Source organism: Lepidochelys kempii, chromosome 26 (genome assembly GCF_965140265.1).
Source record: "Lepidochelys kempii isolate rLepKem1 chromosome 26, rLepKem1.hap2, whole genome shotgun sequence".
NCBI lineage: Eukaryota > Metazoa > Chordata > Testudines > Cheloniidae > Lepidochelys > Lepidochelys kempii.
In genome coordinates this window covers 18,477,021-18,549,109 of record NC_133281.1, presented here as the reverse complement: position 1 = coordinate 18,549,109, position 72,089 = coordinate 18,477,021, and positions in this window count along the sequence as shown.

The following is a 72,089-nucleotide window of genomic DNA, read 5'->3' as shown; positions in this document are numbered from 1 at the left end:
CTTCAAGTTGCCGAAAGACATGTAGGATGGGAAAATACTTGTTGAATCCAGTCTCTTGAAGATCTTAGGCTCAGTATGCGTGCGAATTTGTAGTTGCTTAGAAATCTGCCTTCTTCTGTTTGCTCTACCTTCCAATTATTGAAAATCTACCTACCTATTTTTTGTTTAGTTTTATTATTAATGATTATTATTATTCAACTCATTTTGTGCAACTGGTGCTCCGTGAGGAAATGATTTGTGTCTTACTCCAAGGGGCTGCCCGGTGTCACTGTTGCTCCGGGAGGGAAATGATATGAGCACTACCTGAATTGGCCACGCAGTTTCACCATTGCTCCGTGAGGGAAATGCTTTCTGCATTACTCCAAGTGGCCCCCCAGTGTCACTGTTGCTCCATGAGGGAAATGCTTTCTGAATGACCTGAATTGGCCACAGACATCACTGTTGCTCCGGGGTGGGGGGTGGGGGGGAGGCTTGGGATTGTTTGTGTATTACTCCTGAGTGGCCACGTCGTGTCACTCTTCCTCCAGGAGGGGAAGCTTTGTGCATTTCCCTGTGTTGTGGCCACCCAAGACAACACACACAGCACGATACCGACGCACACACACACAGAACACGTCACACATACAGATGGGTAGTGTAAAGTGCTAAAAATGAGACTTTCATTACTAATCAGATGTAGCCGTTGATGTCTCATGCACTCTTCCTCGAAAAGCCATACGTAATCTCGCCTGATCATTGGGTAGAGATCTGTTCAAGAAAATTACTCATAATGAGACATACATTATTGACAAGTACTAGTGATCCATTTCTCCTCGAATGATTCACCAAAACGCTTTTGGATTCCCTGCTGGTGATTTGGAAGAAATCCTTTCTCGAAATATACTAAAATAGAGAAATTCATCTTTGATCTGTGCGACAGAGAAATGTGAGAAGGAATCTTCCTGAAAGCCCCGAGGATTCACTTCTCGTCAGACGGTACAGAGCAGGTTGCGAAAATTACTGAAAATGAGAACGTCATTCGAAATCAGGTATCCTGATGTCCTCCTCATGGAACCATGCACCAAAAAGCAAGTCTATTCTCTCTTCGGCATTTAGCAAGGATTTATCGAGAAAATTGCTAAAAAAGAGAAAGTTATAACTGATCAATGCTTATAATCAATGACAAATGGAATCCTCCTCCAAAAGCCTTTCAGATTGGCTCCTTGTGATTAGGTAGATATCAGTTGACGATTTGGTAGAAATGACTAAAAAGGAGGCAGTTCTTTCTGATCAATGTTAGCAATTAATTACACATGGAATCATCCTCCATAGTATGTCCATAATTAGCTCCTGGAGATTTGGACTAAAATCGGTCCGTGAAAATGACTAGGAATGAGACAATTCATTCCTCAGCCGTCATCTGATAAATTTCCCACGGAATCCTCCAGCAGAAAAGCAAAGGCATTCTCCCTTGGTGCGTTGGAACAGATCGGTTCGTGCAAAGGACTCAAGGTAGAAAATCATTCTTTACAAGTATCTAGTGGTAAAGACTCCAGCAATCCAGCGTCCCTCCTGAAGAGTTCGTAGCGATTGGGTCAAGAAAATTACTCCTAAGGAGACTTAAATTATCGACAAGTACTAGTGCTAAAGCTCTCCTCGAATTATTCACCAAAATGCTTTTCGATACGATGACACAGAAGGGCACAGAACACGACACAGAAAAATAACACACGACAAAGACACACACACACCGCGACACGGAAAGCAACACACACAAAACATCACACACACGACCCACAACATCTCACAAACACACACTCACTCAACACAAAATAACCCACAACATGTCACACGCAACACAAGACGACCCACAACATGATGAGCGCTGTGGAGCTAGGGCTCCGGCTCGGCTTTCGCAGCGGCTCTGGCGAGGAATGGTGCCGGAGCTCTCGCCGGAGGGAAACACGGCAGGAGGGGGCCTGAGCCGCTTGGGCCTCTTTCCAAGGGGGCGGAACAAGGCCTCCGCTCTCTGCCCTCTGCAGACCTGGCTGCCAGGTCAGTGCTTCCAGTTCCTCGTCCGCAGTCGCTGTCGTCCTCCTCAGCGGCCGTGGGCGTCCTCGCTGGGGACAGGGCTCGGGGGGATGTAGGTGGAGAGGGGCCAGAGTCTCTTGAGCAGAGTGACTCTGTGGGGTGCCGTAAGAAAAGGAGATTTTGGTTGGGATGCTCAAGGTGTAATGGGAGGAGAGTGGAGGGCGGATCCCCGCCGTGTGGAAGAGGCAAACAGAGGAGCCTCTGAGACGTTGCCGCCTGAGATGGTAACTTACTTGTTTTTTTCCCCTTGGGCTGGCTTTAGTAGCAAGGAAAAAGAAGTCAAGCCTCAGAATCTACTGCCCTCATGCGACGGAATGTGAGTGAGAGCAGCGAGCCTGTGACCGTTGGTGATGCCAGGCAAGAGCCCTCCATCTGGGAGCCGAGCTCTCGCCAGTCTCGGAGAGAGAAGTGTCTGGTTTGGTGAGGACTCTGCTCACGCCCTGTCACGGAGTCCCCGGCATGCTCTGAAACTGCTCCCTATGAAGCCAGTCAGAACTCTGGGGCAGTCGCTTTTCTGTGAGCAGCCTGTCTTCAGGACTCACAGCTCACACAGCTTCCACCTTCCTGGGTCTGACCTCGGAGCATTCAGCCTCCTCTGCCCCTCCGTGCGCTTCCCCCCAGCGAGTCCGCTCAGGCGGGGCTCCTGGGGAAGCCAGAGGGTCCTGCACCCCAACTCCGCAGTCAGATGTGACTCTCAGCCAGCCAGTAAACAGAAGGTTTATTAGACGACAGAAACATGGTCTAAAACAGAGCTTGCAGGTGCAGAGAACGGGACCCCTCAGCTGGGTCCATTTTGGGGGGCAGTGAGCCAGACAACCACGTCTGCACTTCACTCCATGTCCCAGCCAGCCCCAAACTGAAACCCCCCTCCAGCCCCTCCTCCTCTGGGCTTTGTCCCTTTCCCGGGCCAGGAGGTCACCTGATTCCTTTGTTCTCCAACCCTTCAGCTCTCACCTTGCAGGGGGGGAAGGGCCCAGGCCATCAGTTGCCAGGAAACAGGGTGTTGGCCATTCTCTGTGTCCAGACTCCTGCACACATATGCCCTCTAGGGCTCTGCAATGATCATACACCCTTACTCCACCCCCTAGATACTTAAGAACTGCCTAGGGGAAACTGAGGCACCCCCACACTATTCAGAGGAAACATTAAGAACAGTCCCACTTCTCACACGCCCCACCTGAGTCCGGGTCGGGAAGCCCCGTCCATTAGGGTTCGGTTTGTAAGCAAAGGATCCTGACCAGCTGTGGCTAGGAGGGAGAAAAGGTCCCATTTTCAGAGGCTGCTCGTTTCTCTGGTCAGGAACGGTGTCTTCTCCACAACTGAAGCTTGGATCCAAGAGGATGACTCCAGGTGGTGAGTTGCTCGCCTTGCTCTCCTGTTTCTCTGTTTTCTCTCCTGTGTTCGCCAACTCTCTCTTTCTCGTCTCTCCTCTTCTCTCCTCGTGCCGTGTCCCTTCACAGGACGCGGGTAGGTGTGCCTTCCCACAAGTGAGGTCTCGGGAGCCATGGAAAAGTCGGAGAGGACGAAGATCATGCAGGGCAGTAGAAAGGCTGCTGAAAGTACCTGAAGAGACAAAGGAAACGAGAAGGGGGAAGTCCAGCCTAACACAGGAGTGTTATCTGTAAAGAGAAACAACGGCAAATCTAATCTACAGAAACTCTTCAAGTTGCCGAAAGACATGTAGGATGGGAAAATACTTGTTGAATCCAGTCTCTTGAAGATCTTAGGCTCAGTATGCGTGCGAATTTGTAGTTGCTTAGAAATCTGCCTTCTTCTGTTTGCTCTACCTTCCAATTATTGAAAATCTACCTACCTATTTTTTGTTTAGTTTTATTATTAATGATTATTATTATTCAACTCATTTTGTGCAACTGGTGCTCCGTGAGGAAATGATTTGTGTCTTACTCCAAGGGGCTGCCCGGTGTCACTGTTGCTCCGGGAGGGAAATGATATGAGCACTACCTGAATTGGCCACGCAGTTTCACCATTGCTCCGTGAGGGAAATGCTTTCTGCATTACTCCAAGTGGCCCCCCAGTGTCACTGTTGCTCCATGAGGGAAATGCTTTCTGAATGACCTGAATTGGCCACAGACATCACTGTTGCTCCGGGGTGGGGGGTGGGGGGGAGGCTTGGGATTGTTTGTGTATTACTCCTGAGTGGCCACGTCGTGTCACTCTTCCTCCAGGAGGGGAAGCTTTGTGCATTTCCCTGTGTTGTGGCCACCCAAGACAACACACACAGCACGATACCGACGCACACACACACAGAACACGTCACACATACAGATGGGTAGTGTAAAGTGCTAAAAATGAGACTTTCATTACTAATCAGATGTAGCCGTTGATGTCTCATGCACTCTTCCTCGAAAAGCCATACGTAATCTCGCCTGATCATTGGGTAGAGATCTGTTCAAGAAAATTACTCATAATGAGACATACATTATTGACAAGTACTAGTGATCCATTTCTCCTCGAATGATTCACCAAAACGCTTTTGGATTCCCTGCTGGTGATTTGGAAGAAATCCTTTCTCGAAATATACTAAAATAGAGAAATTCATCTTTGATCTGTGCGACAGAGAAATGTGAGAAGGAATCTTCCTGAAAGCCCCGAGGATTCACTTCTCGTCAGACGGTACAGAGCAGGTTGCGAAAATTACTGAAAATGAGAACGTCATTCGAAATCAGGTATCCTGATGTCCTCCTCATGGAACCATGCACCAAAAAGCAAGTCTATTCTCTCTTCGGCATTTAGCAAGGATTTATCGAGAAAATTGCTAAAAAAGAGAAAGTTATAACTGATCAATGCTTATAATCAATGACAAATGGAATCCTCCTCCAAAAGCCTTTCAGATTGGCTCCTTGTGATTAGGTAGATATCAGTTGACGATTTGGTAGAAATGACTAAAAAGGAGGCAGTTCTTTCTGATCAATGTTAGCAATTAATTACACATGGAATCATCCTCCATAGTATGTCCATAATTAGCTCCTGGAGATTTGGACTAAAATCGGTCCGTGAAAATGACTAGGAATGAGACAATTCATTCCTCAGCCGTCATCTGATAAATTTCCCACGGAATCCTCCAGCAGAAAAGCAAAGGCATTCTCCCTTGGTGCGTTGGAACAGATCGGTTCGTGCAAAGGACTCAAGGTAGAAAATCATTCTTTACAAGTATCTAGTGGTAAAGACTCCAGCAATCCAGCGTCCCTCCTGAAGAGTTCGTAGCGATTGGGTCAAGAAAATTACTCCTAAGGAGACTTAAATTATCGACAAGTACTAGTGCTAAAGCTCTCCTCGAATTATTCACCAAAATGCTTTTCGATACGATGACACAGAAGGGCACAGAACACGACACAGAAAAATAACACACGACAAAGACACACACACACCGCGACACGGAAAGCAACACACACAAAACATCACACACACGACCCACAACATCTCACAAACACACACTCACTCAACACAAAATAACCCACAACATGTCACACGCAACACAAGACGACCCACAACATGATGAGCGCTGTGGAGCTAGGGCTCCGGCTCGGCTTTCGCAGCGGCTCTGGCGAGGAATGGTGCCGGAGCTCTCGCCGGAGGGAAACACGGCAGGAGGGGGCCTGAGCCGCTTGGGCCTCTTTCCAAGGGGGCGGAACAAGGCCTCCGCTCTCTGCCCTCTGCAGACCTGGCTGCCAGGTCAGTGCTTCCAGTTCCTCGTCCGCAGTCGCTGTCGTCCTCCTCAGCGGCCGTGGGCGTCCTCGCTGGGGACAGGGCTCGGGGGGATGTAGGTGGAGAGGGGCCAGAGTCTCTTGAGCAGAGTGACTCTGTGGGGTGCCGTAAGAAAAGGAGATTTTGGTTGGGATGCTCAAGGTGTAATGGGAGGAGAGTGGAGGGCGGATCCCCGCCGTGTGGAAGAGGCAAACAGAGGAGCCTCTGAGACGTTGCCGCCTGAGATGGTAACTTACTTGTTTTTTTCCCCTTGGGCTGGCTTTAGTAGCAAGGAAAAAGAAGTCAAGCCTCAGAATCTACTGCCCTCATGCGACGGAATGTGAGTGAGAGCAGCGAGCCTGTGACCGTTGGTGATGCCAGGCAAGAGCCCTCCATCTGGGAGCCGAGCTCTCGCCAGTCTCGGAGAGAGAAGTGTCTGGTTTGGTGAGGACTCTGCTCACGCCCTGTCACGGAGTCCCCGGCATGCTCTGAAACTGCTCCCTATGAAGCCAGTCAGAACTCTGGGGCAGTCGCTTTTCTGTGAGCAGCCTGTCTTCAGGACTCACAGCTCACACAGCTTCCACCTTCCTGGGTCTGACCTCGGAGCATTCAGCCTCCTCTGCCCCTCCGTGCGCTTCCCCCCAGCGAGTCCGCTCAGGCGGGGCTCCTGGGGAAGCCAGAGGGTCCTGCACCCCAACTCCGCAGTCAGATGTGACTCTCAGCCAGCCAGTAAACAGAAGGTTTATTAGACGACAGAAACATGGTCTAAAACAGAGCTTGCAGGTGCAGAGAACGGGACCCCTCAGCTGGGTCCATTTTGGGGGGCAGTGAGCCAGACAACCACGTCTGCACTTCACTCCATGTCCCAGCCAGCCCCAAACTGAAACCCCCCTCCAGCCCCTCCTCCTCTGGGCTTTGTCCCTTTCCCGGGCCAGGAGGTCACCTGATTCCTTTGTTCTCCAACCCTTCAGCTCTCACCTTGCAGGGGGGGAAGGGCCCAGGCCATCAGTTGCCAGGAAACAGGGTGTTGGCCATTCTCTGTGTCCAGACTCCTGCACACATATGCCCTCTAGGGCTCTGCAATGATCATACACCCTTACTCCACCCCCTAGATACTTAAGAACTGCCTAGGGGAAACTGAGGCACCCCCACACTATTCAGAGGAAACATTAAGAACAGTCCCACTTCTCACACGCCCCACCTGAGTCCGGGTCGGGAAGCCCCGTCCATTAGGGTTCGGTTTGTAAGCAAAGGATCCTGACCAGCTGTGGCTAGGAGGGAGAAAAGGTCCCATTTTCAGAGGCTGCTCGTTTCTCTGGTCAGGAACGGTGTCTTCTCCACAACTGAAGCTTGGATCCAAGAGGATGACTCCAGGTGGTGAGTTGCTCGCCTTGCTCTCCTGTTTCTCTGTTTTCTCTCCTGTGTTCGCCAACTCTCTCTTTCTCGTCTCTCCTCTTCTCTCCTCGTGCCGTGTCCCTTCACAGGACGCGGGTAGGTGTGCCTTCCCACAAGTGAGGTCTCGGGAGCCATGGAAAAGTCGGAGAGGACGAAGATCATGCAGGGCAGTAGAAAGGCTGCTGAAAGTACCTGAAGAGACAAAGGAAACGAGAAGGGGGAAGTCCAGCCTAACACAGGAGTGTTATCTGTAAAGAGAAACAACGGCAAATCTAATCTACAGAAACTCTTCAAGTTGCCGAAAGACATGTAGGATGGGAAAATACTTGTTGAATCCAGTCTCTTGAAGATCTTAGGCTCAGTATGCGTGCGAATTTGTAGTTGCTTAGAAATCTGCCTTCTTCTGTTTGCTCTACCTTCCAATTATTGAAAATCTACCTACCTATTTTTTGTTTAGTTTTATTATTAATGATTATTATTATTCAACTCATTTTGTGCAACTGGTGCTCCGTGAGGAAATGATTTGTGTCTTACTCCAAGGGGCTGCCCGGTGTCACTGTTGCTCCGGGAGGGAAATGATATGAGCACTACCTGAATTGGCCACGCAGTTTCACCATTGCTCCGTGAGGGAAATGCTTTCTGCATTACTCCAAGTGGCCCCCCAGTGTCACTGTTGCTCCATGAGGGAAATGCTTTCTGAATGACCTGAATTGGCCACAGACATCACTGTTGCTCCGGGGTGGGGGGTGGGGGGGAGGCTTGGGATTGTTTGTGTATTACTCCTGAGTGGCCACGTCGTGTCACTCTTCCTCCAGGAGGGGAAGCTTTGTGCATTTCCCTGTGTTGTGGCCACCCAAGACAACACACACAGCACGATACCGACGCACACACACACAGAACACGTCACACATACAGATGGGTAGTGTAAAGTGCTAAAAATGAGACTTTCATTACTAATCAGATGTAGCCGTTGATGTCTCATGCACTCTTCCTCGAAAAGCCATACGTAATCTCGCCTGATCATTGGGTAGAGATCTGTTCAAGAAAATTACTCATAATGAGACATACATTATTGACAAGTACTAGTGATCCATTTCTCCTCGAATGATTCACCAAAACGCTTTTGGATTCCCTGCTGGTGATTTGGAAGAAATCCTTTCTCGAAATATACTAAAATAGAGAAATTCATCTTTGATCTGTGCGACAGAGAAATGTGAGAAGGAATCTTCCTGAAAGCCCCGAGGATTCACTTCTCGTCAGACGGTACAGAGCAGGTTGCGAAAATTACTGAAAATGAGAACGTCATTCGAAATCAGGTATCCTGATGTCCTCCTCATGGAACCATGCACCAAAAAGCAAGTCTATTCTCTCTTCGGCATTTAGCAAGGATTTATCGAGAAAATTGCTAAAAAAGAGAAAGTTATAACTGATCAATGCTTATAATCAATGACAAATGGAATCCTCCTCCAAAAGCCTTTCAGATTGGCTCCTTGTGATTAGGTAGATATCAGTTGACGATTTGGTAGAAATGACTAAAAAGGAGGCAGTTCTTTCTGATCAATGTTAGCAATTAATTACACATGGAATCATCCTCCGTAGTATGTCCATAATTAGCTCCTGGAGATTTGGACTAAAATCGGTCCGTGAAAATGACTAGGAATGAGACAATTCATTCCTCAGCCGTCATCTGATAAATTTCCCACGGAATCCTCCAGCAGAAAAGCAAAGGCATTCTCCCTTGGTGCGTTGGAACAGATCGGTTCGTGCAAAGGACTCAAGGTAGAAAATCATTCTTTACAAGTATCTAGTGGTAAAGACTCCAGCAATCCAGCGTCCCTCCTGAAGAGTTCGTAGCGATTGGGTCAAGAAAATTACTCCTAAGGAGACTTAAATTATCGACAAGTACTAGTGCTAAAGCTCTCCTCGAATTATTCACCAAAATGCTTTTCGATACGATGACACAGAAGGGCACAGAACACGACACAGAAAAATAACACACGACAAAGACACACACACACCGCGACACGGAAAGCAACACACACAAAACATCACACACACGACCCACAACATCTCACAAACACACACTCACTCAACACAAAATAACCCACAACATGTCACACGCAACACAAGACGACCCACAACATGATGAGCGCTGTGGAGCTAGGGCTCCGGCTCGGCTTTCGCAGCGGCTCTGGCGAGGAATGGTGCCGGAGCTCTCGCCGGAGGGAAACACGGCAGGAGGGGGCCTGAGCCGCTTGGGCCTCTTTCCAAGGGGGCGGAACAAGGCCTCCGCTCTCTGCCCTCTGCAGACCTGGCTGCCAGGTCAGTGCTTCCAGTTCCTCGTCCGCAGTCGCTGTCGTCCTCCTCAGCGGCCGTGGGCGTCCTCGCTGGGGACAGGGCTCGGGGGGATGTAGGTGGAGAGGGGCCAGAGTCTCTTGAGCAGAGTGACTCTGTGGGGTGCCGTAAGAAAAGGAGATTTTGGTTGGGATGCTCAAGGTGTAATGGGAGGAGAGTGGAGGGCGGATCCCCGCCGTGTGGAAGAGGCAAACAGAGGAGCCTCTGAGACGTTGCCGCCTGAGATGGTAACTTACTTGTTTTTTTCCCCTTGGGCTGGCTTTAGTAGCAAGGAAAAAGAAGTCAAGCCTCAGAATCTACTGCCCTCATGCGACGGAATGTGAGTGAGAGCAGCGAGCCTGTGACCGTTGGTGATGCCAGGCAAGAGCCCTCCATCTGGGAGCCGAGCTCTCGCCAGTCTCGGAGAGAGAAGTGTCTGGTTTGGTGAGGACTCTGCTCACGCCCTGTCACGGAGTCCCCGGCATGCTCTGAAACTGCTCCCTATGAAGCCAGTCAGAACTCTGGGGCAGTCGCTTTTCTGTGAGCAGCCTGTCTTCAGGACTCACAGCTCACACAGCTTCCACCTTCCTGGGTCTGACCTCGGAGCATTCAGCCTCCTCTGCCCCTCCGTGCGCTTCCCCCCAGCGAGTCCGCTCAGGCGGGGCTCCTGGGGAAGCCAGAGGGTCCTGCACCCCAACTCCGCAGTCAGATGTGACTCTCAGCCAGCCAGTAAACAGAAGGTTTATTAGACGACAGAAACATGGTCTAAAACAGAGCTTGCAGGTGCAGAGAACGGGACCCCTCAGCTGGGTCCATTTTGGGGGGCAGTGAGCCAGACAACCACGTCTGCACTTCACTCCATGTCCCAGCCAGCCCCAAACTGAAACCCCCCTCCAGCCCCTCCTCCTCTGGGCTTTGTCCCTTTCCCGGGCCAGGAGGTCACCTGATTCCTTTGTTCTCCAACCCTTCAGCTCTCACCTTGCAGGGGGGGAAGGGCCCAGGCCATCAGTTGCCAGGAAACAGGGTGTTGGCCATTCTCTGTGTCCAGACTCCTGCACACATATGCCCTCTAGGGCTCTGCAATGATCATACACCCTTACTCCACCCCCTAGATACTTAAGAACTGCCTAGGGGAAACTGAGGCACCCCCACACTATTCAGAGGAAACATTAAGAACAGTCCCACTTCTCACACGCCCCACCTGAGTCCGGGTCGGGAAGCCCCGTCCATTAGGGTTCGGTTTGTAAGCAAAGGATCCTGACCAGCTGTGGCTAGGAGGGAGAAAAGGTCCCATTTTCAGAGGCTGCTCGTTTCTCTGGTCAGGAACGGTGTCTTCTCCACAACTGAAGCTTGGATCCAAGAGGATGACTCCAGGTGGTGAGTTGCTCGCCTTGCTCTCCTGTTTCTCTGTTTTCTCTCCTGTGTTCGCCAACTCTCTCTTTCTCGTCTCTCCTCTTCTCTCCTCGTGCCGTGTCCCTTCACAGGACGCGGGTAGGTGTGCCTTCCCACAAGTGAGGTCTCGGGAGCCATGGAAAAGTCGGAGAGGACGAAGATCATGCAGGGCAGTAGAAAGGCTGCTGAAAGTACCTGAAGAGACAAAGGAAACGAGAAGGGGGAAGTCCAGCCTAACACAGGAGTGTTATCTGTAAAGAGAAACAACGGCAAATCTAATCTACAGAAACTCTTCAAGTTGCCGAAAGACATGTAGGATGGGAAAATACTTGTTGAATCCAGTCTCTTGAAGATCTTAGGCTCAGTATGCGTGCGAATTTGTAGTTGCTTAGAAATCTGCCTTCTTCTGTTTGCTCTACCTTCCAATTATTGAAAATCTACCTACCTATTTTTTGTTTAGTTTTATTATTAATGATTATTATTATTCAACTCATTTTGTGCAACTGGTGCTCCGTGAGGAAATGATTTGTGTCTTACTCCAAGGGGCTGCCCGGTGTCACTGTTGCTCCGGGAGGGAAATGATATGAGCACTACCTGAATTGGCCACGCAGTTTCACCATTGCTCCGTGAGGGAAATGCTTTCTGCATTACTCCAAGTGGCCCCCCAGTGTCACTGTTGCTCCATGAGGGAAATGCTTTCTGAATGACCTGAATTGGCCACAGACATCACTGTTGCTCCGGGGTGGGGGGTGGGGGGGAGGCTTGGGATTGTTTGTGTATTACTCCTGAGTGGCCACGTCGTGTCACTCTTCCTCCAGGAGGGGAAGCTTTGTGCATTTCCCTGTGTTGTGGCCACCCAAGACAACACACACAGCACGATACCGACGCACACACACACAGAACACGTCACACATACAGATGGGTAGTGTAAAGTGCTAAAAATGAGACTTTCATTACTAATCAGATGTAGCCGTTGATGTCTCATGCACTCTTCCTCGAAAAGCCATACGTAATCTCGCCTGATCATTGGGTAGAGATCTGTTCAAGAAAATTACTCATAATGAGACATACATTATTGACAAGTACTAGTGATCCATTTCTCCTCGAATGATTCACCAAAACGCTTTTGGATTCCCTGCTGGTGATTTGGAAGAAATCCTTTCTCGAAATATACTAAAATAGAGAAATTCATCTTTGATCTGTGCGACAGAGAAATGTGAGAAGGAATCTTCCTGAAAGCCCCGAGGATTCACTTCTCGTCAGACGGTACAGAGCAGGTTGCGAAAATTACTGAAAATGAGAACGTCATTCGAAATCAGGTATCCTGATGTCCTCCTCATGGAACCATGCACCAAAAAGCAAGTCTATTCTCTCTTCGGCATTTAGCAAGGATTTATCGAGAAAATTGCTAAAAAAGAGAAAGTTATAACTGATCAATGCTTATAATCAATGACAAATGGAATCCTCCTCCAAAAGCCTTTCAGATTGGCTCCTTGTGATTAGGTAGATATCAGTTGACGATTTGGTAGAAATGACTAAAAAGGAGGCAGTTCTTTCTGATCAATGTTAGCAATTAATTACACATGGAATCATCCTCCGTAGTATGTCCATAATTAGCTCCTGGAGATTTGGACTAAAATCGGTCCGTGAAAATGACTAGGAATGAGACAATTCATTCCTCAGCCGTCATCTGATAAATTTCCCACGGAATCCTCCAGCAGAAAAGCAAAGGCATTCTCCCTTGGTGCGTTGGAACAGATCGGTTCGTGCAAAGGACTCAAGGTAGAAAATCATTCTTTACAAGTATCTAGTGGTAAAGACTCCAGCAATCCAGCGTCCCTCCTGAAGAGTTCGTAGCGATTGGGTCAAGAAAATTACTCCTAAGGAGACTTAAATTATCGACAAGTACTAGTGCTAAAGCTCTCCTCGAATTATTCACCAAAATGCTTTTCGATACGATGACACAGAAGGGCACAGAACACGACACAGAAAAATAACACACGACAAAGACACACACACACCGCGACACGGAAAGCAACACACACAAAACATCACACACACGACCCACAACATCTCACAAACACACACTCACTCAACACAAAATAACCCACAACATGTCACACGCAACACAAGACGACCCACAACATGATGAGCGCTGTGGAGCTAGGGCTCCGGCTCGGCTTTCGCAGCGGCTCTGGCGAGGAATGGTGCCGGAGCTCTCGCCGGAGGGAAACACGGCAGGAGGGGGCCTGAGCCGCTTGGGCCTCTTTCCAAGGGGGCGGAACAAGGCCTCCGCTCTCTGCCCTCTGCAGACCTGGCTGCCAGGTCAGTGCTTCCAGTTCCTCGTCCGCAGTCGCTGTCGTCCTCCTCAGCGGCCGTGGGCGTCCTCGCTGGGGACAGGGCTCGGGGGGATGTAGGTGGAGAGGGGCCAGAGTCTCTTGAGCAGAGTGACTCTGTGGGGTGCCGTAAGAAAAGGAGATTTTGGTTGGGATGCTCAAGGTGTAATGGGAGGAGAGTGGAGGGCGGATCCCCGCCGTGTGGAAGAGGCAAACAGAGGAGCCTCTGAGACGTTGCCGCCTGAGATGGTAACTTACTTGTTTTTTTCCCCTTGGGCTGGCTTTAGTAGCAAGGAAAAAGAAGTCAAGCCTCAGAATCTACTGCCCTCATGCGACGGAATGTGAGTGAGAGCAGCGAGCCTGTGACCGTTGGTGATGCCAGGCAAGAGCCCTCCATCTGGGAGCCGAGCTCTCGCCAGTCTCGGAGAGAGAAGTGTCTGGTTTGGTGAGGACTCTGCTCACGCCCTGTCACGGAGTCCCCGGCATGCTCTGAAACTGCTCCCTATGAAGCCAGTCAGAACTCTGGGGCAGTCGCTTTTCTGTGAGCAGCCTGTCTTCAGGACTCACAGCTCACACAGCTTCCACCTTCCTGGGTCTGACCTCGGAGCATTCAGCCTCCTCTGCCCCTCCGTGCGCTTCCCCCCAGCGAGTCCGCTCAGGCGGGGCTCCTGGGGAAGCCAGAGGGTCCTGCACCCCAACTCCGCAGTCAGATGTGACTCTCAGCCAGCCAGTAAACAGAAGGTTTATTAGACGACAGAAACATGGTCTAAAACAGAGCTTGCAGGTGCAGAGAACGGGACCCCTCAGCTGGGTCCATTTTGGGGGGCAGTGAGCCAGACAACCACGTCTGCACTTCACTCCATGTCCCAGCCAGCCCCAAACTGAAACCCCCCTCCAGCCCCTCCTCCTCTGGGCTTTGTCCCTTTCCCGGGCCAGGAGGTCACCTGATTCCTTTGTTCTCCAACCCTTCAGCTCTCACCTTGCAGGGGGGGAAGGGCCCAGGCCATCAGTTGCCAGGAAACAGGGTGTTGGCCATTCTCTGTGTCCAGACTCCTGCACACATATGCCCTCTAGGGCTCTGCAATGATCATACACCCTTACTCCACCCCCTAGATACTTAAGAACTGCCTAGGGGAAACTGAGGCACCCCCACACTATTCAGAGGAAACATTAAGAACAGTCCCACTTCTCACACGCCCCACCTGAGTCCGGGTCGGGAAGCCCCGTCCATTAGGGTTCGGTTTGTAAGCAAAGGATCCTGACCAGCTGTGGCTAGGAGGGAGAAAAGGTCCCATTTTCAGAGGCTGCTCGTTTCTCTGGTCAGGAACGGTGTCTTCTCCACAACTGAAGCTTGGATCCAAGAGGATGACTCCAGGTGGTGAGTTGCTCGCCTTGCTCTCCTGTTTCTCTGTTTTCTCTCCTGTGTTCGCCAACTCTCTCTTTCTCGTCTCTCCTCTTCTCTCCTCGTGCCGTGTCCCTTCACAGGACGCGGGTAGGTGTGCCTTCCCACAAGTGAGGTCTCGGGAGCCATGGAAAAGTCGGAGAGGACGAAGATCATGCAGGGCAGTAGAAAGGCTGCTGAAAGTACCTGAAGAGACAAAGGAAACGAGAAGGGGGAAGTCCAGCCTAACACAGGAGTGTTATCTGTAAAGAGAAACAACGGCAAATCTAATCTACAGAAACTCTTCAAGTTGCCGAAAGACATGTAGGATGGGAAAATACTTGTTGAATCCAGTCTCTTGAAGATCTTAGGCTCAGTATGCGTGCGAATTTGTAGTTGCTTAGAAATCTGCCTTCTTCTGTTTGCTCTACCTTCCAATTATTGAAAATCTACCTACCTATTTTTTGTTTAGTTTTATTATTAATGATTATTATTATTCAACTCATTTTGTGCAACTGGTGCTCCGTGAGGAAATGATTTGTGTCTTACTCCAAGGGGCTGCCCGGTGTCACTGTTGCTCCGGGAGGGAAATGATATGAGCACTACCTGAATTGGCCACGCAGTTTCACCATTGCTCCGTGAGGGAAATGCTTTCTGCATTACTCCAAGTGGCCCCCCAGTGTCACTGTTGCTCCATGAGGGAAATGCTTTCTGAATGACCTGAATTGGCCACAGACATCACTGTTGCTCCGGGGTGGGGGGTGGGGGGGAGGCTTGGGATTGTTTGTGTATTACTCCTGAGTGGCCACGTCGTGTCACTCTTCCTCCAGGAGGGGAAGCTTTGTGCATTTCCCTGTGTTGTGGCCACCCAAGACAACACACACAGCACGATACCGACGCACACACACACAGAACACGTCACACATACAGATGGGTAGTGTAAAGTGCTAAAAATGAGACTTTCATTACTAATCAGATGTAGCCGTTGATGTCTCATGCACTCTTCCTCGAAAAGCCATACGTAATCTCGCCTGATCATTGGGTAGAGATCTGTTCAAGAAAATTACTCATAATGAGACATACATTATTGACAAGTACTAGTGATCCATTTCTCCTCGAATGATTCACCAAAACGCTTTTGGATTCCCTGCTGGTGATTTGGAAGAAATCCTTTCTCGAAATATACTAAAATAGAGAAATTCATCTTTGATCTGTGCGACAGAGAAATGTGAGAAGGAATCTTCCTGAAAGCCCCGAGGATTCACTTCTCGTCAGACGGTACAGAGCAGGTTGCGAAAATTACTGAAAATGAGAACGTCATTCGAAATCAGGTATCCTGATGTCCTCCTCATGGAACCATGCACCAAAAAGCAAGTCTATTCTCTCTTCGGCATTTAGCAAGGATTTATCGAGAAAATTGCTAAAAAAGAGAAAGTTATAACTGATCAATGCTTATAATCAATGACAAATGGAATCCTCCTCCAAAAGCCTTTCAGATTGGCTCCTTGTGATTAGGTAGATATCAGTTGACGATTTGGTAGAAATGACTAAAAAGGAGGCAGTTCTTTCTGATCAATGTTAGCAATTAATTACACATGGAATCATCCTCCGTAGTATGTCCATAATTAGCTCCTGGAGATTTGGACTAAAATCGGTCCGTGAAAATGACTAGGAATGAGACAATTCATTCCTCAGCCGTCATCTGATAAATTTCCCACGGAATCCTCCAGCAGAAAAGCAAAGGCATTCTCCCTTGGTGCGTTGGAACAGATCGGTTCGTGCAAAGGACTCAAGGTAGAAAATCATTCTTTACAAGTATCTAGTGGTAAAGACTCCAGCAATCCAGCGTCCCTCCTGAAGAGTTCGTAGCGATTGGGTCAAGAAAATTACTCCTAAGGAGACTTAAATTATCGACAAGTACTAGTGCTAAAGCTCTCCTCGAATTATTCACCAAAATGCTTTTCGATACGATGACACAGAAGGGCACAGAACACGACACAGAAAAATAACACACGACAAAGACACACACACACCGCGACACGGAAAGCAACACACACAAAACATCACACACACGACCCACAACATCTCACAAACACACACTCACTCAACACAAAATAACCCACAACATGTCACACGCAACACAAGACGACCCACAACATGATGAGCGCTGTGGAGCTAGGGCTCCGGCTCGGCTTTCGCAGCGGCTCTGGCGAGGAATGGTGCCGGAGCTCTCGCCGGAGGGAAACACGGCAGGAGGGGGCCTGAGCCGCTTGGGCCTCTTTCCAAGGGGGCGGAACAAGGCCTCCGCTCTCTGCCCTCTGCAGACCTGGCTGCCAGGTCAGTGCTTCCAGTTCCTCGTCCGCAGTCGCTGTCGTCCTCCTCAGCGGCCGTGGGCGTCCTCGCTGGGGACAGGGCTCGGGGGGATGTAGGTGGAGAGGGGCCAGAGTCTCTTGAGCAGAGTGACTCTGTGGGGTGCCGTAAGAAAAGGAGATTTTGGTTGGGATGCTCAAGGTGTAATGGGAGGAGAGTGGAGGGCGGATCCCCGCCGTGTGGAAGAGGCAAACAGAGGAGCCTCTGAGACGTTGCCGCCTGAGATGGTAACTTACTTGTTTTTTTCCCCTTGGGCTGGCTTTAGTAGCAAGGAAAAAGAAGTCAAGCCTCAGAATCTACTGCCCTCATGCGACGGAATGTGAGTGAGAGCAGCGAGCCTGTGACCGTTGGTGATGCCAGGCAAGAGCCCTCCATCTGGGAGCCGAGCTCTCGCCAGTCTCGGAGAGAGAAGTGTCTGGTTTGGTGAGGACTCTGCTCACGCCCTGTCACGGAGTCCCCGGCATGCTCTGAAACTGCTCCCTATGAAGCCAGTCAGAACTCTGGGGCAGTCGCTTTTCTGTGAGCAGCCTGTCTTCAGGACTCACAGCTCACACAGCTTCCACCTTCCTGGGTCTGACCTCGGAGCATTCAGCCTCCTCTGCCCCTCCGTGCGCTTCCCCCCAGCGAGTCCGCTCAGGCGGGGCTCCTGGGGAAGCCAGAGGGTCCTGCACCCCAACTCCGCAGTCAGATGTGACTCTCAGCCAGCCAGTAAACAGAAGGTTTATTAGACGACAGAAACATGGTCTAAAACAGAGCTTGCAGGTGCAGAGAACGGGACCCCTCAGCTGGGTCCATTTTGGGGGGCAGTGAGCCAGACAACCACGTCTGCACTTCACTCCATGTCCCAGCCAGCCCCAAACTGAAACCCCCCTCCAGCCCCTCCTCCTCTGGGCTTTGTCCCTTTCCCGGGCCAGGAGGTCACCTGATTCCTTTGTTCTCCAACCCTTCAGCTCTCACCTTGCAGGGGGGGAAGGGCCCAGGCCATCAGTTGCCAGGAAACAGGGTGTTGGCCATTCTCTGTGTCCAGACTCCTGCACACATATGCCCTCTAGGGCTCTGCAATGATCATACACCCTTACTCCACCCCCTAGATACTTAAGAACTGCCTAGGGGAAACTGAGGCACCCCCACACTATTCAGAGGAAACATTAAGAACAGTCCCACTTCTCACACGCCCCACCTGAGTCCGGGTCGGGAAGCCCCGTCCATTAGGGTTCGGTTTGTAAGCAAAGGATCCTGACCAGCTGTGGCTAGGAGGGAGAAAAGGTCCCATTTTCAGAGGCTGCTCGTTTCTCTGGTCAGGAACGGTGTCTTCTCCACAACTGAAGCTTGGATCCAAGAGGATGACTCCAGGTGGTGAGTTGCTCGCCTTGCTCTCCTGTTTCTCTGTTTTCTCTCCTGTGTTCGCCAACTCTCTCTTTCTCGTCTCTCCTCTTCTCTCCTCGTGCCGTGTCCCTTCACAGGACGCGGGTAGGTGTGCCTTCCCACAAGTGAGGTCTCGGGAGCCATGGAAAAGTCGGAGAGGACGAAGATCATGCAGGGCAGTAGAAAGGCTGCTGAAAGTACCTGAAGAGACAAAGGAAACGAGAAGGGGGAAGTCCAGCCTAACACAGGAGTGTTATCTGTAAAGAGAAACAACGGCAAATCTAATCTACAGAAACTCTTCAAGTTGCCGAAAGACATGTAGGATGGGAAAATACTTGTTGAATCCAGTCTCTTGAAGATCTTAGGCTCAGTATGCGTGCGAATTTGTAGTTGCTTAGAAATCTGCCTTCTTCTGTTTGCTCTACCTTCCAATTATTGAAAATCTACCTACCTATTTTTTGTTTAGTTTTATTATTAATGATTATTATTATTCAACTCATTTTGTGCAACTGGTGCTCCGTGAGGAAATGATTTGTGTCTTACCCCAAGGGGCTGCCCGGTGTCACTGTTGCTCCGGGAGGGAAATGATATGAGCACTACCTGAATTGGCCACGCAGTTTCACCATTGCTCCGTGAGGGAAATGCTTTCTGCATTACTCCAAGTGGCCCCCCAGTGTCACTGTTGCTCCATGAGGGAAATGCTTTCTGAATGACCTGAATTGGCCACAGACATCACTGTTGCTCCGGGGTGGGGGGTGGGGGGGAGGCTTGGGATTGTTTGTGTATTACTCCTGAGTGGCCACGTCGTGTCACTCTTCCTCCAGGAGGGGAAGCTTTGTGCATTTCCCTGTGTTGTGGCCACCCAAGACAACACACACAGCACGATACCGACGCACACACACACAGAACACGTCACACATACAGATGGGTAGTGTAAAGTGCTAAAAATGAGACTTTCATTACTAATCAGATGTAGCCGTTGATGTCTCATGCACTCTTCCTCGAAAAGCCATACGTAATCTCGCCTGATCATTGGGTAGAGATCTGTTCAAGAAAATTACTCATAATGAGACATACATTATTGACAAGTACTAGTGATCCATTTCTCCTCGAATGATTCACCAAAACGCTTTTGGATTCCCTGCTGGTGATTTGGAAGAAATCCTTTCTCGAAATATACTAAAATAGAGAAATTCATCTTTGATCTGTGCGACAGAGAAATGTGAGAAGGAATCTTCCTGAAAGCCCCGAGGATTCACTTCTCGTCAGACGGTACAGAGCAGGTTGCGAAAATTACTGAAAATGAGAACGTCATTCGAAATCAGGTATCCTGATGTCCTCCTCATGGAACCATGCACCAAAAAGCAAGTCTATTCTCTCTTCGGCATTTAGCAAGGATTTATCGAGAAAATTGCTAAAAAAGAGAAAGTTATAACTGATCAATGCTTATAATCAATGACAAATGGAATCCTCCTCCAAAAGCCTTTCAGATTGGCTCCTTGTGATTAGGTAGATATCAGTTGACGATTTGGTAGAAATGACTAAAAAGGAGGCAGTTCTTTCTGATCAATGTTAGCAATTAATTACACATGGAATCATCCTCCGTAGTATGTCCATAATTAGCTCCTGGAGATTTGGACTAAAATCGGTCCGTGAAAATGACTAGGAATGAGACAATTCATTCCTCAGCCGTCATCTGATAAATTTCCCACGGAATCCTCCAGCAGAAAAGCAAAGGCATTCTCCCTTGGTGCGTTGGAACAGATCGGTTCGTGCAAAGGACTCAAGGTAGAAAATCATTCTTTACAAGTATCTAGTGGTAAAGACTCCAGCAATCCAGCGTCCCTCCTGAAGAGTTCGTAGCGATTGGGTCAAGAAAATTACTCCTAAGGAGACTTAAATTATCGACAAGTACTAGTGCTAAAGCTCTCCTCGAATTATTCACCAAAATGCTTTTCGATACGATGACACAGAAGGGCACAGAACACGACACAGAAAAATAACACACGACAAAGACACACACACACCGCGACACGGAAAGCAACACACACAAAACATCACACACACGACCCACAACATCTCACAAACACACACTCACTCAACACAAAATAACCCACAACATGTCACACGCAACACAAGACGACCCACAACATGATGAGCGCTGTGGAGCTAGGGCTCCGGCTCGGCTTTCGCAGCGGCTCTGGCGAGGAATGGTGCCGGAGCTCTCGCCGGAGGGAAACACGGCAGGAGGGGGCCTGAGCCGCTTGGGCCTCTTTCCAAGGGGGCGGAACAAGGCCTCCGCTCTCTGCCCTCTGCAGACCTGGCTGCCAGGTCAGTGCTTCCAGTTCCTCGTCCGCAGTCGCTGTCGTCCTCCTCAGCGGCCGTGGGCGTCCTCGCTGGGGACAGGGCTCGGGGGGATGTAGGTGGAGAGGGGCCAGAGTCTCTTGAGCAGAGTGACTCTGTGGGGTGCCGTAAGAAAAGGAGATTTTGGTTGGGATGCTCAAGGTGTAATGGGAGGAGAGTGGAGGGCGGATCCCCGCCGTGTGGAAGAGGCAAACAGAGGAGCCTCTGAGACGTTGCCGCCTGAGATGGTAACTTACTTGTTTTTTTCCCCTTGGGCTGGCTTTAGTAGCAAGGAAAAAGAAGTCAAGCCTCAGAATCTACTGCCCTCATGCGACGGAATGTGAGTGAGAGCAGCGAGCCTGTGACCGTTGGTGATGCCAGGCAAGAGCCCTCCATCTGGGAGCCGAGCTCTCGCCAGTCTCGGAGAGAGAAGTGTCTGGTTTGGTGAGGACTCTGCTCACGCCCTGTCACGGAGTCCCCGGCATGCTCTGAAACTGCTCCCTATGAAGCCAGTCAGAACTCTGGGGCAGTCGCTTTTCTGTGAGCAGCCTGTCTTCAGGACTCACAGCTCACACAGCTTCCACCTTCCTGGGTCTGACCTCGGAGCATTCAGCCTCCTCTGCCCCTCCGTGCGCTTCCCCCCAGCGAGTCCGCTCAGGCGGGGCTCCTGGGGAAGCCAGAGGGTCCTGCACCCCAACTCCGCAGTCAGATGTGACTCTCAGCCAGCCAGTAAACAGAAGGTTTATTAGACGACAGAAACATGGTCTAAAACAGAGCTTGCAGGTGCAGAGAACGGGACCCCTCAGCTGGGTCCATTTTGGGGGGCAGTGAGCCAGACAACCACGTCTGCACTTCACTCCATGTCCCAGCCAGCCCCAAACTGAAACCCCCCTCCAGCCCCTCCTCCTCTGGGCTTTGTCCCTTTCCCGGGCCAGGAGGTCACCTGATTCCTTTGTTCTCCAACCCTTCAGCTCTCACCTTGCAGGGGGGGAAGGGCCCAGGCCATCAGTTGCCAGGAAACAGGGTGTTGGCCATTCTCTGTGTCCAGACTCCTGCACACATATGCCCTCTAGGGCTCTGCAATGATCATACACCCTTACTCCACCCCCTAGATACTTAAGAACTGCCTAGGGGAAACTGAGGCACCCCCACACTATTCAGAGGAAACATTAAGAACAGTCCCACTTCTCACACGCCCCACCTGAGTCCGGGTCGGGAAGCCCCGTCCATTAGGGTTCGGTTTGTAAGCAAAGGATCCTGACCAGCTGTGGCTAGGAGGGAGAAAAGGTCCCATTTTCAGAGGCTGCTCGTTTCTCTGGTCAGGAACGGTGTCTTCTCCACAACTGAAGCTTGGATCCAAGAGGATGACTCCAGGTGGTGAGTTGCTCGCCTTGCTCTCCTGTTTCTCTGTTTTCTCTCCTGTGTTCGCCAACTCTCTCTTTCTCGTCTCTCCTCTTCTCTCCTCGTGCCGTGTCCCTTCACAGGACGCGGGTAGGTGTGCCTTCCCACAAGTGAGGTCTCGGGAGCCATGGAAAAGTCGGAGAGGACGAAGATCATGCAGGGCAGTAGAAAGGCTGCTGAAAGTACCTGAAGAGACAAAGGAAACGAGAAGGGGGAAGTCCAGCCTAACACAGGAGTGTTATCTGTAAAGAGAAACAACGGCAAATCTAATCTACAGAAACTCTTCAAGTTGCCGAAAGACATGTAGGATGGGAAAATACTTGTTGAATCCAGTCTCTTGAAGATCTTAGGCTCAGTATGCGTGCGAATTTGTAGTTGCTTAGAAATCTGCCTTCTTCTGTTTGCTCTACCTTCCAATTATTGAAAATCTACCTACCTATTTTTTGTTTAGTTTTATTATTAATGATTATTATTATTCAACTCATTTTGTGCAACTGGTGCTCCGTGAGGAAATGATTTGTGTCTTACTCCAAGGGGCTGCCCGGTGTCACTGTTGCTCCGGGAGGGAAATGATATGAGCACTACCTGAATTGGCCACGCAGTTTCACCATTGCTCCGTGAGGGAAATGCTTTCTGCATTACTCCAAGTGGCCCCCCAGTGTCACTGTTGCTCCATGAGGGAAATGCTTTCTGAATGACCTGAATTGGCCACAGACATCACTGTTGCTCCGGGGTGGGGGGTGGGGGGGAGGCTTGGGATTGTTTGTGTATTACTCCTGAGTGGCCACGTCGTGTCACTCTTCCTCCAGGAGGGGAAGCTTTGTGCATTTCCCTGTGTTGTGGCCACCCAAGACAACACACACAGCACGATACCGACGCACACACACACAGAACACGTCACACATACAGATGGGTAGTGTAAAGTGCTAAAAATGAGACTTTCATTACTAATCAGATGTAGCCGTTGATGTCTCATGCACTCTTCCTCGAAAAGCCATACGTAATCTCGCCTGATCATTGGGTAGAGATCTGTTCAAGAAAATTACTCATAATGAGACATACATTATTGACAAGTACTAGTGATCCATTTCTCCTCGAATGATTCACCAAAATGCTTTTGGATTCCCTGCTGGTGATTTGGAAGAAATCCTTTCTCGAAATATACTAAAATAGAGAAATTCATCTTTGATCTGTGCGACAGAGAAATGTGAGAAGGAATCTTCCTGAAAGCCCCGAGGATTCACTTCTCGTCAGACGGTACAGAGCAGGTTGCGAAAATTACTGAAAATGAGAACGTCATTCGAAATCAGGTATCCTGATGTCCTCCTCATGGAACCATGCACCAAAAAGCAAGTCTATTCTCTCTTCGGCATTTAGCAAGGATTTATCGAGAAAATTGCTAAAAAAGAGAAAGTTATAACTGATCAATGCTTATAATCAATGACAAATGGAATCCTCCTCCAAAAGCCTTTCAGATTGGCTCCTTGTGATTAGGTAGATATCAGTTGACGATTTGGTAGAAATGACTAAAAAGGAGGCAGTTCTTTCTGATCAATGTTAGCAATTAATTACACATGGAATCATCCTCCGTAGTATGTCCATAATTAGCTCCTGGAGATTTGGACTAAAATCGGTCCGTGAAAATGACTAGGAATGAGACAATTCATTCCTCAGCCGTCATCTGATAAATTTCCCACGGAATCCTCCAGCAGAAAAGCAAAGGCATTCTCCCTTGGTGCGTTGGAACAGATCGGTTCGTGCAAAGGACTCAAGGTAGAAAATCATTCTTTACAAGTATCTAGTGGTAAAGACTCCAGCAATCCAGCGTCCCTCCTGAAGAGTTCGTAGCGATTGGGTCAAGAAAATTACTCCTAAGGAGACTTAAATTATCGACAAGTACTAGTGCTAAAGCTCTCCTCGAATTATTCACCAAAATGCTTTTCGATACGATGACACAGAAGGGCACAGAACACGACACAGAAAAATAACACACGACAAAGACACACACACACCGCGACACGGAAAGCAACACACACAAAACATCACACACACGACCCACAACATCTCACAAACACACACTCACTCAACACAAAATAACCCACAACATGTCACACGCAACACAAGACGACCCACAACATGATGAGCGCTGTGGAGCTAGGGCTCCGGCTCGGCTTTCGCAGCGGCTCTGGCGAGGAATGGTGCCGGAGCTCTCGCCGGAGGGAAACACGGCAGGAGGGGGCCTGAGCCGCTTGGGCCTCTTTCCAAGGGGGCGGAACAAGGCCTCCGCTCTCTGCCCTCTGCAGACCTGGCTGCCAGGTCAGTGCTTCCAGTTCCTCGTCCGCAGTCGCTGTCGTCCTCCTCAGCGGCCGTGGGCGTCCTCGCTGGGGACAGGGCTCGGGGGGATGTAGGTGGAGAGGGGCCAGAGTCTCTTGAGCAGAGTGACTCTGTGGGGTGCCGTAAGAAAAGGAGATTTTGGTTGGGATGCTCAAGGTGTAATGGGAGGAGAGTGGAGGGCGGATCCCCGCCGTGTGGAAGAGGCAAACAGAGGAGCCTCTGAGACGTTGCCGCCTGAGATGGTAACTTACTTGTTTTTTTCCCCTTGGGCTGGCTTTAGTAGCAAGGAAAAAGAAGTCAAGCCTCAGAATCTACTGCCCTCATGCGACGGAATGTGAGTGAGAGCAGCGAGCCTGTGACCGTTGGTGATGCCAGGCAAGAGCCCTCCATCTGGGAGCCGAGCTCTCGCCAGTCTCGGAGAGAGAAGTGTCTGGTTTGGTGAGGACTCTGCTCACGCCCTGTCACGGAGTCCCCGGCATGCTCTGAAACTGCTCCCTATGAAGCCAGTCAGAACTCTGGGGCAGTCGCTTTTCTGTGAGCAGCCTGTCTTCAGGACTCACAGCTCACACAGCTTCCACCTTCCTGGGTCTGACCTCGGAGCATTCAGCCTCCTCTGCCCCTCCGTGCGCTTCCCCCCAGCGAGTCCGCTCAGGCGGGGCTCCTGGGGAAGCCAGAGGGTCCTGCACCCCAACTCCGCAGTCAGATGTGACTCTCAGCCAGCCAGTAAACAGAAGGTTTATTAGACGACAGAAACATGGTCTAAAACAGAGCTTGCAGGTGCAGAGAACGGGACCCCTCAGCTGGGTCCATTTTGGGGGGCAGTGAGCCAGACAACCACGTCTGCACTTCACTCCATGTCCCAGCCAGCCCCAAACTGAAACCCCCCTCCAGCCCCTCCTCCTCTGGGCTTTGTCCCTTTCCCGGGCCAGGAGGTCACCTGATTCCTTTGTTCTCCAACCCTTCAGCTCTCACCTTGCAGGGGGGGAAGGGCCCAGGCCATCAGTTGCCAGGAAACAGGGTGTTGGCCATTCTCTGTGTCCAGACTCCTGCACACATATGCCCTCTAGGGCTCTGCAATGATCATACACCCTTACTCCACCCCCTAGATACTTAAGAACTGCCTAGGGGAAACTGAGGCACCCCCACACTATTCAGAGGAAACATTAAGAACAGTCCCACTTCTCACACGCCCCACCTGAGTCCGGGTCGGGAAGCCCCGTCCATTAGGGTTCGGTTTGTAAGCAAAGGATCCTGACCAGCTGTGGCTAGGAGGGAGAAAAGGTCCCATTTTCAGAGGCTGCTCGTTTCTCTGGTCAGGAACGGTGTCTTCTCCACAACTGAAGCTTGGATCCAAGAGGATGACTCCAGGTGGTGAGTTGCTCGCCTTGCTCTCCTGTTTCTCTGTTTTCTCTCCTGTGTTCGCCAACTCTCTCTTTCTCGTCTCTCCTCTTCTCTCCTCGTGCCGTGTCCCTTCACAGGACGCGGGTAGGTGTGCCTTCCCACAAGTGAGGTCTCGGGAGCCATGGAAAAGTCGGAGAGGACGAAGATCATGCAGGGCAGTAGAAAGGCTGCTGAAAGTACCTGAAGAGACAAAGGAAACGAGAAGGGGGAAGTCCAGCCTAACACAGGAGTGTTATCTGTAAAGAGAAACAACGGCAAATCTAATCTACAGAAACTCTTCAAGTTGCCGAAAGACATGTAGGATGGGAAAATACTTGTTGAATCCAGTCTCTTGAAGATCTTAGGCTCAGTATGCGTGCGAATTTGTAGTTGCTTAGAAATCTGCCTTCTTCTGTTTGCTCTACCTTCCAATTATTGAAAATCTACCTACCTATTTTTTGTTTAGTTTTATTATTAATGATTATTATTATTCAACTCATTTTGTGCAACTGGTGCTCCGTGAGGAAATGATTTGTGTCTTACCCCAAGGGGCTGCCCGGTGTCACTGTTGCTCCGGGAGGGAAATGATATGAGCACTACCTGAATTGGCCACGCAGTTTCACCATTGCTCCGTGAGGGAAATGCTTTCTGCATTACTCCAAGTGGCCCCCCAGTGTCACTGTTGCTCCATGAGGGAAATGCTTTCTGAATGACCTGAATTGGCCACAGACATCACTGTTGCTCCGGGGTGGGGGGTGGGGGGGAGGCTTGGGATTGTTTGTGTATTACTCCTGAGTGGCCACGTCGTGTCACTCTTCCTCCAGGAGGGGAAGCTTTGTGCATTTCCCTGTGTTGTGGCCACCCAAGACAACACACACAGCACGATACCGACGCACACACACACAGAACACGTCACACATACAGATGGGTAGTGTAAAGTGCTAAAAATGAGACTTTCATTACTAATCAGATGTAGCCGTTGATGTCTCATGCACTCTTCCTCGAAAAGCCATACGTAATCTCGCCTGATCATTGGGTAGAGATCTGTTCAAGAAAATTACTCATAATGAGACATACATTATTGACAAGTACTAGTGATCCATTTCTCCTCGAATGATTCACCAAAACGCTTTTGGATTCCCTGCTGGTGATTTGGAAGAAATCCTTTCTCGAAATATACTAAAATAGAGAAATTCATCTTTGATCTGTGCGACAGAGAAATGTGAGAAGGAATCTTCCTGAAAGCCCCGAGGATTCACTTCTCGTCAGACGGTACAGAGCAGGTTGCGAAAATTACTGAAAATGAGAACGTCATTCGAAATCAGGTATCCTGATGTCCTCCTCATGGAACCATGCACCAAAAAGCAAGTCTATTCTCTCTTCGGCATTTAGCAAGGATTTATCGAGAAAATTGCTAAAAAAGAGAAAGTTATAACTGATCAATGCTTATAATCAATGACAAATGGAATCCTCCTCCAAAAGCCTTTCAGATTGGCTCCTTGTGATTAGGTAGATATCAGTTGACGATTTGGTAGAAATGACTAAAAAGGAGGCAGTTCTTTCTGATCAATGTTAGCAATTAATTACACATGGAATCATCCTCCGTAGTATGTCCATAATTAGCTCCTGGAGATTTGGACTAAAATCGGTCCGTGAAAATGACTAGGAATGAGACAATTCATTCCTCAGCCGTCATCTGATAAATTTCCCACGGAATCCTCCAGCAGAAAAGCAAAGGCATTCTCCCTTGGTGCGTTGGAACAGATCGGTTCGTGCAAAGGACTCAAGGTAGAAAATCATTCTTTACAAGTATCTAGTGGTAAAGACTCCAGCAATCCAGCGTCCCTCCTGAAGAGTTCGTAGCGATTGGGTCAAGAAAATTACTCCTAAGGAGACTTAAATTATCGACAAGTACTAGTGCTAAAGCTCTCCTCGAATTATTCACCAAAATGCTTTTCGATACGATGACACAGAAGGGCACAGAACACGACACAGAAAAATAACACACGACAAAGACACACACACACCGCGACACGGAAAGCAACACACACAAAACATCACACACACGACCCACAACATCTCACAAACACACACTCACTCAACACAAAATAACCCACAACATGTCACACGCAACACAAGACGACCCACAACATGATGAGCGCTGTGGAGCTAGGGCTCCGGCTCGGCTTTCGCAGCGGCTCTGGCGAGGAATGGTGCCGGAGCTCTCGCCGGAGGGAAACACGGCAGGAGGGGGCCTGAGCCGCTTGGGCCTCTTTCCAAGGGGGCGGAACAAGGCCTCCGCTCTCTGCCCTCTGCAGACCTGGCTGCCAGGTCAGTGCTTCCAGTTCCTCGTCCGCAGTCGCTGTCGTCCTCCTCAGCGGCCGTGGGCATCCTCGCTGGGGACAGGGCTCGGGGGGATGTAGGTGGAGAGGGGCCAGAGTCTCTTGAGCAGAGTGACTCTGTGGGGTGCCGTAAGAAAAGGAGATTTTGGTTGGGATGCTCAAGGTGTAATGGGAGGAGAGTGGAGGGCGGATCCCCGCCGTGTGGAAGAGGCAAACAGAGGAGCCTCTGAGACGTTGCCGCCTGAGATGGTAACTTACTTGTTTTTTTCCCCTTGGGCTGGCTTTAGTAGCAAGGAAAAAGAAGTCAAGCCTCAGAATCTACTGCCCTCATGCGACGGAATGTGAGTGAGAGCAGCGAGCCTGTGACCGTTGGTGATGCCAGGCAAGAGCCCTCCATCTGGGAGCCGAGCTCTCGCCAGTCTCGGAGAGAGAAGTGTCTGGTTTGGTGAGGACTCTGCTCACGCCCTGTCACGGAGTCCCCGGCATGCTCTGAAACTGCTCCCTATGAAGCCAGTCAGAACTCTGGGGCAGTCGCTTTTCTGTGAGCAGCCTGTCTTCAGGACTCACAGCTCACACAGCTTCCACCTTCCTGGGTCTGACCTCGGAGCATTCAGCCTCCTCTGCCCCTCCGTGCGCTTCCCCCCAGCGAGTCCGCTCAGGCGGGGCTCCTGGGGAAGCCAGAGGGTCCTGCACCCCAACTCCGCAGTCAGATGTGACTCTCAGCCAGCCAGTAAACAGAAGGTTTATTAGACGACAGAAACATGGTCTAAAACAGAGCTTGCAGGTGCAGAGAACGGGACCCCTCAGCTGGGTCCATTTTGGGGGGCAGTGAGCCAGACAACCACGTCTGCACTTCACTCCATGTCCCAGCCAGCCCCAAACTGAAACCCCCCTCCAGCCCCTCCTCCTCTGGGCTTTGTCCCTTTCCCGGGCCAGGAGGTCACCTGATTCCTTTGTTCTCCAACCCTTCAGCTCTCACCTTGCAGGGGGGGAAGGGCCCAGGCCATCAGTTGCCAGGAAACAGGGTGTTGGCCATTCTCTGTGTCCAGACTCCTGCACACATATGCCCTCTAGGGCTCTGCAATGATCATACACCCTTACTCCACCCCCTAGATACTTAAGAACTGCCTAGGGGAAACTGAGGCACCCCCACACTATTCAGAGGAAACATTAAGAACAGTCCCACTTCTCACACGCCCCACCTGAGTCCGGGTCGGGAAGCCCCGTCCATTAGGGTTCGGTTTGTAAGCAAAGGATCCTGACCAGCTGTGGCTAGGAGGGAGAAAAGGTCCCATTTTCAGAGGCTGCTCGTTTCTCTGGTCAGGAACGGTGTCTTCTCCACAACTGAAGCTTGGATCCAAGAGGATGACTCCAGGTGGTGAGTTGCTCGCCTTGCTCTCCTGTTTCTCTGTTTTCTCTCCTGTGTTCGCCAACTCTCTCTTTCTCGTCTCTCCTCTTCTCTCCTCGTGCCGTGTCCCTTCACAGGACGCGGGTAGGTGTGCCTTCCCACAAGTGAGGTCTCGGGAGCCATGGAAAAGTCGGAGAGGACGAAGATCATGCAGGGCAGTAGAAAGGCTGCTGAAAGTACCTGAAGAGACAAAGGAAACGAGAAGGGGGAAGTCCAGCCTAACACAGGAGTGTTATCTGTAAAGAGAAACAACGGCAAATCTAATCTACAGAAACTCTTCAAGTTGCCGAAAGACATGTAGGATGGGAAAATACTTGTTGAATCCAGTCTCTTGAAGATCTTAGGCTCAGTATGCGTGCGAATTTGTAGTTGCTTAGAAATCTGCCTTCTTCTGTTTGCTCTACCTTCCAATTATTGAAAATCTACCTACCTATTTTTTGTTTAGTTTTATTATTAATGATTATTATTATTCAACTCATTTTGTGCAACTGGTGCTCCGTGAGGAAATGATTTGTGTCTTACTCCAAGGGGCTGCCCGGTGTCACTGTTGCTCCGGGAGGGAAATGATATGAGCACTACCTGAATTGGCCACGCAGTTTCACCATTGCTCCGTGAGGGAAATGCTTTCTGCATTACTCCAAGTGGCCCCCCAGTGTCACTGTTGCTCCATGAGGGAAATGCTTTCTGAATGACCTGAATTGGCCACAGACATCACTGTTGCTCCGGGGTGGGGGGTGGGGGGGAGGCTTGGGATTGTTTGTGTATTACTCCTGAGTGGCCACGTCGTGTCACTCTTCCTCCAGGAGGGGAAGCTTTGTGCATTTCCCTGTGTTGTGGCCACCCAAGACAACACACACAGCACGATACCGACGCACACACACACAGAACACGTCACACATACAGATGGGTAGTGTAAAGTGCTAAAAATGAGACTTTCATTACTAATCAGATGTAGCCGTTGATGTCTCATGCACTCTTCCTCGAAAAGCCATACGTAATCTCGCCTGATCATTGGGTAGAGATCTGTTCAAGAAAATTACTCATAATGAGACATACATTATTGACAAGTACTAGTGATCCATTTCTCCTCGAATGATTCACCAAAACGCTTTTGGATTCCCTGCTGGTGATTTGGAAGAAATCCTTTCTCGAAATATACTAAAATAGAGAAATTCATCTTTGATCTGTGCGACAGAGAAATGTGAGAAGGAATCTTCCTGAAAGCCCCGAGGATTCACTTCTCGTCAGACGGTACAGAGCAGGTTGCGAAAATTACTGAAAATGAGAACGTCATTCGAAATCAGGTATCCTGATGTCCTCCTCATGGAACCATGCACCAAAAAGCAAGTCTATTCTCTCTTCGGCATTTAGCAAGGATTTATCGAGAAAATTGCTAAAAAAGAGAAAGTTATAACTGATCAATGCTTATAATCAATGACAAATGGAATCCTCCTCCAAAAGCCTTTCAGATTGGCTCCTTGTGATTAGGTAGATATCAGTTGACGATTTGGTAGAAATGACTAAAAAGGAGGCAGTTCTTTCTGATCAATGTTAGCAATTAATTACACATGGAATCATCCTCCGTAGTATGTCCATAATTAGCTCCTGGAGATTTGGACTAAAATCGGTCCGTGAAAATGACTAGGAATGAGACAATTCATTCCTCAGCCGTCATCTGATAAATTTCCCACGGAATCCTCCAGCAGAAAAGCAAAGGCATTCTCCCTTGGTGCGTTGGAACAGATCGGTTCGTGCAAAGGACTCAAGGTAGAAAATCATTCTTTACAAGTATCTAGTGGTAAAGACTCCAGCAATCCAGCGTCCCTCCTGAAGAGTTCGTAGCGATTGGGTCAAGAAAATTACTCCTAAGGAGACTTAAATTATCGACAAGTACTAGTGCTAAAGCTCTCCTCGAATTATTCACCAAAATGCTTTTCGATACGATGACACAGAAGGGCACAGAACACGACACAGAAAAATAACACACGACAAAGACACACACACACCGCGACACGGAAAGCAACACACACAAAACATCACACACACGACCCACAACATCTCACAAACACACACTCACTCAACACAAAATAACCCACAACATGTCACACGCAACACAAGACGACCCACAACATGATGAGCGCTGTGGAGCTAGGGCTCCGGCTCGGCTTTCGCAGCGGCTCTGGCGAGGAATGGTGCCGGAGCTCTCGCCGGAGGGAAACACGGCAGGAGGGGGCCTGAGCCGCTTGGGCCTCTTTCCAAGGGGGCGGAACAAGGCCTCCGCTCTCTGCCCTCTGCAGACCTGGCTGCCAGGTCAGTGCTTCCAGTTCCTCGTCCGCAGTCGCTGTCGTCCTCCTCAGCGGCCGTGGGCGTCCTCGCTGGGGACAGGGCTCGGGGGGATGTAGGTGGAGAGGGGCCAGAGTCTCTTGAGCAGAGTGACTCTGTGGGGTGCCGTAAGAAAAGGAGATTTTGGTTGGGATGCTCAAGGTGTAATGGGAGGAGAGTGGAGGGCGGATCCCCGCCGTGTGGAAGAGGCAAACAGAGGAGCCTCTGAGACGTTGCCGCCTGAGATGGTAACTTACTTGTTTTTTTCCCCTTGGGCTGGCTTTAGTAGCAAGGAAAAAGAAGTCAAGCCTCAGAATCTACTGCCCTCATGCGACGGAATGTGAGTGAGAGCAGCGAGCCTGTGACCGTTGGTGATGCCAGGCAAGAGCCCTCCATCTGGGAGCCGAGCTCTCGCCAGTCTCGGAGAGAGAAGTGTCTGGTTTGGTGAGGACTCTGCTCACGCCCTGTCACGGAGTCCCCGGCATGCTCTGAAACTGCTCCCTATGAAGCCAGTCAGAACTCTGGGGCAGTCGCTTTTCTGTGAGCAGCCTGTCTTCAGGACTCACAGCTCACACAGCTTCCACCTTCCTGGGTCTGACCTCGGAGCATTCAGCCTCCTCTGCCCCTCCGTGCGCTTCCCCCCAGCGAGTCCGCTCAGGCGGGGCTCCTGGGGAAGCCAGAGGGTCCTGCACCCCAACTCCGCAGTCAGATGTGACTCTCAGCCAGCCAGTAAACAGAAGGTTTATTAGACGACAGAAACATGGTCTAAAACAGAGCTTGCAGGTGCAGAGAACGGGACCCCTCAGCTGGGTCCATTTTGGGGGGCAGTGAGCCAGACAACCACGTCTGCACTTCACTCCATGTCCCAGCCAGCCCCAAACTGAAACCCCCCTCCAGCCCCTCCTCCTCTGGGCTTTGTCCCTTTCCCGGGCCAGGAGGTCACCTGATTCCTTTGTTCTCCAACCCTTCAGCTCTCACCTTGCAGGGGGGGAAGGGCCCAGGCCATCAGTTGCCAGGAAACAGGGTGTTGGCCATTCTCTGTGTCCAGACTCCTGCACACATATGCCCTCTAGGGCTCTGCAATGATCATACACCCTTACTCCACCCCCTAGATACTTAAGAACTGCCTAGGGGAAACTGAGGCACCCCCACACTATTCAGAGGAAACATTAAGAACAGTCCCACTTCTCACACGCCCCACCTGAGTCCGGGTCGGGAAGCCCCGTCCATTAGGGTTCGGTTTGTAAGCAAAGGATCCTGACCAGCTGTGGCTAGGAGGGAGAAAAGGTCCCATTTTCAGAGGCTGCTCGTTTCTCTGGTCAGGAACGGTGTCTTCTCCACAACTGAAGCTTGGATCCAAGAGGATGACTCCAGGTGGTGAGTTGCTCGCCTTGCTCTCCTGTTTCTCTGTTTTCTCTCCTGTGTTCGCCAACTCTCTCTTTCTCGTCTCTCCTCTTCTCTCCTCGTGCCGTGTCCCTTCACAGGACGCGGGTAGGTGTGCCTTCCCACAAGTGAGGTCTCGGGAGCCATGGAAAAGTCGGAGAGGACGAAGATCATGCAGGGCAGTAGAAAGGCTGCTGAAAGTACCTGAAGAGACAAAGGAAACGAGAAGGGGGAAGTCCAGCCTAACACAGGAGTGTTATCTGTAAAGAGAAACAACGGCAAATCTAATCTACAGAAACTCTTCAAGTTGCCGAAAGACATGTAGGATGGGAAAATACTTGTTGAATCCAGTCTCTTGAAGATCTTAGGCTCAGTATGCGTGCGAATTTGTAGTTGCTTAGAAATCTGCCTTCTTCTGTTTGCTCTACCTTCCAATTATTGAAAATCTACCTACCTATTTTTTGTTTAGTTTTATTATTAATGATTATTATTATTCAACTCATTTTGTGCAACTGGTGCTCCGTGAGGAAATGATTTGTGTCTTACTCCAAGGGGCTGCCCGGTGTCACTGTTGCTCCGGGAGGGAAATGATATGAGCACTACCTGAATTGGCCACGCAGTTTCACCATTGCTCCGTGAGGGAAATGCTTTCTGCATTACTCCAAGTGGCCCCCCAGTGTCACTGTTGCTCCATGAGGGAAATGCTTTCTGAATGACCTGAATTGGCCACAGACATCACTGTTGCTCCGGGGTGGGGGGTGGGGGGGAGGCTTGGGATTGTTTGTGTATTACTCCTGAGTGGCCACGTCGTGTCACTCTTCCTCCAGGAGGGGAAGCTTTGTGCATTTCCCTGTGTTGTGGCCACCCAAGACAACACACACAGCACGATACCGACGCACACACACACAGAACACGTCACACATACAGATGGGTAGTGTAAAGTGCTAAAAATGAGACTTTCATTACTAATCAGATGTAGCCGTTGATGTCTCATGCACTCTTCCTCGAAAAGCCATACGTAATCTCGCCTGATCATTGGGTAGAGATCTGTTCAAGAAAATTACTCATAATGAGACATACATTATTGACAAGTACTAGTGATCCATTTCTCCTCGAATGATTCACCAAAACGCTTTTGGATTCCCTGCTGGTGATTTGGAAGAAATCCTTTCTCGAAATATACTAAAATAGAGAAATTCATCTTTGATCTGTGCGACAGAGAAATGTGAGAAGGAATCTTCCTGAAAGCCCCGAGGATTCACTTCTCGTCAGACGGTACAGAGCAGGTTGCGAAAATTACTGAAAATGAGAACGTCATTCGAAATCAGGTATCCTGATGTCCTCCTCATGGAACCATGCACCAAAAAGCAAGTCTATTCTCTCTTCGGCATTTAGCAAGGATTTATCGAGAAAATTGCTAAAAAAGAGAAAGTTATAACTGATCAATGCTTATAATCAATGACAAATGGAATCCTCCTCCAAAAGCCTTTCAGATTGGCTCCTTGTGATTAGGTAGATATCAGTTGACGATTTGGTAGAAATGACTAAAAAGGAGGCAGTTCTTTCTGATCAATGTTAGCAATTAATTACACATGGAATCATCCTCCGTAGTATGTCCATAATTAGCTCCTGGAGATTTGGACTAAAATCGGTCCGTGAAAATGACTAGGAATGAGACAATTCATTCCTCAGCCGTCATCTGATAAATTTCCCACGGAATCCTCCAGCAGAAAAGCAAAGGCATTCTCCCTTGGTGCGTTGGAACAGATCGGTTCGTGCAAAGGACTCAAGGTAGAAAATCATTCTTTACAAGTATCTAGTGGTAAAGACTCCAGCAATCCAGCGTCCCTCCTGAAGAGTTCGTAGCGATTGGGTCAAGAAAATTACTCCTAAGGAGACTTAAATTATCGACAAGTACTAGTGCTAAAGCTCTCCTCGAATTATTCACCAAAATGCTTTTCGATACGATGACACAGAAGGGCACAGAACACGACACAGAAAAATAACACACGACAAAGACACACACACACCGCGACACGGAAAGCAACACACACAAAACATCACACACACGACCCACAACATCTCACAAACACACACTCACTCAACACAAAATAACCCACAACATGTCACACGCAACACAAGACGACCCACAACATGATGAGCGCTGTGGAGCTAGGGCTCCGGCTCGGCTTTCGCAGCGGCTCTGGCGAGGAATGGTGCCGGAGCTCTCGCCGGAGGGAAACACGGCAGGAGGGGGCCTGAGCCGCTTGGGCCTCTTTCCAAGGGGGCGGAACAAGGCCTCCGCTCTCTGCCCTCTGCAGACCTGGCTGCCAGGTCAGTGCTTCCAGTTCCTCGTCCGCAGTCGCTGTCGTCCTCCTCAGCGGCCGTGGGCGTCCTCGCTGGGGACAGGGCTCGGGGGGATGTAGGTGGAGAGGGGCCAGAGTCTCTTGAGCAGAGTGACTCTGTGGGGTGCCGTAAGAAAAGGAGATTTTGGTTGGGATGCTCAAGGTGTAATGGGAGGAGAGTGGAGGGCGGATCCCCGCCGTGTGGAAGAGGCAAACAGAGGAGCCTCTGAGACGTTGCCGCCTGAGATGGTAACTTACTTGTTTTTTTCCCCTTGGGCTGGCTTTAGTAGCAAGGAAAAAGAAGTCAAGCCTCAGAATCTACTGCCCTCATGCGACGGAATGTGAGTGAGAGCAGCGAGCCTGTGACCGTTGGTGATGCCAGGCAAGAGCCCTCCATCTGGGAGCCGAGCTCTCGCCAGTCTCGGAGAGAGAAGTGTCTGGTTTGGTGAGGACTCTGCTCACGCCCTGTCACGGAGTCCCCGGCATGCTCTGAAACTGCTCCCTATGAAGCCAGTCAGAACTCTGGGGCAGTCGCTTTTCTGTGAGCAGCCTGTCTTCAGGACTCACAGCTCACACAGCTTCCACCTTCCTGGGTCTGACCTCGGAGCATTCAGCCTCCTCTGCCCCTCCGTGCGCTTCCCCCCAGCGAGTCCGCTCAGGCGGGGCTCCTGGGGAAGCCAGAGGGTCCTGCACCCCAACTCCGCAGTCAGATGTGACTCTCAGCCAGCCAGTAAACAGAAGGTTTATTAGACGACAGAAACATGGTCTAAAACAGAGCTTGCAGGTGCAGAGAACGGGACCCCTCAGCTGGGTCCATTTTGGGGGGCAGTGAGCCAGACAACCACGTCTGCACTTCACTCCATGTCCCAGCCAGCCCCAAACTGAAACCCCCCTCCAGCCCCTCCTCCTCTGGGCTTTGTCCCTTTCCCGGGCCAGGAGGTCACCTGATTCCTTTGTTCTCCAACCCTTCAGCTCTCACCTTGCAGGGGGGGAAGGGCCCAGGCCATCAGTTGCCAGGAAACAGGGTGTTGGCCATTCTCTGTGTCCAGACTCCTGCACACATATGCCCTCTAGGGCTCTGCAATGATCATACACCCTTACTCCACCCCCTAGATACTTAAGAACTGCCTAGGGGAAACTGAGGCACCCCCACACTATTCAGAGGAAACATTAAGAACAGTCCCACTTCTCACACGCCCCACCTGAGTCCGGGTCGGGAAGCCCCGTCCATTAGGGTTCGGTTTGTAAGCAAAGGATCCTGACCAGCTGTGGCTAGGAGGGAGAAAAGGTCCCATTTTCAGAGGCTGCTCGTTTCTCTGGTCAGGAACGGTGTCTTCTCCACAACTGAAGCTTGGATCCAAGAGGATGACTCCAGGTGGTGAGTTGCTCGCCTTGCTCTCCTGTTTCTCTGTTTTCTCTCCTGTGTTCGCCAACTCTCTCTTTCTCGTCTCTCCTCTTCTCTCCTCGTGCCGTGTCCCTTCACAGGACGCGGGTAGGTGTGCCTTCCCACAAGTGAGGTCTCGGGAGCCATGGAAAAGTCGGAGAGGACGAAGATCATGCAGGGCAGTAGAAAGGCTGCTGAAAGTACCTGAAGAGACAAAGGAAACGAGAAGGGGGAAGTCCAGCCTAACACAGGAGTGTTATCTGTAAAGAGAAACAACGGCAAATCTAATCTACAGAAACTCTTCAAGTTTCCGAAAGACATGTAGGATGGGAAAATACTTGTTGAATCCAGTCTCTTGAAGATCTTAGGCTCAGTATGCGTGCGAATTTGTAGTTGCTTAGAAATCTGCCTTCTTCTGTTTGCTCTACCTTCCAATTATTGAAAATCTACCTACCTATTTTTTGTTTAGTTTTATTATTAATGATTATTATTATTCAACTCATTTTGTGCAACTGGTGCTCCGTGAGGAAATGATTTGTGTCTTACTCCAAGGGGCTGCCCGGTGTCACTGTTGCTCCGGGAGGGAAATGATATGAGCACTACCTGAATTGGCCACGCAGTTTCACCATTGCTCCGTGAGGGAAATGCTTTCTGCATTACTCCAAGTGGCCCCCCAGTGTCACTGTTGCTCCATGAGGGAAATGCTTTCTGAATGACCTGAATTGGCCACAGACATCACTGTTGCTCCGGGGTGGGGGGTGGGGGGGAGGCTTGGGATTGTTTGTGTATTACTCCTGAGTGGCCACGTCGTGTCACTCTTCCTCCAGGAGGGGAAGCTTTGTGCATTTCCCTGTGTTGTGGCCACCCAAGACAACAGACACAGCACGATACCGACGCACACACACACAGAACACGTCACACATACAGATGGGTAGTGTAAAGTGCTAAAAATGAGACTTTCATTACTAATCAGATGTAGCCGTTGATGTCTCATGCACTCTTCCTCGAAAAGCCATACGTAATCTCGCCTGATCATTGGGTAGAGATCTGTTCAAGAAAATTACTCATAATGAGACATACATTATTGACAAGTACTAGTGATCCATTTCTCCTCGAATGATTCACCAAAACGCTTTTGGATTCCCTGCTGGTGATTTGGAAGAAATCCTTTCTCGAAATATACTAAAATAGAGAAATTCATCTTTGATCTGTGCGACAGAGAAATGTGAGAAGGAATCTTCCTGAAAGCCCCGAGGATTCACTTCTCGTCAGACGGTACAGAGCAGGTTGCGAAAATTACTGAAAATGAGAACGTCATTCGAAATCAGGTATCCTGATGTCCTCCTCATGGAACCATGCACCAAAAAGCAAGTCTATTCTCTCTTCGGCATTTAGCAAGGATTTATCGAGAAAATTGCTAAAAAAGAGAAAGTTATAACTGATCAATGCTTATAATCAATGACAAATGGAATCCTCCTCCAAAAGCCTTTCAGATTGGCTCCTTGTGATTAGGTAGATATCAGTTGACGATTTGGTAGAAATGACTAAAAAGGAGGCAGTTCTTTCTGATCAATGTTAGCAATTAATTACACATGGAATCATCCTCCGTAGTATGTCCATAATTAGCTCCTGGAGATTTGGACTAAAATCGGTCCGTGAAAATGACTAGGAATGAGACAATTCATTCCTCAGCCGTCATCTGATAAATTTCCCACGGAATCCTCCAGCAGAAAAGCAAAGGCATTCTCCCTTGGTGCGTTGGAACAGATCGGTTCGTGCAAAGGACTCAAGGTAGAAAATCATTCTTTACAAGTATCTAGTGGTAAAGACTCCAGCAATCCAGCGTCCCTCCTGAAGAGTTCGTAGCGATTGGGTCAAGAAAATTACTCCTAAGGAGACTTAAATTATCGACAAGTACTAGTGCTAAAGCTCTCCTCGAATTATTCACCAAAATGCTTTTCGATACGATGACACAGAAGGGCACAGAACACGACACAGAAAAATAACACACGACAAAGACACACACACACCGCGACACGGAAAGCAACACACACAAAACATCACACACACGACCCACAACATCTCACAAACACACACTCACTCAACACAAAATAACCCACAACATGTCACACGCAACACAAGACGACCCACAACATGATGAGCGCTGTGGAGCTAGGGCTCCGGCTCGGCTTTCGCAGCGGCTCTGGCGAGGAATGGTGCCGGAGCTCTCGCCGGAGGGAAACACGGCAGGAGGGGGCCTGAGCCGCTTGGGCCTCTTTCCAAGGGGGCGGAACAAGGCCTCCGCTCTCTGCCCTCTGCAGACCTGGCTGCCAGGTCAGTGCTTCCAGTTCCTCGTCCGCAGTCGCTGTCGTCCTCCTCAGCGGCCGTGGGCGTCCTCGCTGGGGACAGGGCTCGGGGGGATGTAGGTGGAGAGGGGCCAGAGTCTCTTGAGCAGAGTGACTCTGTGGGGTGCCGTAAGAAAAGGAGATTTTGGTTGGGATGCTCAAGGTGTAATGGGAGGAGAGTGGAGGGCGGATCCCCGCCGTGTGGAAGAGGCAAACAGAGGAGCCTCTGAGACGTTGCCGCCTGAGATGGTAACTTACTTGTTTTTTTCCCCTTGGGCTGGCTTTAGTAGCAAGGAAAAAGAAGTCAAGCCTCAGAATCTACTGCCCTCATGCGACGGAATGTGAGTGAGAGCAGCGAGCCTGTGACCGTTGGTGATGCCAGGCAAGAGCCCTCCATCTGGGAGCCGAGCTCTCGCCAGTCTCGGAGAGAGAAGTGTCTGGTTTGGTGAGGACTCTGCTCACGCCCTGTCACGGAGTCCCCGGCATGCTCTGAAACTGCTCCCTATGAAGCCAGTCAGAACTCTGGGGCAGTCGCTTTTCTGTGAGCAGCCTGTCTTCAGGACTCACAGCTCACACAGCTTCCACCTTCCTGGGTCTGACCTCGGAGCATTCAGCCTCCTCTGCCCCTCCGTGCGCTTCCCCCCAGCGAGTCCGCTCAGGCGGGGCTCCTGGGGAAGCCAGAGGGTCCTGCACCCCAACTCCGCAGTCAGATGTGACTCTCAGCCAGCCAGTAAACAGAAGGTTTATTAGACGACAGAAACATGGTCTAAAACAGAGCTTGCAGGTGCAGAGAACGGGACCCCTCAGCTGGGTCCATTTTGGGGGGCAGTGAGCCAGACAACCACGTCTGCACTTCACTCCATGTCCCAGCCAGCCCCAAACTGAAACCCCCCTCCAGCCCCTCCTCCTCTGGGCTTTGTCCCTTTCCCGGGCCAGGAGGTCACCTGATTCCTTTGTTCTCCAACCCTTCAGCTCTCACCTTGCAGGGGGGGAAGGGCCCAGGCCATCAGTTGCCAGGAAACAGGGTGTTGGCCATTCTCTGTGTCCAGACTCCTGCACACATATGCCCTCTAGGGCTCTGCAATGATCATACACCCTTACTCCACCCCCTAGATACTTAAGAACTGCCTAGGGGAAACTGAGGCACCCCCACACTATTCAGAGGAAACATTAAGAACAGTCCCACTTCTCACACGCCCCACCTGAGTCCGGGTCGGGAAGCCCCGTCCATTAGGGTTCGGTTTGTAAGCAAAGGATCCTGACCAGCTGTGGCTAGGAGGGAGAAAAGGTCCCATTTTCAGAGGCTGCTCGTTTCTCTGGTCAGGAACGGTGTCTTCTCCACAACTGAAGCTTGGATCCAAGAGGATGACTCCAGGTGGTGAGTTGCTCGCCTTGCTCTCCTGTTTCTCTGTTTTCTCTCCTGTGTTCGCCAACTCTCTCTTTCTCGTCTCTCCTCTTCTCTCCTCGTGCCGTGTCCCTTCACAGGACGCGGGTAGGTGTGCCTTCCCACAAGTGAGGTCTCGGGAGCCATGGAAAAGTCGGAGAGGACGAAGATCATGCAGGGCAGTAGAAAGGCTGCTGAAAGTACCTGAAGAGACAAAGGAAACGAGAAGGGGGAAGTCCAGCCTAACACAGGAGTGTTATCTGTAAAGAGAAACAACGGCAAATCTAATCTACAGAAACTCTTCAAGTTGCCGAAAGACATGTAGGATGGGAAAATACTTGTTGAATCCAGTCTCTTGAAGATCTTAGGCTCAGTATGCGTGCGAATTTGTAGTTGCTTAGAAATCTGCCTTCTTCTGTTTGCTCTACCTTCCAATTATTGAAAATCTACCTACCTATTTTTTGTTTAGTTTTATTATTAATGATTATTATTATTCAACTCATTTTGTGCAACTGGTGCTCCGTGAGGAAATGATTTGTGTCTTACTCCAAGGGGCTGCCCGGTGTCACTGTTGCTCCGGGAGGGAAATGATATGAGCACTACCTGAATTGGCCACGCAGTTTCACCATTGCTCCGTGAGGGAAATGCTTTCTGCATTACTCCAAGTGGCCCCCCAGTGTCACTGTTGCTCCATGAGGGAAATGCTTTCTGAATGACCTGAATTGGCCACAGACATCACTGTTGCTCCGGGGTGGGGGGTGGGGGGGAGGCTTGGGATTGTTTGTGTATTACTCCTGAGTGGCCACGTCGTGTCACTCTTCCTCCAGGAGGGGAAGCTTTGTGCATTTCCCTGTGTTGTGGCCACCCAAGACAACACACACAGCACGATACCGACGCACACACACACAGAACACGTCACACATACAGATGGGTAGTGTAAAGTGCTAAAAATGAGACTTTCATTACTAATCAGATGTAGCCGTTGATGTCTCATGCACTCTTCCTCGAAAAGCCATACGTAATCTCGCCTGATCATTGGGTAGAGATCTGTTCAAGAAAATTACTCATAATGAGACATACATTATTGACAAGTACTAGTGATCCATTTCTCCTCGAATGATTCACCAAAACGCTTTTGGATTCCCTGCTGGTGATTTGGAAGAAATCCTTTCTCGAAATATACTAAAATAGAGAAATTCATCTTTGATCTGTGCGACAGAGAAATGTGAGAAGGAATCTTCCTGAAAGCCCCGAGGATTCACTTCTCGTCAGACGGTACAGAGCAGGTTGCGAAAATTACTGAAAATGAGAACGTCATTCGAAATCAGGTATCCTGATGTCCTCCTCATGGAACCATGCACCAAAAAGCAAGTCTATTCTCTCTTCGGCATTTAGCAAGGATTTATCGAGAAAATTGCTAAAAAAGAGAAAGTTATAACTGATCAATGCTTATAATCAATGACAAATGGAATCCTCCTCCAAAAGCCTTTCAGATTGGCTCCTTGTGATTAGGTAGATATCAGTTGACGATTTGGTAGAAATGACTAAAAAGGAGGCAGTTCTTTCTGATCAATGTTAGCAATTAATTACACATGGAATCATCCTCCGTAGTATGTCCATAATTAGCTCCTGGAGATTTGGACTAAAATCGGTCCGTGAAAATGACTAGGAATGAGACAATTCATTCCTCAGCCGTCATCTGATAAATTTCCCACGGAATCCTCCAGCAGAAAAGCAAAGGCATTCTCCCTTGGTGCGTTGGAACAGATCGGTTCGTGCAAAGGACTCAAGGTAGAAAATCATTCTTTACAAGTATCTAGTGGTAAAGACTCCAGCAATCCAGCGTCCCTCCTGAAGAGTTCGTAGCGATTGGGTCAAGAAAATTACTCCTAAGGAGACTTAAATTATCGACAAGTACTAGTGCTAAAGCTCTCCTCGAATTATTCACCAAAATGCTTTTCGATACGATGACACAGAAGGGCACAGAACACGACACAGAAAAATAACACACGACAAAGACACACACACACCGCGACACGGAAAGCAACACACACAAAACATCACACACACGACCCACAACATCTCACAAACACACACTCACTCAACACAAAATAACCCACAACATGTCACACGCAACACAAGACGACCCACAACATGATGAGCGCTGTGGAGCTAGGGCTCCGGCTCGGCTTTCGCAGCGGCTCTGGCGAGGAATGGTGCCGGAGCTCTCGCCGGAGGGAAACACGGCAGGAGGGGGCCTGAGCCGCTTGGGCCTCTTTCCAAGGGGGCGGAACAAGGCCTCCGCTCTCTGCCCTCTGCAGACCTGGCTGCCAGGTCAGTGCTTCCAGTTCCTCGTCCGCAGTCGCTGTCGTCCTCCTCAGCGGCCGTGGGCGTCCTCGCTGGGGACAGGGCTCGGGGGGATGTAGGTGGAGAGGGGCCAGAGTCTCTTGAGCAGAGTGACTCTGTGGGGTGCCGTAAGAAAAGGAGATTTTGGTTGGGATGCTCAAGGTGTAATGGGAGGAGAGTGGAGGGCGGATCCCCGCCGTGTGGAAGAGGCAAACAGAGGAGCCTCTGAGACGTTGCCGCCTGAGATGGTAACTTACTTGTTTTTTTCCCCTTGGGCTGGCTTTAGTAGCAAGGAAAAAGAAGTCAAGCCTCAGAATCTACTGCCCTCATGCGACGGAATGTGAGTGAGAGCAGCGAGCCTGTGACCGTTGGTGATGCCAGGCAAGAGCCCTCCATCTGGGAGCCGAGCTCTCGCCAGTCTCGGAGAGAGAAGTGTCTGGTTTGGTGAGGACTCTGCTCACGCCCTGTCACGGAGTCCCCGGCATGCTCTGAAACTGCTCCCTATGAAGCCAGTCAGAACTCTGGGGCAGTCGCTTTTCTGTGAGCAGCCTGTCTTCAGGACTCACAGCTCACACAGCTTCCACCTTCCTGGGTCTGACCTCGGAGCATTCAGCCTCCTCTGCCCCTCCGTGCGCTTCCCCCCAGCGAGTCCGCTCAGGCGGGGCTCCTGGGGAAGCCAGAGGGTCCTGCACCCCAACTCCGCAGTCAGATGTGACTCTCAGCCAGCCAGTAAACAGAAGGTTTATTAGACGACAGAAACATGGTCTAAAACAGAGCTTGCAGGTGCAGAGAACGGGACCCCTCAGCTGGGTCCATTTTGGGGGGCAGTGAGCCAGACAACCACGTCTGCACTTCACTCCATGTCCCAGCCAGCCCCAAACTGAAACCCCCCTCCAGCCCCTCCTCCTCTGGGCTTTGTCCCTTTCCCGGGCCAGGAGGTCACCTGATTCCTTTGTTCTCCAACCCTTCAGCTCTCACCTTGCAGGGGGGGAAGGGCCCAGGCCATCAGTTGCCAGGAAACAGGGTGTTGGCCATTCTCTGTGTCCAGACTCCTGCACACATATGCCCTCTAGGGCTCTGCAATGATCATACACCCTTACTCCACCCCCTAGATACTTAAGAACTGCCTAGGGGAAACTGAGGCACCCCCACACTATTCAGAGGAAACATTAAGAACAGTCCCACTTCTCACACGCCCCACCTGAGTCCGGGTCGGGAAGCCCCGTCCATTAGGGTTCGGTTTGTAAGCAAAGGATCCTGACCAGCTGTGGCTAGGAGGGAGAAAAGGTCCCATTTTCAGAGGCTGCTCGTTTCTCTGGTCAGGAACGGTGTCTTCTCCACAACTGAAGCTTGGATCCAAGAGGATGACTCCAGGTGGTGAGTTGCTCGCCTTGCTCTCCTGTTTCTCTGTTTTCTCTCCTGTGTTCGCCAACTCTCTCTTTCTCGTCTCTCCTCTTCTCTCCTCGTGCCGTGTCCCTTCACAGGACGCGGGTAGGTGTGCCTTCCCACAAGTGAGGTCTCGGGAGCCATGGAAAAGTCGGAGAGGACGAAGATCATGCAGGGCAGTAGAAAGGCTGCTGAAAGTACCTGAAGAGACAAAGGAAACGAGAAGGGGGAAGTCCAGCCTAACACAGGAGTGTTATCTGTAAAGAGAAACAACGGCAAATCTAATCTACAGAAACTCTTCAAGTTGCCGAAAGACATGTAGGATGGGAAAATACTTGTTGAATCCAGTCTCTTGAAGATCTTAGGCTCAGTATGCGTGCGAATTTGTAGTTGCTTAGAAATCTGCCTTCTTCTGTTTGCTCTACCTTCCAATTATTGAAAATCTACCTACCTATTTTTTGTTTAGTTTTATTATTAATGATTATTATTATTCAACTCATTTTGTGCAACTGGTGCTCCGTGAGGAAATGATTTGTGTCTTACTCCAAGGGGCTGCCCGGTGTCACTGTTGCTCCGGGAGGGAAATGATATGAGCACTACCTGAATTGGCCACGCAGTTTCACCATTGCTCCGTGAGGGAAATGCTTTCTGCATTACTCCAAGTGGCCCCCCAGTGTCACTGTTGCTCCATGAGGGAAATGCTTTCTGAATGACCTGAATTGGCCACAGACATCACTGTTGCTCCGGGGTGGGGGGTGGGGGGGAGGCTTGGGATTGTTTGTGTATTACTCCTGAGTGGCCACGTCGTGTCACTCTTCCTCCAGGAGGGGAAGCTTTGTGCATTTCCCTGTGTTGTGGCCACCCAAGACAACACACACAGCACGATACCGACGCACACACACACAGAACACGTCACACATACAGATGGGTAGTGTAAAGTGCTAAAAATGAGACTTTCATTACTAATCAGATGTAGCCGTTGATGTCTCATGCACTCTTCCTCGAAAAGCCATACGTAATCTCGCCTGATCATTGGGTAGAGATCTGTTCAAGAAAATTACTCATAATGAGACATACATTATTGACAAGTACTAGTGATCCATTTCTCCTCGAATGATTCACCAAAACGCTTTTCGATTCCCTGCTGGTGATTTGGAAGAAATCCTTTCTCGAAATATACTAAAATAGAGAAATTCATCTTTGATCTGTGCGACAGAGAAATGTGAGAAGGAATCTTCCTGAAAGCCCCGAGGATTCACTTCTCGTCAGACGGTACAGAGCAGGTTGCGAAAATTACTGAAAATGAGAACGTCATTCGAAATCAGGTATCCTGATGTCCTCCTCATGGAACCATGCACCAAAAAGCAAGTCTATTCTCTCTTCGGCATTTAGCAAGGATTTATCGAGAAAATTGCTAAAAAAGAGAAAGTTATAACTGATCAATGCTTATAATCAATGACAAATGGAATCCTCCTCCAAAAGCCTTTCAGATTGGCTCCTTGTGATTAGGTAGATATCAGTTGACGATTTGGTAGAAATGACTAAAAAGGAGGCAGTTCTTTCTGATCAATGTTAGCAATTAATTACACATGGAATCATCCTCCGTACTATGTTCATAATTAGCTCCTGGAGATTTGGACTAAAATCGGTCCGTGAAAATGACTAGGAATGAGACAATTCATTCCTCAGCCGTCCTCTGATAAATTTCCCACGGAATCCTCCAGCAGAAAAGCAAAGGCATTCTCCCTTGGTGCGTTGGAACAGATCGGTTCGTGCAAAGGACTCAAGGTAGAAAATCATTCTTTACAAGTATCTAGTGGTAAAGACTCCAGCAATCCAGCGTCTCTCCTGAAGAGTTCGTAGCGATTGGGTCAAGAAAATTACTCCTAAGGAGACTTAAATTATCGACAAGTACTAGTGCTAAAGCTCTCCTCGAATTATTCACCAAAATGCTTTTCGATACGATGACACAGAAGGGCACAGAACACGACACAGAAAAATAACACACGACAAAGACACACACACACCGCGACACGGAAAGCAACACACACAAAACATCACACACACGACCCACAACATCTCACAAACACACACTCACTCAACACAAAATAACCCACAACATGTCACACGCAACACAAGACGACCCACAACATGATGAGCGCTGTGGAGCTAGGGCTCCGGCTCGGCTTTCGCAGCGGCTCTGGCGAGGAATGGTGCCGGAGCTCTCGCCGGAGGGAAACACGGCAGGAGGGGGCCTGAGCCGCTTGGGCCTCTTTCCAAGGGGGCGGAACAAGGCCTCCGCTCTCTGCCCTCTGCAGACCTGGCTGCCAGGTCAGTGCTTCCAGTTCCTCGTCCGCAGTCGCTGTCGTCCTCCTCAGCGGCCGTGGGCGTCCTCGCTGGGGACAGGGCTCGGGGGGATGTAGGTGGAGAGGGGCCAGAGTCTCTTGAGCAGAGTGACTCTGTGGGGTGCCGTAAGAAAAGGAGATTTTGGTTGGGATGCTCAAGGTGTAATGGGAGGAGAGTGGAGGGCGGATCCCCGCCGTGTGGAAGAGGCAAACAGAGGAGCCTCTGAGACGTTGCCGCCTGAGATGGTAACTTACTTGTTTTTTTCCCCTTGGGCTGGCTTTAGTAGCAAGGAAAAAGAAGTCAAGCCTCAGAATCTACTGCCCTCATGCGACGGAATGTGAGTGAGAGCAGCGAGCCTGTGACCGTTGGTGATGCCAGGCAAGAGCCCTCCATCTGGGAGCCGAGCTCTCGCCAGTCTCGGAGAGAGAAGTGTCTGGTTTGGTGAGGACTCTGCTCACGCCCTGTCACGGAGTCCCCGGCATGCTCTGAAACTGCTCCCTATGAAGCCAGTCAGAACTCTGGGGCAGTCGCTTTTCTGTGAGCAGCCTGTCTTCAGGACTCACAGCTCACACAGCTTCCACCTTCCTGGGTCTGACCTCGGAGCATTCAGCCTCCTCTGCCCCTCCGTGCGCTTCCCCCCAGCGAGTCCGCTCAGGCGGGGCTCCTGGGGAAGCCAGAGGGTCCTGCACCCCAACTCCGCAGTCAGATGTGACTCTCAGCCAGCCAGTAAACAGAAGGTTTATTAGACGACAGAAACATGGTCTAAAACAGAGCTTGCAGGTGCAGAGAACGGGACCCCTCAGCTGGGTCCATTTTGGGGGGCAGTGAGCCAGACAACCACGTCTGCACTTCACTCCATGTCCCAGCCAGCCCCAAACTGAAACCCCCCTCCAGCCCCTCCTCCTCTGGGCTTTGTCCCTTTCCCGGGCCAGGAGGTCACCTGATTCCTTTGTTCTCCAACCCTTCAGCTCTCACCTTGCAGGGGGGGAAGGGCCCAGGCCATCAGTTGCCAGGAAACAGGGTGTTGGCCATTCTCTGTGTCCAGACTCCTGCACACATATGCCCTCTAGGGCTCTGCAATGATCATACACCCTTACTCCACCCCCTAGATACTTAAGAACTGCCTAGGGGAAACTGAGGCACCCCCACACTATTCAGAGGAAACATTAAGAACAGTCCCACTTCTCACACGCCCCACCTGAGTCCGGGTCGGGAAGCCCCGTCCATTAGGGTTCGGTTTGTAAGCAAAGGATCCTGACCAGCTGTGGCTAGGAGGGAGAAAAGGTCCCATTTTCAGAGGCTGCTCGTTTCTCTGGTCAGGAACGGTGTCTTCTCCACAACTGAAGCTTGGATCCAAGAGGATGACTCCAGGTGGTGAGTTGCTCGCCTTGCTCTCCTGTTTCTCTGTTTTCTCTCCTGTGTTCGCCAACTCTCTCTTTCTCGTCTCTCCTCTTCTCTCCTCGTGCCGTGTCCCTTCACAGGACGCGGGTAGGTGTGCCTTCCCACAAGTGAGGTCTCGGGAGCCATGGAAAAGTCGGAGAGGACGAAGATCATGCAGGGCAGTAGAAAGGCTGCTGAAAGTACCTGAAGAGACAAAGGAAACGAGAAGGGGGAAGTCCAGCCTAACACAGGAGTGTTATCTGTAAAGAGAAACAACGGCAAATCTAATCTACAGAAACTCTTCAAGTTGCCGAAAGACATGTAGGATGGGAAAATACTTGTTGAATCCAGTCTCTTGAAGATCTTAGGCTCAGTATGCGTGCGAATTTGTAGTTGCTTAGAAATCTGCCTTCTTCTGTTTGCTCTACCTTCCAATTATTGAAAATCTACCTACCTATTTTTTGTTTAGTTTTATTATTAATGATTATTATTATTCAACTCATTTTGTGCAACTGGTGCTCCGTGAGGAAATGATTTGTGTCTTACTCCAAGGGGCTGCCCGGTGTCACTGTTGCTCCGGGAGGGAAATGATATGAGCACTACCTGAATTGGCCACGCAGTTTCACCATTGCTCCGTGAGGGAAATGCTTTCTGCATTACTCCAAGTGGCCCCCCAGTGTCACTGTTGCTCCATGAGGGAAATGCTTTCTGAATGACCTGAATTGGCCACAGACATCACTGTTGCTCCGGGGTGGGGGGTGGGGGGGAGGCTTGGGATTGTTTGTGTATTACTCCTGAGTGGCCACGTCGTGTCACTCTTCCTCCAGGAGGGGAAGCTTTGTGCATTTCCCTGTGTTGTGGCCACCCAAGACAACACACACAGCACGATACCGACGCACACACACACAGAACACGTCACACATACAGATGGGTAGTGTAAAGTGCTAAAAATGAGACTTTCATTACTAATCAGATGTAGCCGTTGATGTCTCATGCACTCTTCCTCGAAAAGCCATACGTAATCTCGCCTGATCATTGGGTAGAGATCTGTTCAAGAAAATTACTCATAATGAGACATACATTATTGACAAGTACTAGTGATCCATTTCTCCTCGAATGATTCACCAAAACGCTTTTCGATTCCCTGCTGGTGATTTGGAAGAAATCCTTTCTCGAAATATACTAAAATAGAGAAATTCATCTTTGATCTGTGCGACAGAGAAATGTGAGAAGGAATCTTCCTGAAAGCCCCGAGGATTCACTTCTCGTCAGACGGTACAGAGCAGGTTGCGAAAATTACTGAAAATGAGAACGTCATTCGAAATCAGGTATCCTGATGTCCTCCTCATGGAACCATGCACCAAAAAGCAAGTCTATTCTCTCTTCGGCATTTAGCAAGGATTTATCGAGAAAATTGCTAAAAAAGAGAAAGTTATAACTGATCAATGCTTATAATCAATGACAAATGGAATCCTCCTCCAAAAGCCTTTCAGATTGGCTCCTTGTGATTAGGTAGATATCAGTTGACGATTTGGTAGAAATGACTAAAAAGGAGGCAGTTCTTTCTGATCAATGTTAGCAATTAATTACACATGGAATCATCCTCCGTACTATGTTCATAATTAGCTCCTGGAGATTTGGACTAAAATCGGTCCGTGAAAATGACTAGGAATGAGACAATTCATTCCTCAGCCGTCCTCTGATAAATTTCCCACGGAATCCTCCAGCAGAAAAGCAAAGGCATTCTCCCTTGGTGCGTTGGAACAGATCGGTTCGTGCAAAGGACTCAAGGTAGAAAATCATTCTTTACAAGTATCTAGTGGTAAAGACTCCAGCAATCCAGCGTCTCTCCTGAAGAGTTCGTAGCGATTGGGTCAAGAAAATTACTCCTAAGGAGACTTAAATTATCGACAAGTACTAGTGCTAAAGCTCTCCTCGAATTATTCACCAAAATGCTTTTCGATACGATGACACAGAAGGGCACAGAACACGACACAGAAAAATAACACACGACAAAGACACACACACACCGCGACACGGAAAGCAACACACACAAAACATCACACACACGACCCACAACATCTCACAAACACACACTCACTCAACACAAAATAACCCACAACATGTCACACGCAACACAAGACGACCCACAACATGATGAGCGCTGTGGAGCTAGGGCTCCGGCTCGGCTTTCGCAGCGGCTCTGGCGAGGAATGGTGCCGGAGCTCTCGCCGGAGGGAAACACGGCAGGAGGGGGCCTGAGCCGCTTGGGCCTCTTTCCAAGGGGGCGGAACAAGGCCTCCGCTCTCTGCCCTCTGCAGACCTGGCTGCCAGGTCAGTGCTTCCAGTTCCTCGTCCGCAGTCGCTGTCGTCCTCCTCAGCGGCCGTGGGCGTCCTCGCTGGGGACAGGGCTCGGGGGGATGTAGGTGGAGAGGGGCCAGAGTCTCTTGAGCAGAGTGACTCTGTGGGGTGCCGTAAGAAAAGGAGATTTTGGTTGGGATGCTCAAGGTGTAATGGGAGGAGAGTGGAGGGCGGATCCCCGCCGTGTGGAAGAGGCAAACAGAGGAGCCTCTGAGACGTTGCCGCCTGAGATGGTAACTTACTTGTTTTTTTCCCCTTGGGCTGGCTTTAGTAGCAAGGAAAAAGAAGTCAAGCCTCAGAATCTACTGCCCTCATGCGACGGAATGTGAGTGAGAGCAGCGAGCCTGTGACCGTTGGTGATGCCAGGCAAGAGCCCTCCATCTGGGAGCCGAGCTCTCGCCAGTCTCGGAGAGAGAAGTGTCTGGTTTGGTGAGGACTCTGCTCACGCCCTGTCACGGAGTCCCCGGCATGCTCTGAAACTGCTCCCTATGAAGCCAGTCAGAACTCTGGGGCAGTCGCTTTTCTGTGAGCAGCCTGTCTTCAGGACTCACAGCTCACACAGCTTCCACCTTCCTGGGTCTGACCTCGGAGCATTCAGCCTCCTCTGCCCCTCCGTGCGCTTCCCCCCAGCGAGTCCGCTCAGGCGGGGCTCCTGGGGAAGCCAGAGGGTCCTGCACCCCAACTCCGCAGTCAGATGTGACTCTCAGCCAGCCAGTAAACAGAAGGTTTATTAGACGACAGAAACATGGTCTAAAACAGAGCTTGCAGGTGCAGAGAACGGGACCCCTCAGCTGGGTCCATTTTGGGGGGCAGTGAGCCAGACAACCACGTCTGCACTTCACTCCATGTCCCAGCCAGCCCCAAACTGAAACCCCCCTCCAGCCCCTCCTCCTCTGGGCTTTGTCCCTTTCCCGGGCCAGGAGGTCACCTGATTCCTTTGTTCTCCAACCCTTCAGCTCTCACCTTGCAGGGGGGGAAGGGCCCAGGCCATCAGTTGCCAGGAAACAGGGTGTTGGCCATTCTCTGTGTCCAGACTCCTGCACACATATGCCCTCTAGGGCTCTGCAATGATCATACACCCTTACTCCACCCCCTAGATACTTAAGAACTGCCTAGGGGAAACTGAGGCACCCCCACACTATTCAGAGGAAACATTAAGAACAGTCCCACTTCTCACACGCCCCACCTGAGTCCGGGTCGGGAAGCCCCGTCCATTAGGGTTCGGTTTGTAAGCAAAGGATCCTGACCAGCTGTGGCTAGGAGGGAGAAAAGGTCCCATTTTCAGAGGCTGCTCGTTTCTCTGGTCAGGAACGGTGTCTTCTCCACAACTGAAGCTTGGATCCAAGAGGATGACTCCAGGTGGTGAGTTGCTCGCCTTGCTCTCCTGTTTCTCTGTTTTCTCTCCTGTGTTCGCCAACTCTCTCTTTCTCGTCTCTCCTCTTCTCTCCTCGTGCCGTGTCCCTTCACAGGACGCGGGTAGGTGTGCCTTCCCACAAGTGAGGTCTCGGGAGCCATGGAAAAGTCGGAGAGGACGAAGATCATGCAGGGCAGTAGAAAGGCTGCTGAAAGTACCTGAAGAGACAAAGGAAACGAGAAGGGGGAAGTCCAGCCTAACACAGGAGTGTTATCTGTAAAGAGAAACAACGGCAAATCTAATCTACAGAAACTCTTCAAGTTGCCGAAAGACATGTAGGATGGGAAAATACTTGTTGAATCCAGTCTCTTGAAGATCTTAGGCTCAGTATGCGTGCGAATTTGTAGTTGCTTAGAAATCTGCCTTCTTCTGTTTGCTCTACCTTCCAATTATTGAAAATCTACCTACCTATTTTTTGTTTAGTTTTATTATTAATGATTATTATTATTCAACTCATTTTGTGCAACTGGTGCTCCGTGAGGAAATGATTTGTGTCTTACTCCAAGGGGCTGCCCGGTGTCACTGTTGCTCCGGGAGGGAAATGATATGAGCACTACCTGAATTGGCCACGCAGTTTCACCATTGCTCCGTGAGGGAAATGCTTTCTGCATTACTCCAAGTGGCCCCCCAGTGTCACTGTTGCTCCATGAGGGAAATGCTTTCTGAATGACCTGAATTGGCCACAGACATCACTGTTGCTCCGGGGTGGGGGGTGGGGGGGAGGCTTGGGATTGTTTGTGTATTACTCCTGAGTGGCCACGTCGTGTCACTCTTCCTCCAGGAGGGGAAGCTTTGTGCATTTCCCTGTGTTGTGGCCACCCAAGACAACACACACAGCACGATACCGACGCACACACACACAGAACACGTCACACATACAGATGGGTAGTGTAAAGTGCTAAAAATGAGACTTTCATTACTAATCAGATGTAGCCGTTGATGTCTCATGCACTCTTCCTCGAAAAGCCATACGTAATCTCGCCTGATCATTGGGTAGAGATCTGTTCAAGAAAATTACTCATAATGAGACATACATTATTGACAAGTACTAGTGATCCATTTCTCCTCGAATGATTCACCAAAACGCTTTTCGATTCCCTGCTGGTGATTTGGAAGAAATCCTTTCTCGAAATATACTAAAATAGAGAAATTCATCTTTGATCTGTGCGACAGAGAAATGTGAGAAGGAATCTTCCTGAAAGCCCCGAGGATTCACTTCTCGTCAGACGGTACAGAGCAGGTTGCGAAAATTACTGAAAATGAGAACGTCATTCGAAATCAGGTATCCTGATGTCCTCCTCATGGAACCATGCACCAAAAAGCAAGTCTATGCTCTCTTCGGCATTTAGCAAGGATTTATCGAGAAAATTGCTAAAAAAGAGAAAGTTATAACTGATCAATGCTTATAATCAATGACAAATGGAATCCTCCTCCAAAAGCCTTTCAGATTGGCTCCTTGTGATTAGGTAGATATCAGTTGACGATTTGGTAGAAATGACTAAAAAGGAGGCAGTTCTTTCTGATCAATGTTAGCAATTAATTACACATGGAATCATCCTCCGTACTATGTTCATAATTAGCTCCTGGAGATTTGGACTAAAATCGGTCCGTGAAAATGACTAGGAATGAGACAATTCATTCCTCAGCCGTCCTCTGATAAATTTCCCACGGAATCCTCCAGCAGAAAAGCAAAGGCATTCTCCCTTGGTGCGTTGGAACAGATCGGTTCGTGCAAAGGACTCAAGGTAGAAAATCATTCTTTACAAGTATCTAGTGGTAAAGACTCCAGCAATCCAGCGTCTCTCCTGAAGAGTTCGTAGCGATTGGGTCAAGAAAATTACTCCTAAGGAGACTTAAATTATCGACAAGTACTAGTGCTAAAGCTCTCCTCGAATTATTCACCAAAATGCTTTTCGATACGATGACACAGAAGGGCACAGAACACGACACAGAAAAATAACACACGACAAAGACACACACACACCGCGACACGGAAAGCAACACACACAAAACATCACACACACGACCCACAACATCTCACAAACACACACTCACTCAACACAAAATAACCCACAACATGTCACACGCAACACAAGACGACCCACAACATGATGAGCGCTGTGGAGCTAGGGCTCCGGCTCGGCTTTCGCAGCGGCTCTGGCGAGGAATGGTGCCGGAGCTCTCGCCGGAGGGAAACACGGCAGGAGGGGGCCTGAGCCGCTTGGGCCTCTTTCCAAGGGGGCGGAACAAGGCCTCCGCTCTCTGCCCTCTGCAGACCTGGCTGCCAGGTCAGTGCTTCCAGTTCCTCGTCCGCAGTCGCTGTCGTCCTCCTCAGCGGCCGTGGGCGTCCTCGCTGGGGACAGGGCTCGGGGGATGTAGGTGGAGAGGGGCCAGAGTCTCTTGAGCAGAGTGACTCTGTGGGGTGCCGTAAGAAAAGGAGATTTTGGTTGGGATGCTCAAGGTGTAATGGGAGGAGAGTGGAGGGCGGATCCCCGCCGTGTGGAAGAGGCAAACAGAGGAGCCTCTGAGACGTTGCCGCCTGAGATGGTAACTTACTTGTTTTTTTCCCCTTGGGCTGGCTTTAGTAGCAAGGAAAAAGAAGTCAAGCCTCAGAATCTACTGCCCTCATGCGACGGAATGTGAGTGAGAGCAGCGAGCCTGTGACCGTTGGTGATGCCAGGCAAGAGCCCTCCATCTGGGAGCCGAGCTCTCGCCAGTCTCGGAGAGAGAAGTGTCTGGTTTGGTGAGGACTCTGCTCACGCCCTGTCACGGAGTCCCCGGCATGCTCTGAAACTGCTCCCTATGAAGCCAGTCAGAACTCTGGGGCAGTCGCTTTTCTGTGAGCAGCCTGTCTTCAGGACTCACAGCTCACACAGCTTCCACCTTCCTGGGTCTGACCTCGGAGCATTCAGCCTCCTCTGCCCCTCCGTGCGCTTCCCCCCAGCGAGTCCGCTCAGGCGGGGCTCCTGGGGAAGCCAGAGGGTCCTGCACCCCAACTCCGCAGTCAGATGTGACTCTCAGCCAGCCAGTAAACAGAAGGTTTATTAGACGACAGAAACATGGTCTAAAACAGAGCTTGCAGGTGCAGAGAACGGGACCCCTCAGCTGGGTCCATTTTGGGGGGCAGTGAGCCAGACAACCACGTCTGCACTTCACTCCATGTCCCAGCCAGCCCCAAACTGAAACCCCCCTCCAGCCCCTCCTCCTCTGGGCTTTGTCCCTTTCCCGGGCCAGGAGGTCACCTGATTCCTTTGTTCTCCAACCCTTCAGCTCTCACCTTGCAGGGGGGGAAGGGCCCAGGCCATCAGTTGCCAGGAAACAGGGTGTTGGCCATTCTCTGTGTCCAGACTCCTGCACACATATGCCCTCTAGGGCTCTGCAATGATCATACACCCTTACTCCACCCCCTAGATACTTAAGAACTGCCTAGGGGAAACTGAGGCACCCCCACACTATTCAGAGGAAACATTAAGAACAGTCCCACTTCTCACACGCCCCACCTGAGTCCGGGTCGGGAAGCCCCGTCCATTAGGGTTCGGTTTGTAAGCAAAGGATCCTGACCAGCTGTGGCTAGGAGGGAGAAAAGGTCCCATTTTCAGAGGCTGCTCGTTTCTCTGGTCAGGAACGGTGTCTTCTCCACAACTGAAGCTTGGATCCAAGAGGATGACTCCAGGTGGTGAGTTGCTCGCCTTGCTCTCCTGTTTCTCTGTTTTCTCTCCTGTGTTCGCCAACTCTCTCTTTCTCGTCTCTCCTCTTCTCTCCTCGTGCCGTGTCCCTTCACAGGACGCGGGTAGGTGTGCCTTCCCACAAGTGAGGTCTCGGGAGCCATGGAAAAGTCGGAGAGGACGAAGATCATGCAGGGCAGTAGAAAGGCTGCTGAAAGTACCTGAAGAGACAAAGGAAACGAGAAGGGGGAAGTCCAGCCTAACACAGGAGTGTTATCTGTAAAGAGAAACAACGGCAAATCTAATCTACAGAAACTCTTCAAGTTGCCGAAAGACATGTAGGATGGGAAAATACTTGTTGAATCCAGTCTCTTGAAGATCTTAGGCTCAGTATGCGTGCGAATTTGTAGTTGCTTAGAAATCTGCCTTCTTCTGTTTGCTCTACCTTCCAATTATTGAAAATCTACCTACCTATTTTTTGTTTAGTTTTATTATTAATGATTATTATTATTCAACTCATTTTGTGCAACTGGTGCTCCGTGAGGAAATGATTTGTGTCTTACTCCAAGGGGCTGCCCGGTGTCACTGTTGCTCCGGGAGGGAAATGATATGAGCACTACCTGAATTGGCCACGCAGTTTCACCATTGCTCCGTGAGGGAAATGCTTTCTGCATTACTCCAAGTGGCCCCCCAGTGTCACTGTTGCTCCATGAGGGAAATGCTTTCTGAATGACCTGAATTGGCCACAGACATCACTGTTGCTCCGGGGTGGGGGGTGGGGGGGAGGCTTGGGATTGTTTGTGTATTACTCCTGAGTGGCCACGTCGTGTCACTCTTCCTCCAGGAGGGGAAGCTTTGTGCATTTCCCTGTGTTGTGGCCACCCAAGACAACACACACAGCACGATACCGACGCACACACACACAGAACACGTCACACATACAGATGGGTAGTGTAAAGTGCTAAAAATGAGACTTTCATTACTAATCAGATGTAGCCGTTGATGTCTCATGCACTCTTCCTCGAAAAGCCATACGTAATCTCGCCTGATCATTGGGTAGAGATCTGTTCAAGAAAATTACTCATAATGAGACATACATTATTGACAAGTACTAGTGATCCATTTCTCCTCGAATGATTCACCAAAACGCTTTTCGATTCCCTGCTGGTGATTTGGAAGAAATCCTTTCTCGAAATATACTAAAATAGAGAAATTCATCTTTGATCTGTGCGACAGAGAAATGTGAGAAGGAATCTTCCTGAAAGCCCCGAGGATTCACTTCTCGTCAGACGGTACAGAGCAGGTTGCGAAAATTACTGAAAATGAGAACGTCATTCGAAATCAGGTATCCTGATGTCCTCCTCATGGAACCATGCACCAAAAAGCAAGTCTATGCTCTCTTCGGCATTTAGCAAGGATTTATCGAGAAAATTGCTAAAAAAGAGAAAGTTATAACTGATCAATGCTTATAATCAATGACAAATGGAATCCTCCTCCAAAAGCCTTTCAGATTGGCTCCTTGTGATTAGGTAGATATCAGTTGACGATTTGGTAGAAATGACTAAAAAGGAGGCAGTTCTTTCTGATCAATGTTAGCAATTAATTACACATGGAATCATCCTCCGTACTATGTTCATAATTAGCTCCTGGAGATTTGGACTAAAATCGGTCCGTGAAAATGACTAGGAATGAGACAATTCATTCCTCAGCCGTCCTCTGATAAATTTCCCACGGAATCCTCCAGCAGAAAAGCAAAGGCATTCTCCCTTGGTGCGTTGGAACAGATCGGTTCGTGCAAAGGACTCAAGGTAGAAAATCATTCTTTACAAGTATCTAGTGGTAAAGACTCCAGCAATCCAGCGTCTCTCCTGAAGAGTTCGTAGCGATTGGGTCAAGAAAATTACTCCTAAGGAGACTTAAATTATCGACAAGTACTAGTGCTAAAGCTCTCCTCGAATTATTCACCAAAATGCTTTTCGATACGATGACACAGAAGGGCACAGAACACGACACAGAAAAATAACACACGACAAAGACACACACACACCGCGACACGGAAAGCAACACACACAAAACATCACACACACGACCCACAACATCTCACAAACACACACTCACTCAACACAAAATAACCCACAACATGTCACACGCAACACAAGACGACCCACAACATGATGAGCGCTGTGGAGCTAGGGCTCCGGCTCGGCTTTCGCAGCGGCTCTGGCGAGGAATGGTGCCGGAGCTCTCGCCGGAGGGAAACACGGCAGGAGGGGGCCTGAGCCGCTTGGGCCTCTTTCCAAGGGGGCGGAACAAGGCCTCCGCTCTCTGCCCTCTGCAGACCTGGCTGCCAGGTCAGTGCTTCCAGTTCCTCGTCCGCAGTCGCTGTCGTCCTCCTCAGCGGCCGTGGGCGTCCTCGCTGGGGACAGGGCTCGGGGGATGTAGGTGGAGAGGGGCCAGAGTCTCTTGAGCAGAGTGACTCTGTGGGGTGCCGTAAGAAAAGGAGATTTTGGTTGGGATGCTCAAGGTGTAATGGGAGGAGAGTGGAGGGCGGATCCCCGCCGTGTGGAAGAGGCAAACAGAGGAGCCTCTGAGACGTTGCCGCCTGAGATGGTAACTTACTTGTTTTTTTCCCCTTGGGCTGGCTTTAGTAGCAAGGAAAAAGAAGTCAAGCCTCAGAATCTACTGCCCTCATGCGACGGAATGTGAGTGAGAGCAGCGAGCCTGTGACCGTTGGTGATGCCAGGCAAGAGCCCTCCATCTGGGAGCCGAGCTCTCGCCAGTCTCGGAGAGAGAAGTGTCTGGTTTGGTGAGGACTCTGCTCACGCCCTGTCACGGAGTCCCCGGCATGCTCTGAAACTGCTCCCTATGAAGCCAGTCAGAACTCTGGGGCAGTCGCTTTTCTGTGAGCAGCCTGTCTTCAGGACTCACAGCTCACACAGCTTCCACCTTCCTGGGTCTGACCTCGGAGCATTCAGCCTCCTCTGCCCCTCCGTGCGCTTCCCCCCAGCGAGTCCGCTCAGGCGGGGCTCCTGGGGAAGCCAGAGGGTCCTGCACCCCAACTCCGCAGTCAGATGTGACTCTCAGCCAGCCAGTAAACAGAAGGTTTATTAGACGACAGAAACATGGTCTAAAACAGAGCTTGCAGGTGCAGAGAACGGGACCCCTCAGCTGGGTCCATTTTGGGGGGCAGTGAGCCAGACAACCACGTCTGCACTTCACTCCATGTCCCAGCCAGCCCCAAACTGAAACCCCCCTCCAGCCCCTCCTCCTCTGGGCTTTGTCCCTTTCCCGGGCCAGGAGGTCACCTGATTCCTTTGTTCTCCAACCCTTCAGCTCTCACCTTGCAGGGGGGGAAGGGCCCAGGCCATCAGTTGCCAGGAAACAGGGTGTTGGCCATTCTCTGTGTCCAGACTCCTGCACACATATGCCCTCTAGGGCTCTGCAATGATCATACACCCTTACTCCACCCCCTAGATACTTAAGAACTGCCTAGGGGAAACTGAGGCACCCCCACACTATTCAGAGGAAACATTAAGAACAGTCCCACTTCTCACACGCCCCACCTGAGTCCGGGTCGGGAAGCCCCGTCCATTAGGGTTCGGTTTGTAAGCAAAGGATCCTGACCAGCTGTGGCTAGGAGGGAGAAAAGGTCCCATTTTCAGAGGCTGCTCGTTTCTCTGGTCAGGAACGGTGTCTTCTCCACAACTGAAGCTTGGATCCAAGAGGATGACTCCAGGTGGTGAGTTGCTCGCCTTGCTCTCCTGTTTCTCTGTTTTCTCTCCTGTGTTCGCCAACTCTCTCTTTCTCGTCTCTCCTCTTCTCTCCTCGTGCCGTGTCCCTTCACAGGACGCGGGTAGGTGTGCCTTCCCACAAGTGAGGTCTCGGGAGCCATGGAAAAGTCGGAGAGGACGAAGATCATGCAGGGCAGTAGAAAGGCTGCTGAAAGTACCTGAAGAGACAAAGGAAACGAGAAGGGGGAAGTCCAGCCTAACACAGGAGTGTTATCTGTAAAGAGAAACAACGGCAAATCTAATCTACAGAAACTCTTCAAGTTGCCGAAAGACATGTAGGATGGGAAAATACTTGTTGAATCCAGTCTCTTGAAGATCTTAGGCTCAGTATGCGTGCGAATTTGTAGTTGCTTAGAAATCTGCCTTCTTCTGTTTGCTCTACCTTCCAATTATTGAAAATCTACCTACCTATTTTTTGTTTAGTTTTATTATTAATGATTATTATTATTCAACTCATTTTGTGCAACTGGTGCTCCGTGAGGAAATGATTTGTGTCTTACTCCAAGGGGCTGCCCGGTGTCACTGTTGCTCCGGGAGGGAAATGATATGAGCACTACCTGAATTGGCCACGCAGTTTCACCATTGCTCCGTGAGGGAAATGCTTTCTGCATTACTCCAAGTGGCCCCCCAGTGTCACTGTTGCTCCATGAGGGAAATGCTTTCTGAATGACCTGAATTGGCCACAGACATCACTGTTGCTCCGGGGTGGGGGGTGGGGGGGAGGCTTGGGATTGTTTGTGTATTACTCCTGAGTGGCCACGTCGTGTCACTCTTCCTCCAGGAGGGGAAGCTTTGTGCATTTCCCTGTGTTGTGGCCACCCAAGACAACACACACAGCACGATACCGACGCACACACACACAGAACACGTCACACATACAGATGGGTAGTGTAAAGTGCTAAAAATGAGACTTTCATTACTAATCAGATGTAGCCGTTGATGTCTCATGCACTCTTCCTCGAAAAGCCATACGTAATCTCGCCTGATCATTGGGTAGAGATCTGTTCAAGAAAATTACTCATAATGAGACATACATTATTGACAAGTACTAGTGATCCATTTCTCCTCGAATGATTCACCAAAACGCTTTTCGATTCCCTGCTGGTGACTTGGAAGAAATCCTTTCTCGAAATATACTAAAATAGAGAAATTCATCTTTGATCTGTGCGACAGAGAAATGTGAGAAGGAATCTTCCTGAAAGCCCCGAGGATTCACTTCTCGTCAGACGGTACAGAGCAGGTTGCGAAAATTACTGAAAATGAGAACGTCATTCGAAATCAGGTATCCTGATGTCCTCCTCATGGAACCATGCACCAAAAAGCAAGTCTATTCTCTCTTCGGCATTTAGCAAGGATTTATCGAGAAAATTGCTAAAAAAGAGAAAGTTATAACTGATCAATGCTTATAATCAATGACAAATGGAATCCTCCTCCAAAAGCCTTTCAGATTGGCTCCTTGTGATTAGGTAGATATCAGTTGACGATTTGGTAGAAATGACTAAAAAGGAGGCAGTTCTTTCTGATCAATGTTAGCAATTAATTACACATGGAATCATCCTCCGTAGTATGTCCATAATTAGCTCCTGGAGATTTGGACTAAAATCGGTCCGTGAAAATGACTAGGAATGAGACAATTCATTCCTCAGCCGTCATCTGATAAATTTCCCACGGAATCCTCCAGCAGAAAAGCAAAGGCATTCTCCCTTGGTGCGTTGGAACAGATCGGTTCGTGCAAAGGACTCAAGGTAGAAAATCATTCTTTACAAGTATCTAGTGGTAAAGACTCCAGCAATCCAGCGTCCCTCCTGAAGAGTTCGTAGCGATTGGGTCAAGAAAATTACTCCTAAGGAGACTTAAATTATCGACAAGTACTAGTGCTAAAGCTCTCCTCGAATTATTCACCAAAATGCTTTTCGATACGATGACACAGAAGGGCACAGAACACGACACAGAAAAATAACACACGACAAAGACACACACACACCGCGACACGGAAAGCAACACACACAAAACATCACACACACGACCCACAACATCTCACAAACACACACTCACTCAACACAAAATAACCCACAACATGTCACACGCAACACAAGACGACCCACAACATGATGAGCGCTGTGGAGCTAGGGCTCCGGCTCGGCTTTCGCAGCGGCTCTGGCGAGGAATGGTGCCGGAGCTCTCGCCGGAGGGAAACACGGCAGGAGGGGGCCTGAGCCGCTTGGGCCTCTTTCCAAGGGGGCGGAACAAGGCCTCCGCTCTCTGCCCTCTGCAGACCTGGCTGCCAGGTCAGTGCTTCCAGTTCCTCGTCCGCAGTCGCTGTCGTCCTCCTCAGCGGCCGTGGGCGTCCTCGCTGGGGACAGGGCTCGGGGGGATGTAGGTGGAGAGGGGCCAGAGTCTCTTGAGCAGAGTGACTCTGTGGGGTGCCGTAAGAAAAGGAGATTTTGGTTGGGATGCTCAAGGTGTAATGGGAGGAGAGTGGAGGGCGGATCCCCGCCGTGTGGAAGAGGCAAACAGAGGAGCCTCTGAGACGTTGCCGCCTGAGATGGTAACTTACTTGTTTTTTTCCCCTTGGGCTGGCTTTAGTAGCAAGGAAAAAGAAGTCAAGCCTCAGAATCTACTGCCCTCATGCGACGGAATGTGAGTGAGAGCAGCGAGCCTGTGACCGTTGGTGATGCCAGGCAAGAGCCCTCCATCTGGGAGCCGAGCTCTCGCCAGTCTCGGAGAGAGAAGTGTCTGGTTTGGTGAGGACTCTGCTCACGCCCTGTCACGGAGTCCCCGGCATGCTCTGAAACTGCTCCCTATGAAGCCAGTCAGAACTCTGGGGCAGTCGCTTTTCTGTGAGCAGCCTGTCTTCAGGACTCACAGCTCACACAGCTTCCACCTTCCTGGGTCTGACCTCGGAGCATTCAGCCTCCTCTGCCCCTCCGTGCGCTTCCCCCCAGCGAGTCCGCTCAGGCGGGGCTCCTGGGGAAGCCAGAGGGTCCTGCACCCCAACTCCGCAGTCAGATGTGACTCTCAGCCAGCCAGTAAACAGAAGGTTTATTAGACGACAGAAACATGGTCTAAAACAGAGCTTGCAGGTGCAGAGAACGGGACCCCTCAGCTGGGTCCATTTTGGGGGGCAGTGAGCCAGACAACCACGTCTGCACTTCACTCCATGTCCCAGCCAGCCCCAAACTGAAACCCCCCTCCAGCCCCTCCTCCTCTGGGCTTTGTCCCTTTCCCGGGCCAGGAGGTCACCTGATTCCTTTGTTCTCCAACCCTTCAGCTCTCACCTTGCAGGGGGGGAAGGGCCCAGGCCATCAGTTGCCAGGAAACAGGGTGTTGGCCATTCTCTGTGTCCAGACTCCTGCACACATATGCCCTCTAGGGCTCTGCAATGATCATACACCCTTACTCCACCCCCTAGATACTTAAGAACTGCCTAGGGGAAACTGAGGCACCCCCACACTATTCAGAGGAAACATTAAGAACAGTCCCACTTCTCACACGCCCCACCTGAGTCCGGGTCGGGAAGCCCCGTCCATTAGGGTTCGGTTTGTAAGCAAAGGATCCTGACCAGCTGTGGCTAGGAGGGAGAAAAGGTCCCATTTTCAGAGGCTGCTCGTTTCTCTGGTCAGGAACGGTGTCTTCTCCACAACTGAAGCTTGGATCCAAGAGGATGACTCCAGGTGGTGAGTTGCTCGCCTTGCTCTCCTGTTTCTCTGTTTTCTCTCCTGTGTTCGCCAACTCTCTCTTTCTCGTCTCTCCTCTTCTCTCCTCGTGCCGTGTCCCTTCACAGGACGCGGGTAGGTGTGCCTTCCCACAAGTGAGGTCTCGGGAGCCATGGAAAAGTCGGAGAGGACGAAGATCATGCAGGGCAGTAGAAAGGCTGCTGAAAGTACCTGAAGAGACAAAGGAAACGAGAAGGGGGAAGTCCAGCCTAACACAGGAGTGTTATCTGTAAAGAGAAACAACGGCAAATCTAATCTACAGAAACTCTTCAAGTTGCCGAAAGACATGTAGGATGGGAAAATACTTGTTGAATCCAGTCTCTTGAAGATCTTAGGCTCAGTATGCGTGCGAATTTGTAGTTGCTTAGAAATCTGCCTTCTTCTGTTTGCTCTACCTTCCAATTATTGAAAATCTACCTACCTATTTTTTGTTTAGTTTTATTATTAATGATTATTATTATTCAACTCATTTTGTGCAACTGGTGCTCCGTGAGGAAATGATTTGTGTCTTACTCCAAGGGGCTGCCCGGTGTCACTGTTGCTCCGGGAGGGAAATGATATGAGCACTACCTGAATTGGCCACGCAGTTTCACCATTGCTCCGTGAGGGAAATGCTTTCTGCATTACTCCAAGTGGCCCCCCAGTGTCACTGTTGCTCCATGAGGGAAATGCTTTCTGAATGACCTGAATTGGCCACAGACATCACTGTTGCTCCGGGGTGGGGGGTGGGGGGGAGGCTTGGGATTGTTTGTGTATTACTCCTGAGTGGCCACGTCGTGTCACTCTTCCTCCAGGAGGGGAAGCTTTGTGCATTTCCCTGTGTTGTGGCCACCCAAGACAACACACACAGCACGATACCGACGCACACACACACAGAACACGTCACACATACAGATGGGTAGTGTAAAGTGCTAAAAATGAGACTTTCATTACTAATCAGATGTAGCCGTTGATGTCTCATGCACTCTTCCTCGAAAAGCCATACGTAATCTCGCCTGATCATTGGGTAGAGATCTGTTCAAGAAAATTACTCATAATGAGACATACATTATTGACAAGTACTAGTGATCCATTTCTCCTCGAATGATTCACCAAAACGCTTTTCGATTCCCTGCTGGTGACTTGGAAGAAATCCTTTCTCGAAATATACTAAAATAGAGAAATTCATCTTTGATCTGTGCGACAGAGAAATGTGAGAAGGAATCTTCCTGAAAGCCCCGAGGATTCACTTCTCGTCAGACGGTACAGAGCAGGTTGCGAAAATTACTGAAAATGAGAACGTCATTCGAAATCAGGTATCCTGATGTCCTCCTCATGGAACCATGCACCAAAAAGCAAGTCTATGCTCTCTTCGGCATTTAGCAAGGATTTATCGAGAAAATTGCTAAAAAAGAGAAAGTTATAACTGATCAATGCTTATAATCAATGACAAATGGAATCCTCCTCCAAAAGCCTTTCAGATTGGCTCCTTGTGATTAGGTAGATATCAGTTGACGATTTGGTAGAAATGACTAAAAAGGAGGCAGTTCTTTCTGATCAATGTTAGCAATTAATTACACATGGAATCATCCTCCGTACTATGTTCATAATTAGCTCCTGGAGATTTGGACTAAAATCGGTCCGTGAAAATGACTAGGAATGAGACAATTCATTCCTCAGCCGTCCTCTGATAAATTTCCCACGGAATCCTCCAGCAGAAAAGCAAAGGCATTCTCCCTTGGTGCGTTGGAACAGATCGGTTCGTGCAAAGGACTCAAGGTAGAAAATCATTCTTTACAAGTATCTAGTGGTAAAGACTCCAGCAATCCAGCGTCTCTCCTGAAGAGTTCGTAGCGATTGGGTCAAGAAAATTACTCCTAAGGAGACTTAAATTATCGACAAGTACTAGTGCTAAAGCTCTCCTCGAATTATTCACCAAAATGCTTTTCGATACGATGACACAGAAGGGCACAGAACACGACACAGAAAAATAACACACGACAAAGACACACACACACCGCGACACGGAAAGCAACACACACAAAACATCACACACACGACCCACAACATCTCACAAACACACACTCACTCAACACAAAATAACCCACAACATGTCACACGCAACACAAGACGACCCACAACATGATGAGCGCTGTGGAGCTAGGGCTCCGGCTCGGCTTTCGCAGCGGCTCTGGCGAGGAATGGTGCCGGAGCTCTCGCCGGAGGGAAACACGGCAGGAGGGGGCCTGAGCCGCTTGGGCCTCTTTCCAAGGGGGCGGAACAAGGCCTCCGCTCTCTGCCCTCTGCAGACCTGGCTGCCAGGTCAGTGCTTCCAGTTCCTCGTCCGCAGTCGCTGTCGTCCTCCTCAGCGGCCGTGGGCGTCCTCGCTGGGGACAGGGCTCGGGGGGATGTAGGTGGAGAGGGGCCAGAGTCTCTTGAGCAGAGTGACTCTGTGGGGTGCCGTAAGAAAAGGAGATTTTGGTTGGGATGCTCAAGGTGTAATGGGAGGAGAGTGGAGGGCGGATCCCCGCCGTGTGGAAGAGGCAAACAGAGGAGCCTCTGAGACGTTGCCGCCTGAGATGGTAACTTACTTGTTTTTTTCCCCTTGGGCTGGCTTTAGTAGCAAGGAAAAAGAAGTCAAGCCTCAGAATCTACTGCCCTCATGCGACGGAATGTGAGTGAGAGCAGCGAGCCTGTGACCGTTGGTGATGCCAGGCAAGAGCCCTCCATCTGGGAGCCGAGCTCTCGCCAGTCTCGGAGAGAGAAGTGTCTGGTTTGGTGAGGACTCTGCTCACGCCCTGTCACGGAGTCCCCGGCATGCTCTGAAACTGCTCCCTATGAAGCCAGTCAGAACTCTGGGGCAGTCGCTTTTCTGTGAGCAGCCTGTCTTCAGGACTCACAGCTCACACAGCTTCCACCTTCCTGGGTCTGACCTCGGAGCATTCAGCCTCCTCTGCCCCTCCGTGCGCTTCCCCCCAGCGAGTCCGCTCAGGCGGGGCTCCTGGGGAAGCCAGAGGGTCCTGCACCCCAACTCCGCAGTCAGATGTGACTCTCAGCCAGCCAGTAAACAGAAGGTTTATTAGACGACAGAAACATGGTCTAAAACAGAGCTTGCAGGTGCAGAGAACGGGACCCCTCAGCTGGGTCCATTTTGGGGGGCAGTGAGCCAGACAACCACGTCTGCACTTCACTCCATGTCCCAGCCAGCCCCAAACTGAAACCCCCCTCCAGCCCCTCCTCCTCTGGGCTTTGTCCCTTTCCCGGGCCAGGAGGTCACCTGATTCCTTTGTTCTCCAACCCTTCAGCTCTCACCTTGCAGGGGGGGAAGGGCCCAGGCCATCAGTTGCCAGGAAACAGGGTGTTGGCCATTCTCTGTGTCCAGACTCCTGCACACATATGCCCTCTAGGGCTCTGCAATGATCATACACCCTTACTCCACCCCCTAGATACTTAAGAACTGCCTAGGGGAAACTGAGGCACCCCCACACTATTCAGAGGAAACATTAAGAACAGTCCCACTTCTCACACGCCCCACCTGAGTCCGGGTCGGGAAGCCCCGTCCATTAGGGTTCGGTTTGTAAGCAAAGGATCCTGACCAGCTGTGGCTAGGAGGGAGAAAAGGTCCCATTTTCAGAGGCTGCTCGTTTCTCTGGTCAGGAACGGTGTCTTCTCCACAACTGAAGCTTGGATCCAAGAGGATGACTCCAGGTGGTGAGTTGCTCGCCTTGCTCTCCTGTTTCTCTGTTTTCTCTCCTGTGTTCGCCAACTCTCTCTTTCTCGTCTCTCCTCTTCTCTCCTCGTGCCGTGTCCCTTCACAGGACGCGGGTAGGTGTGCCTTCCCACAAGTGAGGTCTCGGGAGCCATGGAAAAGTCGGAGAGGACGAAGATCATGCAGGGCAGTAGAAAGGCTGCTGAAAGTACCTGAAGAGACAAAGGAAACGAGAAGGGGGAAGTCCAGCCTAACACAGGAGTGTTATCTGTAAAGAGAAACAACGGCAAATCTAATCTACAGAAACTCTTCAAGTTGCCGAAAGACATGTAGGATGGGAAAATACTTGTTGAATCCAGTCTCTTGAAGATCTTAGGCTCAGTATGCGTGCGAATTTGTAGTTGCTTAGAAATCTGCCTTCTTCTGTTTGCTCTACCTTCCAATTATTGAAAATCTACCTACCTATTTTTTGTTTAGTTTTATTATTAATGATTATTATTATTCAACTCATTTTGTGCAACTGGTGCTCCGTGAGGAAATGATTTGTGTCTTACTCCAAGGGGCTGCCCGGTGTCACTGTTGCTCCGGGAGGGAAATGATATGAGCACTACCTGAATTGGCCACGCAGTTTCACCATTGCTCCGTGAGGGAAATGCTTTCTGCATTACTCCAAGTGGCCCCCCAGTGTCACTGTTGCTCCATGAGGGAAATGCTTTCTGAATGACCTGAATTGGCCACAGACATCACTGTTGCTCCGGGGTGGGGGGTGGGGGGGAGGCTTGGGATTGTTTGTGTATTACTCCTGAGTGGCCACGTCGTGTCACTCTTCCTCCAGGAGGGGAAGCTTTGTGCATTTCCCTGTGTTGTGGCCACCCAAGACAACACACACAGCACGATACCGACGCACACACACACAGAACACGTCACACATACAGATGGGTAGTGTAAAGTGCTAAAAATGAGACTTTCATTACTAATCAGATGTAGCCGTTGATGTCTCATGCACTCTTCCTCGAAAAGCCATACGTAATCTCGCCTGATCATTGGGTAGAGATCTGTTCAAGAAAATTACTCATAATGAGACATACATTATTGACAAGTACTAGTGATCCATTTCTCCTCGAATGATTCACCAAAACGCTTTTCGATTCCCTGCTGGTGATTTGGAAGAAATCCTTTCTCGAAATATACTAAAATAGAGAAATTCATCTTTGATCTGTGCGACAGAGAAATGTGAGAAGGAATCTTCCTGAAAGCCCCGAGGATTCACTTCTCGTCAGACGGTACAGAGCAGGTTGCGAAAATTACTGAAAATGAGAACGTCATTCGAAATCAGGTATCCTGATGTCCTCCTCATGGAACCATGCACCAAAAAGCAAGTCTATGCTCTCTTCGGCATTTAGCAAGGATTTATCGAGAAAATTGCTAAAAAAGAGAAAGTTATAACTGATCAATGCTTATAATCAATGACAAATGGAATCCTCCTCCAAAAGCCTTTCAGATTGGCTCCTTGTGATTAGGTAGATATCAGTTGACGATTTGGTAGAAATGACTAAAAAGGAGGCAGTTCTTTCTGATCAATGTTAGCAATTAATTACACATGGAATCATCCTCCGTACTATGTTCATAATTAGCTCCTGGAGATTTGGACTAAAATCGGTCCGTGAAAATGACTAGGAATGAGACAATTCATTCCTCAGCCGTCCTCTGATAAATTTCCCACGGAATCCTCCAGCAGAAAAGCAAAGGCATTCTCCCTTGGTGCGTTGGAACAGATCGGTTCGTGCAAAGGACTCAAGGTAGAAAATCATTCTTTACAAGTATCTAGTGGTAAAGACTCCAGCAATCCAGCGTCTCTCCTGAAGAGTTCGTAGCGATTGGGTCAAGAAAATTACTCCTAAGGAGACTTAAATTATCGACAAGTACTAGTGCTAAAGCTCTCCTCGAATTATTCACCAAAATGCTTTTCGATACGATGACACAGAAGGGCACAGAACACGACACAGAAAAATAACACACGACAAAGACACACACACACCGCGACACGGAAAGCAACACACACAAAACATCACACACACGACCCACAACATCTCACAAACACACACTCACTCAACACAAAATAACCCACAACATGTCACACGCAACACAAGACGACCCACAACATGATGAGCGCTGTGGAGCTAGGGCTCCGGCTCGGCTTTCGCAGCGGCTCTGGCGAGGAATGGTGCCGGAGCTCTCGCCGGAGGGAAACACGGCAGGAGGGGGCCTGAGCCGCTTGGGCCTCTTTCCAAGGGGGCGGAACAAGGCCTCCGCTCTCTGCCCTCTGCAGACCTGGCTGCCAGGTCAGTGCTTCCAGTTCCTCGTCCGCAGTCGCTGTCGTCCTCCTCAGCGGCCGTGGGCGTCCTCGCTGGGGACAGGGCTCGGGGGGATGTAGGTGGAGAGGGGCCAGAGTCTCTTGAGCAGAGTGACTCTGTGGGGTGCCGTAAGAAAAGGAGATTTTGGTTGGGATGCTCAAGGTGTAATGGGAGGAGAGTGGAGGGCGGATCCCCGCCGTGTGGAAGAGGCAAACAGAGGAGCCTCTGAGACGTTGCCGCCTGAGATGGTAACTTACTTGTTTTTTTCCCCTTGGGCTGGCTTTAGTAGCAAGGAAAAAGAAGTCAAGCCTCAGAATCTACTGCCCTCATGCGACGGAATGTGAGTGAGAGCAGCGAGCCTGTGACCGTTGGTGATGCCAGGCAAGAGCCCTCCATCTGGGAGCCGAGCTCTCGCCAGTCTCGGAGAGAGAAGTGTCTGGTTTGGTGAGGACTCTGCTCACGCCCTGTCACGGAGTCCCCGGCATGCTCTGAAACTGCTCCCTATGAAGCCAGTCAGAACTCTGGGGCAGTCGCTTTTCTGTGAGCAGCCTGTCTTCAGGACTCACAGCTCACACAGCTTCCACCTTCCTGGGTCTGACCTCGGAGCATTCAGCCTCCTCTGCCCCTCCGTGCGCTTCCCCCCAGCGAGTCCGCTCAGGCGGGGCTCCTGGGGAAGCCAGAGGGTCCTGCACCCCAACTCCGCAGTCAGATGTGACTCTCAGCCAGCCAGTAAACAGAAGGTTTATTAGACGACAGAAACATGGTCTAAAACAGAGCTTGCAGGTGCAGAGAACGGGACCCCTCAGCTGGGTCCATTTTGGGGGGCAGTGAGCCAGACAACCACGTCTGCACTTCACTCCATGTCCCAGCCAGCCCCAAACTGAAACCCCCCTCCAGCCCCTCCTCCTCTGGGCTTTGTCCCTTTCCCGGGCCAGGAGGTCACCTGATTCCTTTGTTCTCCAACCCTTCAGCTCTCACCTTGCAGGGGGGGAAGGGCCCAGGCCATCAGTTGCCAGGAAACAGGGTGTTGGCCATTCTCTGTGTCCAGACTCCTGCACACATATGCCCTCTAGGGCTCTGCAATGATCATACACCCTTACTCCACCCCCTAGATACTTAAGAACTGCCTAGGGGAAACTGAGGCACCCCCACACTATTCAGAGGAAACATTAAGAACAGTCCCACTTCTCACACGCCCCACCTGAGTCCGGGTCGGGAAGCCCCGTCCATTAGGGTTCGGTTTGTAAGCAAAGGATCCTGACCAGCTGTGGCTAGGAGGGAGAAAAGGTCCCATTTTCAGAGGCTGCTCGTTTCTCTGGTCAGGAACGGTGTCTTCTCCACAACTGAAGCTTGGATCCAAGAGGATGACTCCAGGTGGTGAGTTGCTCGCCTTGCTCTCCTGTTTCTCTGTTTTCTCTCCTGTGTTCGCCAACTCTCTCTTTCTCGTCTCTCCTCTTCTCTCCTCGTGCCGTGTCCCTTCACAGGACGCGGGTAGGTGTGCCTTCCCACAAGTGAGGTCTCGGGAGCCATGGAAAAGTCGGAGAGGACGAAGATCATGCAGGGCAGTAGAAAGGCTGCTGAAAGTACCTGAAGAGACAAAGGAAACGAGAAGGGGGAAGTCCAGCCTAACACAGGAGTGTTATCTGTAAAGAGAAACAACGGCAAATCTAATCTACAGAAACTCTTCAAGTTGCCGAAAGACATGTAGGATGGGAAAATACTTGTTGAATCCAGTCTCTTGAAGATCTTAGGCTCAGTATGCGTGCGAATTTGTAGTTGCTTAGAAATCTGCCTTCTTCTGTTTGCTCTACCTTCCAATTATTGAAAATCTACCTACCTATTTTTTGTTTAGTTTTATTATTAATGATTATTATTATTCAACTCATTTTGTGCAACTGGTGCTCCGTGAGGAAATGATTTGTGTCTTACTCCAAGGGGCTGCCCGGTGTCACTGTTGCTCCGGGAGGGAAATGATATGAGCACTACCTGAATTGGCCACGCAGTTTCACCATTGCTCCGTGAGGGAAATGCTTTCTGCATTACTCCAAGTGGCCCCCCAGTGTCACTGTTGCTCCATGAGGGAAATGCTTTCTGAATGACCTGAATTGGCCACAGACATCACTGTTGCTCCGGGGTGGGGGGTGGGGGGGAGGCTTGGGATTGTTTGTGTATTACTCCTGAGTGGCCACGTCGTGTCACTCTTCCTCCAGGAGGGGAAGCTTTGTGCATTTCCCTGTGTTGTGGCCACCCAAGACAACACACACAGCACGATACCGACGCACACACACACAGAACACGTCACACATACAGATGGGTAGTGTAAAGTGCTAAAAATGAGACTTTCATTACTAATCAGATGTAGCCGTTGATGTCTCATGCACTCTTCCTCGAAAAGCCATACGTAATCTCGCCTGATCATTGGGTAGAGATCTGTTCAAGAAAATTACTCATAATGAGACATACATTATTGACAAGTACTAGTGATCCATTTCTCCTCGAATGATTCACCAAAACGCTTTTCGATTCCCTGCTGGTGATTTGGAAGAAATCCTTTCTCGAAATATACTAAAATAGAGAAATTCATCTTTGATCTGTGCGACAGAGAAATGTGAGAAGGAATCTTCCTGAAAGCCCCGAGGATTCACTTCTCGTCAGACGGTACAGAGCAGGTTGCGAAAATTACTGAAAATGAGAACGTCATTCGAAATCAGGTATCCTGATGTCCTCCTCATGGAACCATGCACCAAAAAGCAAGTCTATGCTCTCTTCGGCATTTAGCAAGGATTTATCGAGAAAATTGCTAAAAAAGAGAAAGTTATAACTGATCAATGCTTATAATCAATGACAAATGGAATCCTCCTCCAAAAGCCTTTCAGATTGGCTCCTTGTGATTAGGTAGATATCAGTTGACGATTTGGTAGAA